A 65767-nucleotide genomic window follows, 5' to 3' on the forward strand; every position below is an offset into this window, starting at 1 on the left:
TCCTCACTGCCAGGGCCAGGAGGAGCTGTGCCGACACTGCTGTGCCAGGGCACAAACAGCACTGGGTCACAGTGAGGGCTGGCATGGATGGCATGGATGGCAGCAGCCCCTTCCTGCTGGAGGCTGCGTGGAAAGAGGGCAGGGATGGAGAAGGCACCGCTGGTGACTCGCCTTTCTACTCGAGTGCGGGTCAGGCTTCTGCTGGGGTCTCTATTGCCAGTGCTCACATTGCCACCATCCCAAATGGGAGGGTAGCACCTTCAGAAGGTCAGAGAGGCTTTGACCAGGTGGGCACAGAGCACCCAACACTGGTGCAGATAGATGGGGTGACCTTTCCACATATGGGCTTCCTGTGCTTCTGCTGCCCAGGGAGTCTGAAGGGCTCCTTGTTCGGATTTGAAGTTAGTGTGCCAGTAATGGAAAAAATAGAGCAAAGGCAAATATTTTAAAGGGAAAATTGTGGATGAATGTGGCAGCTGTGTCACCTCCCTGGTTCAGGACAAGGGTTGTCACTGTGTGTCTGTGGAGAGAGCCCCTGGAAGCCACACCTCTCTGTGTCCCAGACCCATGGTGGGACCCTAGGAGTGTCCTTTCAGGGCACTAGGACAGAAGTGTCACCCATTAACCCCTTCAGGTGGGTGCTGCCTGTACAAGCCAGAGACAGTTCCTACAGTGCTTTCCCCTCCAACTTCTCTGGGATCCCCAGACTGAGTATGTGGGGTCTCAGTCCCATGCCTGTGCAATCTCTTCCACCATGAAGCCACCAGCCATTCATGGCTTTTCCTGGAGAGTGTTCCTAGAACAGGCTATCGCCTCAGCATGGCCCTGTTGGTGGCAGTAAAACAGCCAATGCACTGTGCAGGGGAATCTCTCTTTCAGATACCATAGCAAGGCCAGAGATCTGCAGGATGCATCCAGGACACAGAAAGCCTCAGGGTCTCCTGGGGCTCTCCCCGTCCCTGCATCCCAATGAAGCAATGTGCCCAGGACCAGTCCCCTGTGGATCCTCATCATGTTCCAAGCCATTTATATGTTGAGGTCAGCGCTGGTGGCATGACACTGCTACAGCAACTCCTCCAAAATGAGGGGCTTGGACCATTGACCTCCCTGGCAAGTCCTCAGGCCAACAAGTGCCTGGCATTTTTTGGCTGGTGCGGTTTCTGCGTGGCCTAGGAATGATCTCCTAGGGTTATTTCTGACTCACAGGACAGGAAACATTTCGGGGTTTAAGCCAAGCTGAATAATATGCTCATTTCCTTGTGCCGACTACAAAGCACCTGCTCCAGGGGATTTATGGAGTGCCGGCCTCTCGCAGGCACTGTGCGGCTGCCTGCCCGGATGTTTTTATTTTCCTGGTATGGCCAGCAAGTGCCAAGGCCTGTTTTCCTAAACACCCTGTGACCTCCTGGCACGTTTCTTTGAGGGGAGCCCAGGCAGAGCCATGGGCTGCAGCACACCTGTGCTGGGATATCCAGGGTGCTGAAGAGCCAGGGTGGATGCCAGCACCCTGCCAGGGCTGAGGGCAGCAGGAATGCGTGGCCAACCCACTGATGCCAAAACCCGGTGCCCTGAAAGGAGACTCCTAGGGTCCCACCATGGGTCTGGGGCACGGAGAGGTGTGGCTTCTAGAGGCTCTCCCCACGGACACACAGAGACAACACTTGTCCTGAACCAGGGAGGTGACACAGCTGACACATTCATGCAGGGCAGCCACAGCCATGACAAACGACCTGGGAAAGTCCCAATGGAATGGAACACGGGCATGAGCAATGAGCAAGGGAGGATGAGACCATGTGAGAGAGGGCAGGAGGGCACGAGTGAGCCCCAGCGTGGGAGTGCTCAGGACACAGAGCCCACCCTGTGACTGGGGACCTGCAGACACCATCCCACAGCAGGTCCTGTCCCACAGCAGGGAACCCACACACCTCCCCCAGCCAGGGTTGCAGAGCCCTGTGAAGTGCTGTGCCTGGCCTCTAGGGTCACAACACCTCTTCCTGCAAGGAGGGTCAGGGTGTTGAGACCAGGGACATCCATGGAAGACACAAAGCATGCCAGCATGCATTGCAGCCCATGCTTCTCCACCTGCACAGAGCTTCACCTAGCAGGCAGCCAGTCTGCAGAGTAAGGTGACATCAATTTTTTTCTCACATCTCCTCTATTTTGTCTCCTTTTTGGAGCAACAGTCCCATTGCTGGTGGGGCTGTACTCCAGCCTCTGTGAGCTGTCCCATCTGGCTTGCCAGCTGTGGGATGAAGGATGCCATGAGCCAGCTGTCATTCCCTCTAGCCCTTTGTCTTCCCTTCCCAGCTCCTGACTGCCTATCTCTTCCTCACCCCTCTGCTCACCCCTCCCCAGGGTCTGGCCATGCCAGCAAGCAGTGAGCATTCATGAATGGTCATCACTCGGAGCTAGCATCTACCTGCACCTGCCCTGGTGCCTTGGGTACTCTGGTGCTTGAAACATCCTCAAGATGCTGGGCAAGGAAAGGTCCCCACATCCCATGAAGAGCTGCTTCAGGGTCCACAGCAGCACCAATGCAGTTTGGTCCAGTGATAAACTGGGGTTGTGGATTTTTTTTGTTTGTTTTGGGGTTTCTTGTTTGGTTTTTTTTGTTTGTTTTGTTTTTCGGGTTTTTTTTTGTTTTTCTTTTTTTTTTTTTTTTTTTTTTTTTTTTTTTTTTTTTTGTTCAGAGAGAAAATAAAATAGCTTTGGGGACCAGGAGCCAAGATCCCCAGTGCCTAAAACAGCAATCACAGCACTTCCTTGGATTTATGGTGTTTGCTTTCACAATGCCAGCCGGGATCCTGTTTGCTTCCTGCTCTGCAGCTGCAGCTCCAGCTGAAGGCTCAGGAGATTCAGGTTTTATAACCCTCCTGGACTCTGCTGATGGCAACTGGTCCAGCATCAATTATTACCCCCTGAGCCTCCTGTGGTGCTGGGGTGGGCTGTTGCCACCTCACCCCAGTACCCTTGGCTTGGGTGCTCTTCCTTCCCCATCCATGGGGTCCCATCCCTGGCACTGGGCATTCTGCTGCTCTGCAGAGGCATTGCTAGGAGAGGAGGCCAGCAAAGCTGCGTCCCTGGCGGGGTGCAGCACCCAGCTTTTCTCAGACACAGCTACAGTTGGAGAACCAGGCCAGGCAGGAGAGCTGGGTCCTGCTGGGAGGATGCTGAGACATGGATTTGACCTTCTGCAGGATCCTGGGATACTCAAAGGTGGTGACTGCTCCTCACTGGCACACACGTAGACAGGCAGTGATCCCTTCTGTTGGGCTGTGTCTGGTAAATCAAAGGCACTGAACTTCTAGAGAGGCACTCCTTCCAGCCCCTTTATCCTTTCTGTGGTTCTTCCCCAGGTCCCAGTTGTTCCCTAAGATGTGAGACCAAAAGCAGCTGCTTTTCCTTCAGTCTCTGCAAAGCAAAGCAAAGCCTCCTCCAGGCTGGCACAGCAGGAGAAGGTGTCAGCTCCTCCTGCCACAGTACCCTCAAGAGCCCAGGCAGAAGCTCTGAAACACCAAGTCCAATTGCAATTATTGCTTTCCAAATTACGAGCTCTCTTCTGTACAACCTGGACCAAAATGCTCTGGATCACCCATGGGGTTGTGTGTGCTGGGGACAGGTGGGTGCCCAGGAATGCAGAAGTGGGGCAAGGAAAGTGGTCAGGAGGGGGAATAGCAGGATCAACAGGCTATGGGGGACCACCAGCCCCTTTCTTTATGCACAGACACAGTGTGGATGGTGCTCCACTGCCCTGCTCCCTCTGCAGCGTGCCAAGAGATGTCCTGACACTCCTCTATTTCTCTGCATTTTCCCAGCAAAGCACTTTGATGAAAAACCCAATAGCCATGAATGGACTCGTAGCTCTAACTCTCTATTTAATGAACTGTAATGGCCACAGAAATCCTGAGAATGCCTCTCCATGTCCCTGATGGAGCAGGGGCAATGCCCTTCCCCCCAGCCAAGAGATGATGTTGCCCCAGGTTTTGAGCAGTCTTCTGGAAGCCTGTCCAAATCCTGTGGGCCTCTCAGTGAAACCCACCATTTCTTTTTTGTAACATTTGCTGTTCTTGTTGATGAAACAATGATGGATTATTTCATTGCAGTTACTAGCGTGCCAGACTTCTTTTTCCAAACACACAATAGGAATATTAATTAACTGCTCTGACGATGAACACTTTTATCCTCCTTATATAGTAACAACTCTGCACCAAAGGGCAAGTTCCATTTGTCACTGATACACTCCACCATCCTGGCTCATGGCCCAGCGGTCAGCAGGGCATGCCCAGCATTTCTCTGATTTGTTATCAGCCTTTCCTAACAGATCCCACACTCGCTGCCATCCAGCCACCCCACCGAGGGACACAGCATCACCCGTGGCAGTACAACAGGGCTGGGGCAATTCTCTAAGGGGAAGAAGGGATGCAAAGCTTCTCCCTCAGCAGTGAGAGCACAAGCTGCAGGAGATGGATGCAATGGGATGGTAAAGGGGCCCAGAGCACCAAAGGAAAGGGGCTATGCCTTCAAATCCGAAGGTGGTGAATCCAAAGCGGATAAAGTGGATAAAAGGAAGCATTTTTCTTTCTCACTCTGTGCTTAATTAGACTGCCACAGGAAAATGCTCGGGCCAAAATTTAGCAGGATTCAATGAGGGATTGGGCACTTATAGGGATAAGAAAAATATCCAGCTATAATAGTGAATGCCAATACAAATTCTGGAAGGGATATTAAGCCTCACGCGTCAAGGTGTAAATTTATCCCAAACTCTCAGGAACAGGGAGCTTAATGCAGGGGCAGATGACCCACATATGCCACTGCTGCTGATGCTGCCTCACTGCCAGCATGGCCCTGTGCTGGCTGAGCCCCTGGCTGGACCATCCCCAGAGCCCTGTTTCCTGCTGCTGGCAGCACCTCTGACAAGGGCTGCGAATTTCTTTTGGCAAGTTAGCCCTTTGCTGGTAGCTCTCTGGGGCCATGCGGCTCCCAGGGCTCTGACCTCCTCCCTCCTGCACTTCAGCTCACTTTGCCAGCTGATAGCAGCCTTATCACTTCTACACAGAGGCAGTCCCTCTGAGTGAGGGTCTGTGAGGTCCGCAGGCACAATCCTGGGTGATGTGGCACCTTCACACAGGTCCTTGCTTCCAGCCAAGTCCCTCACTTACTCCTCAGGTTACCTGCTGCCTAAAAGCACTTTTGCCTCCTAATTTTATCCTTCCTGTTTCCAGCTTATGTGGGGGCCAGTCTGCAGCCCCTGGAAGAGGACGCTCAGCCCCAGTACCTTGTGGGTACTCCAGGTGCACAGGCACAGTCCCCTTTCATGGGCACTGCTCAGATGAGCCCCAGTTCTGCATCTGTGACTGTCTGCTCTGGTCACAGCACCAAATATGTCAGAGCTCAGTAGGTGCTCGGACAACATTCTCAGGTACATGCTGGGATTCTTGGGGTGTCCTGCACAGGGCCAGGAGTTGGACATGGTGATCCTGATGGGCCCCTTCCAACTCAGCATATTCTATGACTCTATGATTCTATGATTTTGTGATCCTGTGATTTTAAACCTGCTGTCCCCATCCCCAGCCTATGCATGGCTATGAACCTGGCACAGCTGCAGCCCAGGCTGGGGTGAAAGTGCCATGATGTGGTACTCAGGAGTGGGGGCAAGCACCTCCATCCCCAAATGAGGATAATGCCATTTGCATCCCACACTGCTAGCAGAATGCTTGTGCTGCTCTGGTCACTGTGACATGGGATGCTCCCAAAATCTTGGCTTGCTCTGAAGGAGCAGTGACGGCTCAGCATGACCAGAGGGGAGCCTGGAGCTCTTCTGGTCAGGAGCCAGGGTCTCCCGTGCTTGCTGCTTACGTGCTCACCGCACTGCAGAGGGCAACGCTGCTGGGGACCTTTGCATCTCCCCTTGCTGTGGAGCCTTGCACCCACAGGGGCTTCCAACTGGAGAAATTTCTGGAGGGCATGAATCAGCTTTTCACAGCTTGTTAAAAATCTTGATCCTACCTCTTGTTTTCATGCCTTTCAAATCAGGAAATGAGTTTTACAACTTTTCCAGTGGGGCACAGCTGGTGGCCAGGGTCGTAAAGCTGAACTTTATAAATATCTCTCATTGGGATCAGGGGAAGAGCATTAAAAAGGCAGAGAGGGAGAAAGAGAAAGAGAAGGCAAAGGAGCAAAGGCAATAGAGAAGCAAAGCGAACAAGTCCAGCTCAACCATCTATGGCCATGCAAGCACAGAAGATGAGGTGCGCTTGGGGCAGGCTTTGCCTGCTTCTTTCCCTCCTCCAGCTGCCAGGCTCCCAGGCCAAGTGCTACTTCCAGGCTAAAGGTAAGTGGGGAAGTGAGATGGGAAGAGGCTAAGGGGAAGAAGAGGTCTCAGCTTTCCCAGCATAGCAGGGCTCTTCTCTATGTCTGAGAAGTATGGAAGGGACTGTGCTGAGCACAGTAGTGGGATCATGGGCCAGTGGTGAGTGGAAGGAGCAGTCTATAAACCACAGAACAGCTCCCCAGGGCTCTGGCTGAGAAACAGCTTTCTGGACCATGAAGGCTCCTGGCAGGTGCCTGGCTGGGGCTGAGTGTGCAGGACTAGCAGCAAAGGGAGGAGGGCAGATCATTATCCCTCTGTTGTCTCCTCCCAGAGCTGCGGAAATGCCCAGACCCTAGGGGGTATTGGATTTGTCCTCTCCAGGGAAGCAAGAGCCACTTGGTTCTTGCTTTAGACCATGGGGTAGTGGTGAGAGCCACAGGACAGGGCCAGGAGAGGATGGATGGCTACATGACCCATGAAAAATGACAGGGCATTCCATACCTGGAGGATGGTGGATAGATCACCATGTATCTTGCATTGCACAAGGTGGGTGAGAGGTTCATGGTACTTCTGCCCCTGTTCAGGGCACAGGGGTGTCCGGGAGGCTTCCACTCACCCTCAGCACAGGCCCATCTGTTCTCATCACCACTATTTCCTTTGCAGCTCCCTGTGAATACGAAGGGAAACAGTTCTCCATTGGGGAATCGTGGCTGAGCACCAACTGCCTGCTCTGCACCTGCCTGCACCCCATTGGCGTGGGCTGCTGTGAGACGTGAGTGAGGGGCCGGGCTGGGGTGGCTGTCACCTCCCACCACAGCACCCTGCCCCTGCAGCAGCGGGTGTTGATATCAGAGCCTTGGGAGGGCTGCGGGCACCAGGTCCTGGCGAACAAGAGGCAGAGGTGGGCAGGACCCCACCAGGGCATTGAGGGTGGTGGGGTGACTTGGGGCAGTTGGAAAGGGTGTTTTTGCACAGCAAGATGCCCAGATGGGCCAGGAGCTGTGTCCCAGCCTGCCTAAGCTGGTCTGGAAGACACCCGTGCAGGGGGCTGGCAGCGGGAAGCCACCCAGGGCAGTCAGCAGCCCGCTGCCATTAATCGGGGCTACTGTCAGCACCGTGTCCTCTCCCACAGCACCCAGCACCCGATCGACTTCCCTGACTGGTGCGAGGCCCACTACGACTCACAGACCTGCCAGATCTCGGTAGTGCAGAAGGCCAACCCCAGCCTGCCGTGCGTGAAGAGCGTGGAGCACGAGTGGGGCTCGGCCAGCACCCCCGAGCCGCTGGTGAACAAGCTGCTGGGTGCGGGGCTCAGCAGATAGAGTGAGTCCCGGCAGCGCCCCGCATTCCTCAGCGCCGCCCCCCTCCCGAGCACACCGCCCGCATGCTCCAGACCTGCCCCACCCACCCTGTAGAGGCATCACCGCCGGCACCTTCGAGGGAAACCACTATCCACACACCATGGTACCAAGCCTTGCTTCTGCCTTCAGCTTCCTGAGCCAGGGCGTCCTCCCTGCGAGGTGCTCTGCACACCGCAGAAGTGCAGATTCTACAGGATCTCCTCCAGGTGGGCAGAAAACCTTCAGTGACTAAAAAAAGGCTACAGGACTAAATCAGCCTGCTCCATGGCAGTCCTGCATTCCAATATCCAGCCCCAAGCAAAGCAGCTCCCTACTCCCTCCCAGCCCTGTACTCCTCTGCACAGCAGCCGTGGGCAGCTCCCGGGGGTCACCACGGCACCTCGTGCAGGATCCCCACACCCTGTCCAGCCCCTTCTCTGCTCCTGGAGTGCAAGGGGCACAACCCACCTCTGGAACCACTAATGACCCTGCTCCAAAAGCTCCTGGGGTCCCTGGCAATGTAGGCCAGCCCCTGGGCAACACTGCAACAGAGCCAGCCCAGGGTGGGTGGCAGAACAGGATGTCCCCAGGGGAGAGCCCCATCCCCACTAGCAGGGGAGCAGGGTGGGGAGGGTTCAGGAGAAGCAGAAGCAATCCAAGTGCCAGGGTGGAGGCAGCCACCCTGGCAGCTGCCCCAGCTGGTGCCATGCCTGTGTTGTGCAGAGCCTTGTGTAGATGTTTCTGTTCTTGCAATAAAGGTACTGAACAAAGAGGTCTCCAGCCTGTGACTGCTGTAGAAGGTGGGATGTGTTCAGCACCGGGAACAATGTAGGAATAAGGCTCTTGGGAAAGCTGAGTTTTGCAGAGTCAGATATTTATTACATTTCCATGCAAAGAGGAAAGTTCATTGGAAAGTTCAGTAAAAATGGGGAGCTGGCTGTTAAACAGGGAGATCTCCATGCCAGCTCTTGGATGCACAGCATGTATTCCTTACAGCACCCCAAGGATCCAAAGACCAGCAGGATGCTGGAGAGCACACCAGGACCCCAGGCAGACAACAGCCCAGGGGCTCAGTGCTGCTCAGTTTTGAATCATCACAATTGTAGTGACCCAGCACAGGCCTGCATCCTGCCCACCAGCACATGCCAGCAGCACAGGGCTGGCCTGCCACCACCTGCCTCCTCCAGGTGGGGGTGGCTGGAGCACTGGACTCCATGTGTAGGACAACTTTCCAAGAGGCAGGACACATGCCAGGACAAGAGAGCAGGGTCTCACCCAGCCCAGGTGGCCACTGTGCTTCACCTGGATGGCAGACCTCTGCTTGTGGGGTCTCTGTAAGGGCACAGCCCTCACCCAGGGGTGGTATGAAGCTTCACTGGAAGAGCTCCCCTCTCCCCTCCCGGGGCTGGCCTTTCCTTCTTGGAAGCCCCACATGAGATCAAGGCACATCAGCGGTTCCCTGGGAAGGCAGATTTCTTTTTGCTGAGTGCTGAGACTTGCACCTTCACCCAGGCAGGAAGGGTCCAGCTCCAGCTGGGGGCTGTAGCACAAGACACTGCATCAAGCAGCATTTTTCCAACCATAGACAGGACAGACATGTCTGTGCCCACCTGGACATCACAGATGGATCCAAGGGGACACTGGGATGCGTGCACCACAGCACACTGGTGACAGTCCTGCTTGCCATTCCCACTGGTGGCATGCACTTGCAGCTCTGCAAGCCAACGTCTCCTAAGTCAGATGGTGATGGAGTTAGTGCTGGAGAACTGAGATACGTAGGAAGCCAGGATGGGGTTGGTGGGAAGAACTTTGATGGGCAAGTCCCAGCTGAAGGTGTCCACTTCCATCTGCTCCACCCCAGTCCAGGTGACAGCCTCTGACTGGCTCCCACGAACCAAGCAAGTCCCTGCTGACTCCCCAGAAGTCACAAACTCAAAGTGCAGCCTCCATTTCAGGGACACTGTAGGCAAGAGGGCAGTCAGCACACAACACCCACAAGTGCCAGGGACCAACTGTCTCAGCACAGTCTGTCCTGGCACGGGGACAGCAAATGACCCCACTCACACAGGCCAGCTCCCTCCCAAGGGACACAGCTCTGCTGAGCAAGGGCAGGGCTGGGGACATCACAATCCTCCTAGAGACAAGCAGGGGTGTGTCCCTTCCCTGGTGGGTACTCACCAATGTTGGTGGTGAACCCTGGGGTTGAGCTGAGTGGGATGGGCAGGCTGAAGCTGCTCTGTGCTGTGTGCAGGCAGGACTCCTGATGGCGGGCGTGCACGGTGAAGGAGACAGGCTGCCCCCGCCGCCGCTGGAACTCCTCCTGGATGCTCTCCTCTGTCTGCAGGCTCACTGAGAACTGCAGGGCAATTGGCAGGGTGCTTGCTCTCACAACATCATACACACCTCATGCAAAGCCTTGGGGGGTCCATTTCCCAAATGAGCTCGGGATTGTCTGCCTCAGACTCAAAGCGGACCCCAGCTGGATCCCACTAGATACCCTCACAACCCAGCGCCACCCCAAACCCTACTCCACATGCCTCATCCTAAACCCCTGCCTCTCCCCAGTAACCCCAGACACAGCAATGACCTGCAGACATGGGATATCTCCTTCTGAGAAGTTGAAGGTCCCAATGACATCCTCTCCAATCTTATATACAGTCTTAAAGATGCAGAATGTCCCCACCTTCCCACGAGTGTTGCTGATGTTGTACAGGTCTGTGGAGCAAGAAGAGGGAAAAGAGTTGTGACAGAACAAGGCTCTGCCCCAGTGCTCTGGGTTAATGACATGACCTCATGCCTCCTGTTCAGGTCCCTAGAGCAGTATTCCCTTTGGGAAATTTCTGCATCGAGCAAGGGCAAACCCTACACTGGCTGCCATGTGTCATGGGCAGAGGGTCTCTCAGTCTGAAGTAGGAACAGCCTGAGACTGGCTAGGAGGCTTTGATCCAAGCAGGCCCTGATAGAGCTGCTACACAGCTATAGTTGGAACTTTGTCAGTGAGAAATACTTTGCAGCTAGCCCTGAGATGTTCTTCATGACCAGCTTCTTAGGAAGGACAGCAAATTTGAGCAGGGAATATGACCTACGCAGGCTGCGTCGGGAGGTGGCCACCATGAGCAGTTCTGTTGCTAGGTCTGCCAGGCGAGAGTCTTTCTTCAAGCCCTCCTCCTCCTCCAGGAAGGGGTTTGAGGGTGCAACAGCCTCATCCTGTGGGAACTGGTAATCCTTGAGCCCTGGGAAGGAGGTGAGAGCATCAGCAGGGCAGGTGCAGCCCAGGCCGCCTGCGCAGGGAGGGCAGTGTGTGGCCCTACCGTGCAGCACGAGGACGCGGAAGGGCACGCGCAGGAGCTTGATGGGGGAGTTGACACGCTGGCAGCCGATGGTCAGCTTGTACACGTACTTCACTGACTGCCCCCGGAACGAGGGGGGACCATCCACAGGCAGGGTCTCACAGTATGAATCTGCAATGAGGGCAGAAAATATGCTTTCCAAAGCCAGAAGGAAGATCCTGCAGCTGCTGCGTGCAGGCTCCCTGCACCAAGTGTTATGACAGCAGTGCTGAGCTAGGGACAGAGCCTGGTGCTTTCTGCTGCCTCCTCTTTCCTTCAGCAGCCAAGCACAACCCAGCTCCCCTGCATCAGGAACAGTGCTCCCCACATCACATGCACCATCATCCAGATACTGCTTCCAGCACATACAACCACATACACAAACTTTGTCTCCAAAGAATGTGAAAGACGTAAAATCCAGGAATACAACCACAAGAGCTAAACTTACTCATCACGAGTTCAACCCAAATTTGCCTCTGTGCACTCCAGCTCTCGCACAGCACAGCCTCCTCCGGGCCCTGTCCCATGCAGGTATCAATCAGTACTTCGTGCCTCTATAGCTTTTGCTTTACACAAACCCTCAAACTCTGCAACAATTAAGTTTCCTCCTGTTTTTCTTTGAAGGACTGCAGCTAAATGATCAACAAACAATTCCCGAGACCTTCACATCAACCTGTGGTTTGTCCCCCTTGACAAGCTGATGACTTAGATCACAAAGTCTCTGGCTCTGAGGGCTCTGAGGTACTGGGGCCTGGCTTTCACCACATTCAGCCCTCCTAGAGCTCGTTGGCCACCACACAAACCCCAATGCCTCTTGACACAGTGTGAACACTTCTGAAGCTTTCCCAAACCACATGCTGTATAACAAGAAAGACACAAATGGTGAACTGTGGAAAGTCTCCAGCTCTCTGGCTTGCCCACCGTAATGCAGATACGCCCTGCCAGAGGAAGGGCAGCATCCTGCTCTGAAACCACAGATCCTTCCCCATGTCTGGCACACACTGAATGTTGAGGCTTAGATTAAAAGTTAGGGTTACATTTTAAATATAACTTCTGGATTTCAAATAACAGGACTGGAAGGAAGAAAAAAGCCTGTGCTAGTGTGTAGTGGCGACAGGATGTCACACCTTAAAACACAAGTCTCTCTTTCTGGATGAGGGTGCAGATAAAACAGAGAACTACCCTGACAGGGAGGAAAATCAGGCATTTCTGAGGAAAGAAGTAGACTTCAGTAACCCCCGTACCAGACTCAACAAGAGGGCTCACAAAGACCTTCCTGCTCAGTGAGGACAATCTGAGCAGAGACCACCACAGTCAGAGAAGGATAGATAGTTTGCTACCTGGCTCAGGAATGCCAAGACTCAGGAAGTCCCAGCTTCCGTGCATATCCCAGAAGGAAGCACATTCCTGCACTACAAATGCATTCCTTACCCACCTGCTGCGCCCTCTGGCTGGCCTTCTGGCCTGTGTCCAGGCTGCTTCCATTTCCTCTCTGTGATCTACCAAATTTTTAAAGGTATTACAAAACCAGAGTGGAGGCAAAACAGCCACAGAAATTATTTGAGGACTTGAGAAAAAGCTTCATGGTGACAAACTTAAAGAGTTCAGCCTGGGCCACGTGTTAAAGGGCTGGGATATGAGTCAACCTCAACATATAGGCACCATAACAAGAGTAAGGTATTGGGGAATAAGTTGGTCAGCAAATGAAAACAAGTCCTTTTATCAAGAGACAGTCTGACACAACCTCACTGTATGTGCCAGCTCTGGCTGCAGTTTAATAACATGAAGCAGAATCTGAAGGAGAATTAGGATTTCTTGGGTTTTCTGGTTTGGTTTTTTTTCCCCCTTCCCAAACTGCGTAGCAAAACTCAAAACTTCTGAAAAACAGGAAATGAAGAATTAAGATACACACCCACACAGCCTTAGCTCTCCCTCCATGGAGCTGGCAAGAGACCCCAGGAATGGTCTGCAAGTGTGCCAGCTGCAGTCTCACGTGATAGCAGCAGCACCACAGGCTGATGGGATCAGTGTGAACAGCCTGGCAGGAACGAGACCAGGGCTGTGATACAGCCTGGGACTTCAGTGTTAAAGAAGCAGCGCCACATGCAGCCACATCACATGTGATGCATGAAACAGACAGGTGAATGACACAGCAAAGAGGAAAGGCTGGACTGTGCAGCCACGGTACCTCAAAGAATAGGAGAGTTTGTGTCCTTCCAGAGGAGCTGCGTCCAAGCACCAGGCAGATGCAGGCTGCTTGCGCCAGTGCCACCCAGAGGCAGAGAGGACACACACACATCATGTCGTCATCGGAAAGGGTAGAAAATCCCTAGCTTAGCTGGGGGTTGAACAGCTTCTGCCTGTTAAGCCCACAGTCAATCCCTCAATCCATCCCAGCCACCTGGAACTTGGGCTGTCGTCACTGATCTGTTATCCCAGAAACTGCCCAACCTGCCTTAAGTGTGCCAGGAAAAGGGACTTCCCTCTGCTCCCAGGGAATGCATGCTCCGGCCCCTAACCTGCAAGCAGCAAGGAACACAGAAGAATCCAGGTGAGCCTCAGGCCAGCTAAGGTTTCTACCTGCTCCTCCTTCCTGCTGGCATGACACCTCCTTTCCCCAAAATGCTGCTCTACAATAATAAGTGAACAACTAAATGTCTTCAGACAACAGGCTCTGCAGTTTAGGGGCACAGCCCCACCCCACTAACCACCAAGGCAAGCCAGCCTGGTTTCACCAGGTCCACCTTTCCCTCCAGTCAGGCCCCTCCAAAGCCAGAAAGGCAGGAGACACCAGCTTCAAAACCAGCATGTCCCAACCCCGCGCTTGCTTGGTCTCACTTGCAGCTTCACCTCCAGCTCTGCAGAGCTCAGTGATCCAGCACAGCCCGCCCCAGCACAGGCACTGTCTCTCCTCTCCCTGTGCTCTGCAGTGTGAGAGGTCTCCATCAACAGTTCCCAGCAGATCCCTGGGAAAATAACAAAGCTCTCCACGCACAGCCTGAGAGGCGACCATCAGTGCTGCTAATCACAGGCCACTGGAATGCAAAGGAGATGCATGACCTGAACAGGCTGGGTCACACAGCCACCAACCAAGAGAGAACAGTGCATACTCAGCTCTTTCCACAGCTATATACTCAAACATGGAGAGCTCTGAGCAGAGAAGATGAGGAGTGCTCACTTTCACAGCAGGAAAACTAGAACATCCAGAAGACTGTTACTTCCAGGACAGCCACAACCTGAAGAGGAAGCACAAACCTTTGGAGGACACCACTCTAAATTCCAAGAATACATCAGTGTGACTGAAGAAATGAAGGCAAGGAAATGCAAGTGTGCATAGCCATTCCTTCTGCTGCAACTAGGTATTTCAAAAGTTTAATGCCTTGCAGCTACACAGTGGACCTGCAGCAAAGGCCCCAGGCCAGGGGACACACTGCAGTACACAGCCCTAGCATAGGAGAGAACAGACTCTGGATGATGCAGCAGCTCCTCAGCACTCATGCTCCAACCAAAGCATCTCATGTTTTGTGACCACCAGGATCTCACACTTGCAGCACTCAGGTCTGCAAAGCCAGTTTTGAAAGCAGAGCTCCCCAAAGAGGAGGTCTGTGAGCAGAGGAAGAGAAAACAGGACTCACAGGACTTGGACTCCCCAGGATCCAGTCGCAAGTCACAGAAGAGGATCTTTGGTGGGGTGGACAGGATACACTGACCCCGCTCTCCTGGAAGAGAATGAGAAACACTGCTTCAGGCTGTGTCCAGGTCAGTCAAGCTTTATCCCCATGGGGAGGCACAGAGAGAAGAGAGCCAGAGAGGAAACATCTCTCGCTCTGGTCATATTATGAGATGTTGCGACTGCAGCTGGACAAACAACTGTCACTGTGATTTCAGTATTAACAATGTCCCACAGCATCTACCACCAGGAAAGCAACACAACTTTGTACTCCTGCTGCATGCTGCATCAAGACACACACATTATGGTCTGCTTGACTCCTGCTCACTGTGCTCTCACTGTCCCTATCTGGGTGACAGGCAGGAGTGGCACTCACCTCTGTTGGGGACAAAGACGGTCTCATTCTCTGCCTGCACATCGTGCTTGCTGCCATCAGAGGGAGGGAGTGCTACCCGGTTCTCGCTGGCGTGAAACTGGCAGTGGATCTGGGCGCTGGCCCATGCCAGCATCTCACTGAAAGCAAAGAGCAACACTCATATCTCTGCTTTAAACCTCAATTACAGCAGGCAGGAATTGGGAGAAGAGCAACTCTGTCAGCTCAGCTCCATGCAGGACTGCTTGTCTGGAAGGAAGAAGGTGTTGCTTCACTGTCACTGAAGCTACTCTCACAGTCCCCTTCCAAACAAGCTTTGGGAGTAAGCTCAAGCTGGGATGCTGACTCAAAGCCACTTCCACCCAACTGCTGCTGACAACAGCTTCACCCAAAGTCTGGCTCTGCAGCCCAAGGACTCTTTTTAAGCAGCAATAATTGCAGTCTGAGCCACAACACCATCAGCACAGCAGACATGGCATGATAAAACATATCTGCCCCAAGAAACGTGCTGTACACTCATGGCAGAGGACAACAGGCAGCAGAGGTCAGGAGCCCCTGTCCCCTTCTATGACGACAAGAGAAAAGGTGGCTTGTGCAAAACTTCACAGGGATCTTTCAGCCAACATGCTGAGATCAACTGTTTCAAGATCCAGTCCAAAGCCTTACTCATTTGTTCATTTTTGCATAACCCACAGATTAGAACTGGCCACTCATGCACTCCGGGAGGACACCTCAAGCTGCTGCACGTGGACACTGGCACAGGACTCTCAGCCATGAGGAGTTAAATCCCAAGCCACAAATCCCTCTGTGCTCTCACACAGACCAGCACTCTGGTGACAACACAATCATTAGAGAAGTGGGTAAATTCCAAAGCAACAAATTCCTGCAACCTGGGCTCAGCTGTCCTTGCCCACAGCACAGAGATGCCCCAAGCCCAACACTCCTCAGGGCAGGAAGGCACAGACATGCTCTCTCTGGTCCCACAGCACCATCGCCAAGAACATCAGCTGCTGTTTGTGCCAGACCAAAGGAGGATGCTTCTGGGTCTTTCATTAGGACCTACTCACTCCTCCTTATGCAAGGACTTTGCTGACGGCAGTAGGGGAGGCAAAGGTGTCATTTTGACCCCTCTCTGTACAGCCCCAACAATTAATGTAGGGCCAGGCATCCAGCACAAAAAACAGTCTCGTGTTTTGGACTCTGCTGTGACGTCAGCCACTCCATAGGGCACTTCCCATGGTACTAGTGACACCTTTCAGTTTCCAAATCATTCCTCTATTTTTTTCTTCAATAGTGGCCTCTATAGTTTAGCCAGTGAATAGTTCCTCTGGTGTTTTCTAACATCACAATCTGATTAGTAAGCACCAACAACAGAGCTCTCGGCAGCACAGGGATTTTTTGCGGCACACGAATGTCCCTCCATGTGACACATCACAGCAGTTAGAGGTCTAGATGAACTAGGGAAAAAGGTGTGCTGTATTTGTGTCAGCTGACTAATGATGTGCTATTTGATCTCTTGTATGTGCTGGCAGCCCTTACCTAAGCACACCTCAGTTACCATACCTAGTTGCTTTGAGACCTACAGCTGTAGTTCTGCATTTTCAAAAGTACCAACATGGCTTTTTCATCACGGCTGCCGTATGTTTTTTTCCTGTAAAGTATCTGCTGTGTGGAAGCAGAGAACTGCTCTTGCTTGAGGCAATGTTGGCTAATTTTATATAAGCTTAGAGCTTAGCTTGATTACAATACCTTCAAACACCATATTTTGAGTATTTTTTCTTTCTATTTCAGTATAGCTTTACAACATGCCACTGGATTGTTTTCATTTTTTCTAGCCAGATGTCCCAACAAAATTTGCATGTCCCTTCCTGCCAGCAGAGCTGGCTTGCTCAGCTAATGCTTGTTCAGCAGTGGAGGATCCTGCACTGGTGCTGAGGTCACTTCCTTCCAGTCTCACCTTCCCCAACAACTCCTGCAGCCTACACAGGACATGCTCCATGCAACCTCTGGGTAGAAGAGATTTGTTTCTTAAAATCCACCATCAAATTAATTTCCTGCCTTTCTGTCAATTCTGTCCATGTTCTCAATAGGAGGCCTTGCTGTCCCTCCACCTGTCAGCCCCAAAACCTCCCAGGCTCTGACAGGCCTCTCTGCCTGTTGCTTTGATCTGGCTCCTGCCTTTACACAACCCACAGCTTCATTTTCCAAAACACCAATCTACTTGCTGCTGCTGCCACTCGTTTGACATAGCCAGGTCTTGCCCCATTGATCACCTGGGGCTATTTTTATTATTTTAAAAACTTTTCTTTTTCAAGAGGCAGGCTTCTAGAGATCACAACACATCTGAAGTTTTAAATGAAGCTCTCATGAGTGCACTGAACCCCCCTGCAAACCATGCCACCTGGTACTCTTGCAGTCCCACATGTTTCAGAAGCAGACAAAACACAGGACATGTTGTCATCACAGAGGACAAAACTCTGGGAGCTGGATGCTTATGCCACAGCTGAATTTGAAACCTGATCTCAGCAGCCAAGAGGAAACAGGAAGAAAAGATGGAAAGTTAAGGCAGGCAACAAACACAGAACCTTTCTGCTGCTGAGACTGCAGGCACTGTGAGTGGGCCCAGCAAAACAATCACATGTGAACATCATACTGGTGATGAAAACACGCTGAACCTGACGGGGCTGGAAACAGGCACTTCCCAGGAAGGACTCAAGATGAGAAAGCACTCTCCACTCCCTAAGGAATCAGACAAGGCTGCACACTCAGCGGACACGAAGGCTTTGGGTGATTACTTGTGACACAGAGTCACCCCTGTGAGCCAATATGGGAAGCTCCCATCTTCTCACATTTCCTCAGCACTGAGAAGGGGAGATGCAGGGCTCAAAGGCCACAGAAAATGTGGCTGCAGAAGGTGCCCCTTTCAGACCCTACCCTTTGTCTGACACCTCTGGAGGCAGGGATCACACTGATCTGTCCAGCACTGCTGGATAAAAGAGAGCTCCTTCCACAAATGCAGGAAATAATGACGCTGCCTGGATGTTGCTGTATGGGACTGTCACCCTGGCGTGACCAGATAGCCCACTTTGACAGCCAGTTTGGCTTCATTTTCTGCCAGTCACTGTCACTGAGGGCTCACCTGAGCAACAGAGAATCTCTAACTGCACACCTCCTTCCTTGTCTACTTCTTGGGGGCACAAAACTGGCATAATTACCTCAGCTTCACCCCCAAAATTGAGAGATGATGCACGGCTTCCTTAAGGGAGTGCCTTGAGTAGGGAAGTCACAAGGGGCTGAGCTGGAACCATTGCCCTACAATGCAGCCATGACCACTACCCCAGAGAGGGGAGAGAGGGGGCCGGAGGGACCCAGAGGCTCTGTGCACGGACTGGCACGGGCTCCTGTACCTGCTGGCAGAGGTGGATGAGGCCGACAATGGGTTGGTGAAGGTGATCACACACTCCAGCACCTCCCCTGCCAGGAACACAGGCCCACGGCCCAGCTTGGCCACCACTTCAATCATGGCTTGGACAGTCCTGCTGCACACCTGCCAAAAAAAGCCAAGATTGGGCATGTTATCACAGAATCACAGATTCAAGGAATTACCAAATGGTTTGGGGTGGAAGAGTCCTTAAAGACCATCTTGTTCCAGCTCTCCTGCCTTGTTCCAGCTCTCCTGCCATGGGCAGGGACACCTCCCACCACTCCCACCAGAACAGATTGCTCAGGACACCATCTTGCAACGGGATTTATTTCCAGGGATAAAGCAACCACAGTTTCTCTGGGCAACCTGTGCCAGCGCCTCACCACCGTCACGGAAAATAATTTCTTCTTAATATTTAATCTAAATATTTAATCTATTTTCAGTTTAAAGCCATTCCCCCTTGTGCCGTCACGGAAACACGGAAAGAGGGCTGGGCCATGTAACTGAGGGGGAACGGGGACACAGATACACACACACAGGAGGTGTGGGGGGAAACACGCACAGCCCCGTCTTTACAAACACACACATCTTCCTCCCAGGCCCACACAGGCAACAAGTGCGGTCGGAACACACCGCACCGGTGAGAAGGACGGCCCTGACACCCCATCCCTGCGGTCCCGAACGTTAACCCGCACACGGACAGCTCTACCCGAGGGATGAGGGACACGGGGCCGCAACCTTTCCGCAGCTCCCGCCTCGGGCCCACTCACCACCCGCACAGGCCGCGCTCGCCGTCCGCCACCACTGCAGGCCCGGCTTCCCCCCGCCGCTCGGCGGGGATCGGCAGCGCTCGGGGCAGAGCTCGGCAGCGCTCGGGTAGAGCTCGGCAAGACTCGAGTCTAGTTCGGCAAAGCTCGGGCCTAGTTCGGCAAAGCTCGGGCCTAGTTCGGCAAAGCTCGGGCCTAGTTCGGCAAAGCTCGGGCAGCGCTCGGGAACGCTCGGGAACACTCGGAAACACTCGGGCAGAACTCGGGCACCCTCGGTCGGCTCACGGGCAGCTCCCGGACAGCGCTCGGCAACTCTCGCCCGCCCCTTAGTAGCGCTCGCTTAGCGCTCGGCTGCTCTCGGAATCTGCTCGGCGGCGCTCGGCCGCGCTCGGCCGGGCAGCCCCAGGGACCGGCGGCGGGGCGGGTCCGTGCTTCCGCCGTGCCCCGGGGGCGCGGGCGGGGCGGGGCGGGGCGGTGAAGAAGAGGGCGCGCACGGGGCGGGGGGCGGCGATGGCGGCGGCGGAGGAGACGGTGGAGTGGCCGCTGATGCGGCGCTACGAGGGGGCAGCGCAGGGCCGCGGCGTGGCGGCGGACGGCTGGCGCGTCTGCCTGGCGCACAGCTTCGAGGAGCTGCGGCAGCCCTATGGCGCCGGGGACGTGCCGCTCCGCGATGTCCTGCGGCACGTCGGCCTCGGCTTGCGGTACGGCGGGGGATGGAGGGGGCCGGGAACGCACTGGGACGAGGGAGGGCGTCCCGCGAGGGGACACGGCTGGAGCCGCTCGGTGCCGCGGGGGCCTCGCCCCGGGCAGGCACCGGAGATGTCCCGGTGTACGGAGAGGCAGAGTCCGGCGGATCACGGAAGGCCCCGGGCTGGCGGGAGCCGCCCTCCTCCTGCCCGGAGGCGCCGGCACTCTCCAGCCTTCCTGGCGCCGGCACCGGGAGCAATTGGTGCTGAAGGGGCAGCGCCCGGCGCTTGGGCTCCTCAGAACGGGGGGAGCTGGGAGGATTGGGGGCATCGTTTGGGAATGGGGACGCCCATTTCCCACCCCTGGGGCTCATCGCTGCCGCATCCTCCCCGGCACAGTCCCCAGTGCTGGCAGCTGGAGGTTAAACTGGGGCCAGCTGGGAGGGGTTTGGAACGCTGTGTGCCGTGGCAGGTTCGGGAGCGGGGCACCTCTCCGGGCTTTGCGTCGGGGTGAGCGGGAGGTAACGACGGGCAGCACGGCTGGAAAGCCAGAGTGTCGTTTTAGTCTTTAACGCCGGAGTCCGGGTGCTGGCAGTGTTTGTGCCCCCGCCAGGCTGAACGCGGTGACCTGCCACGGCATCGCTTATTTCCTTGTGCTGGATTTATGACTCCTGCCTCCATTTTCTGCTGGTGTCCTTAGAGGCTGCCACTTGCCAAGCTGGTTCCTGCAAAGCTGGATGAAAGGGCAGATTCTGGATTGCTTTGGGGTGCATAGCCTGCTGGTCTGACCTGAGACGCCCCGGTGCGAGCCTGGGCACCCAGGAAGGAGGGCATGGGTCATGCACCGGAGATAAATAAAGGCTGCTGGAAAAGCTGCTGCAGCAGGTTGGGATGAGCTGAGCATGTGGGAAAGCGTGAAGTTCTGGTGGGGTGAGCAGGGAGGAGAGGTGATCCTGGCCTTGTTCTCACTGAAGTCTGGAAGAGCCTTGTATCGGTCCTAGGAAAAAAGCAAGAAGCTTGAAGTCAAACTACTGCCTCTTCTGTTCAAGTTTAGGAGGTAATTTGGTTGTTTTCTCAAAGTACTTTTGCCATGGCAAGAGCTTCCTCGTGAGGAGATTCCATCCACAAGAGCAGAGGAGACAACCTGCGTGGTTTTGATTTAAACCCCAAGGCCAATGTTGTTGGCTGAAAGGGCAGCCCATTCAGGAATGTGAGGACATATGGGAAGCTGCATGCTCCAGGCATCAGTGGGCATCTCAGCATCTGCCTGGCTGGGGCAGCCAGCTCATGGAAACCTGGGTGCTGGTGCTGCAAGAGAAACCTGGAGTTCAGTTCTGTGTCATGGTACAGGGATCTGTGAAGCCCTGCAGATTGGCCTGCCCTTTCCTGAGTGACTCCTGTGCCAGGGATGTTCTCAAAACTTGTCATGGCTTGGTGCATCGAGTGCAAAGTCACCTGGTGCAGGTGCTTGTAGCCACTGGGAGCACCTTGGGGTCACTGCTTGGGCTCAGGAGGTCCAGAGGAGCCACAACATCCTGGGTTGACATTGTTGTGGTGAATTAAACATGATGAAGGGTGCCCTCTTCTGCAGCACCAGTGCTAGGTGCAGGTGACGTGGCTGGGGATGTGGACAGCCCTGATGCAGGATTTTTTTGTTAATCAGGGCTTGTCAGGATAACTGTGGGGGACATGTGTGTCTGAAAAGAAAGGGCTGTGCAGAGGGCTCAGCTGGGGCTGGCGAGGCAGGAGAAGAGCTGCAGGTAGGTTTCCACAGAGGTGGCTCATGTGTCCTGAGAGGGGTCATGCCATGAATCCCGATCAGCTGGGTAATGTTCAGCTAGGTTTTAACTCCACTGCCAATTTGAAGGAGAAGAAATGCCCTCTAGCCCTGGCAGGGGTTTTGGTGCTACAGAACACAAAGTCTTTCTCCTTATTTTTCTTCAGCCGTGGCAGAGCTGTTAATAGCCAGCAATTGGGCATCGACCACTGGGCTTCTCCTCTTGGCTTGTGTGATTTTGGGAGAAGCTGGCAGGAGAAGAGTTTGCATATTGAGATGATAAAATGACTTTGGCAGTGGCAATAAATCCCAAAGCTTTTCTACTGTGTTCTCCTGTAAAAACTGCTTCCTGAAACCCATCTCCTGCCTCCTTTCCAAGAAGTCAGGATGCCCTGCTAGGCTGTGCTGCAGCCACTCTGCCTGGGCACCTTATTTCCTGTTGCTAGAAGCCTGCTGGGGAAGCAGCTGGGTTGGTTCCCTGACGCTGGGTTGAAAAAGAATAATAATCATTTCCGAGAGAGAGAGAGAGCACTGCCAAAACCATACCTTGGCGGGGTAAGGCTGGGACTGTCCTGTCTGGAGAAGAGCAGTTGCAGCAGATACAGCTGGAAGATAGTGGCAGGCCCTGGTTCAGGGCAGTCAAGCAGGACAGGCTGGTTCTCATCATGCCCTGAACCCCTGTAAGCAAAACATCCACAGGCAGTCAAACACAAAGCTGCATCTGTAGGAGTGGAAAGCAGGCTGCAGCTAGGTCCTGTGCGATTGCAGCCCAGAAAATCTCACCCTGAGAGGGATTTGGGGACCTTAGATACTGGTGAATAAAGGTGAATGCCCAATGAGCAGCCAAAAAGTCAGCTGTGGGTTGTTTCAGTTTGGGAAGGGTAGTAGAGGTGTCATGGGAGAGCCTCTCCCCCTTGCTCCTGGGTGTGCATGTCCCCGGGGAATTATTGCTCATTGCCCATCGCTTGTGCTCTGCATCCTGTGCAGCCGGGGCAGGACAGGCTGTGTGCTCCTGGCTGGGCTGGTTTTCTGCTCAGCGATATGGAATGGATGTCTGCAGGTAGCTCATGGACACTGCTCATGGTGGGGGCTCCTGTGTGTCCCCTGCCCACCTGGCACCCAGAGCCACGGAGCTGCCAGCTGGGTCTTACCTGACTGCTTGCTGGGCAAGGTTCAGCAGCTTCTGGTCCGGCAGCTGGTTTCCATGTGCTAGTTGTGTCTGTACAGGAGGCTTAACTTGGGGCAGTTTATTAGCCAAAGCCAGTACTTTACAAGCATTGACTCGGAGCCCAGCCCTGCTCCTCTTGCCTGCAGTGGTGCTGGCACACCCAGCTGCAGGTGTGCCCCTGTTTGGGTGTCTTGATTCCCAGACCTTTGGGTGAGAAATTATCTGATGGGCAGTGCTGGTCTGTGCAGCTGGTGTGTGGATGGAGGCAAGTCCCAGGATCCTGCCACCTGCAGACAGCAACCATCACCACTTCCAGGGCAGGGCTGCCCTGTGCCCTCTGCCCCTGATGAAGTGGTAATGTGTGGCAATGAGGAAGTGGAGGTAGAAGAGCAAGGCTCGTATCCCTGGGGCAATGTGTGTCTCCTCTGGGCTTGCACCTCTGCTTGCAGCCTTCCTTAGCAGGACACTGTATCAGGCATGGGGGTGGTGGTGGCCCTGGTGTGCATTCCCACTTCTCCATGAACATCTGGGAAAGCCTGTGCTACATGAGCTGGGAGTCCTGCTCTTGAGCTGCCCTTTCAGTCATTCCTGAGCTCTGTGAACTCTGCCCGCTTGTGCTTGCTGAGTAATGCATGCTCCAGATGGGTGATAGAGCCTTATCACCCCTTGTGCCATGGGCATGGGGCACAGGTTCCCCTTGTACACCTCTAAAAGGAGGGGAAGCTCAACTTGTGCTCATCCTGCCCGGTGACAATGAAGGGATGGTGTTGCCTGCTCCTCACTTCTTCAATACTTCTCTTTCCCTTGCAGGTACTTCAGGTGGTGGGTCAAGAAGACCCGGATAGAGAAGAAAAAGGCCTTCATTGACCTCTTGTGTGCTGTTCCTCTGCAGCAGATCTATGGTCAGCCTCCATCCACTCTGGGCACTGGGGTGGGCAGGGGTTCACACGCGGCTGTTAGGGTGCTAGATGGAATGAGTGAGTCAAGGAGCTTTTGCAATTTGGGCAATACTGAGTAGCTCTGCCCTGCAGAGATGCAGGGGGAGAGTTCTTGAGCCAGGTGCCACCTGGGGGAGGAATGGGGTTGCTAACTCTTGGTGTCTTTGCCAGGGTGCCCGCTGGGCGGGATCGGGGGAGGCACCATCACCCGTGGCTGGCGGGGAGAGTTCTGCCGCTGGCAGCTGAACCCTGGCCTTTACCACTACGAAACGGTCATTGCCAACCAGGTAGGGTGTGTGAGGGGAGTGGCAGTCACTGCAGCAGCCGGGGTGGTTGGGACATCTGCCACGGGGCTCCTCTCACCCCTGCATTGCTCCTCTCCTCCACAGTTCACAGTGTGCCTGCGGTGCAAGGGGCAGACCATTTACCAGCAGGTCTTGTCCGTGGAGAGACCCAGCAGCCTGCAGGGCTGGAACTGGGGCTACTGCGGCCACTACGCCTTTTACCATGCCCTGTACCCCCGTGCCTGGCTGGTCTACGAGCTGCCGGGGCAGCAGGTGGTGCTCACCTGCCGGCAGGTCTCGCCTGTCATCCCCCATGACTATAAGGTAAGGCAGTGACAGCATCCCTGAGGGCAGAGCTGCTTGTTAGCGCCTTTCCCAGCGTTTCCCCCTCCCGAGGGCAGAGCTCCTTGCTTGCTGCTTTCCCAGCATTTCCCTGCTCCTGAGGGCAGAGCTCCTTGCTTGCTGCTTTCCCAGCATTTCCCTGCTCCTGAGGGCAGAGCTCCTTGCTTGCTGCTTTCCCAGCGTTTCCCTGCTCCTGAGGGCAGAGCTCCTTGCTTGCCACTTTTCCAACACTTATCCACTCCTGAGGGCAGAGCTCCTTGCTCGCTGCTTTCCCAGTGTTTCCCTGCTCCTGAGGGCAGAGCTCCTTGCTCGCCACTTTCCCAGCGTTTCCCCACGGCCTCTCTCAGCAGCTCTGCGGGTGGGGGCAGCCCCGCAGCCGTGCCAGAGCTCGGCACTGCAGCCAAGGGATGGCTCAGCGCTGCCCGTGCCGGCTGCCAGCCCCAGGCGAGGGTGGCAGCTGTGCTGGGACACGTCTGACCTTCCTCTTACCCCAGCATTGCAGCAGCACGTGGGCCTGGATCAGCCTGCCCAGCAGGTGAGTGATGAGAGCCCGGCTGAGCCCTAAAGGCCTCTTTCTGTCCCTCTGCTGCCTGGCGTGCTGCTTGCCAGCCCAGGGCTGCTCCTCTTTGCAGTTTTGTCTTGCCTGCCTCCCAAATTCCTCAGCTCCTGCTGCTGCTCCTCAGCTTGGCAAGAGACTCCAAGTCCCAGTTATCATTGCCGGTGCTCTTGCTGCCGCTGCATCCTGCGTGGTGTCCCCAGCAGGGGAAACGATGCTGGGGCAGCTGCCTGTGGAGCAGCAGCCCTGGAGGCAGCATTGTGCGTCTCTGCCAGGACTCCAGCTTGCCAGTGGGAGTGTTCATCTGGGAGGTGGAGAACGGCAGGGATGAGGACGTGGAGGTGTCCATCATGTTCAGCCTGCAGAACGGCCCGGGAGCGAAGGAGGCTGCGAGCGGCGGGCACTGGAACGAGCCCTTCACCTTCCACAAGGATGGCCAGCGGGTTGCTGGGGTCCTGCTGCACCACTGCCCACCCGTGAACCCCTTCACCCTGGCCATCTCTGCCCGGGAGAAGGTAAAGGGCAGGCCCTGCTGCTGGGGCTCCTGCTGGGGAGCTTGTGCAGCCCTGCTGCGTGCAGGGGAGTTGCCTGCAGGCAGCTGGCAGAGGATGGCGGTGCAAGGGCTTGGGGTTGGAAGCATTCCTCAGTGCTTGCCTGATGCCAGGAGAGGGGACATGACTTCCCTGAGGGCACCCTCTTTGGGGATGGTGTCAGGAGAGTGGCTGAGGCAATGAGTTGAGAGTTGCTGGGCAGCCCATGAGAAGTGAGTGTCATGTCCTGCTGGTGGTACTGCGGAGGGGAGAGAATCATTTTTCTCCTCCAAAGGAGCAGCCCCTGATGATGCTCTTCCCTTGTTCAGGCTGGCACAGGAGTCACCCATGTGACGGCATTCAATCCCCTGGGATTGGGTAGAGAGGTGTGGCAGGACCTCCTGCAGGATGGCAGGCTGGATTCACCCCCTGGTGAGTGCATCCCTCCTCCGTGGGACGGGTGCAGGGGGAGCAGGGCAAGTGGGTGGCCGTGCTGCTTGTGGGCACCCAAGCCAGGGCAGAGCTCTTTCCTCCAGCCTGCTTGGCTCTTCAGAATCTCCCCAGGATGCTGTGGCTTGTTCCCAAATTTAGGCTGTATCCAAACTTCCTATTGCTTGTCCTTGCTGTGGTTCTCCAAAAGCTGTTCATTCCACTTTGGGGCTGTTCTTGGGTATTGGTTACATGTGCCAGTATCTCATTATTCTGTGTGTGGTTGCACACTGAATTGAGATTTCTGCTAGGAAGCCAGCGTGCTGCCCAGCCCCCTTCCCTTCATATCCTGTTTCCAGATAAATGAGCTGTGTCCTGTCAGAATTGTTACTGCCAGTGTTTAACAGTGCTTGGGATTTAATGCTGCAGTCACTGTCTGTCCTCTTCCTACTGTAACAGTTCTCTGAACGTCTCTGTTATTCTTCTGATCATTCTGCATCCATCCTCAGGTCTCTGCTCACTCCCTTGGGAGGAGCCTTGAAGCAGGGTGGCATCTCCAGCCTTTGGTACTCACCTGCTATTGCCATAAAAGGTGACCATTTCCCTAATGTCTGTCAGTTTTTAAACAAGGATGATGCCGACAAACTAGTGATGCTAGATCTTTGCAAGATTTCTTGAGGCTTAAATTATGTAACTGAATCGTTTACTATGTAATTTTTTCCAGAAAAATAAGCTTCCTGCCTAGATGCACTCAGAGCTCTCCAGGCTATTGGGATGTGGTTTTTCTTCATGCATGCCAGACATTATCATAGTCAGGATCTGTGCTTATGTTGCTCTAATGAGTTTACCTTGTACGCATGTCAGAACCAGCATATAATTATCCAGCCACCTAAGGGCTTTTCTTAAATACCAGGGTGGCTCAAACGCCCTTCGAAAAGCTGGAAACAATGACTGTCCCTAGAAAGTCACAGTGTCTCTGACTGCAGTGCAGATACAGAGTCATGGGATACTCTGTAGCTTCCATTCATGCCTGGTGGCTTTTCCTGCCTGTTCTGTTCCTGTTCTTGGATGACTGAATCCTTTTAACCACTCCTCCCATGGAAGGTTTTTTTTTCCCTGCGGCAACGTCATCCCTTACAAACCCTGGGCTGTACCTTCCAGGTTATACAGGAGCTTTGGTTTGCCCACTCTCATCTCCCTCAAGGTGTGTGTGAACTTCAGTTACCCTCCCTTTGGTCTTCCTTGGTTGCTTAAGAATATCCTAATTTTTCCTGGCAGGTAAAAGCAGGCCGACAGAGAAGGGTGAGGTGACAGCAGCAGCAGTGTGTGCCAGCTGTAGGGTGCCTGCCCATGGGCACAAGACGCTGGAGTTAGCCCTGGCTTGGGACATGCCCTGTGTTCACTTTGGCTCCAAGGAGAAGCTGCACCTCAGGTAGGTGGGTTCTCTCCCCTGGTGTTTGGCTCATGCCCCCAGAGCCCTGTTTTCCCTCCTCCCTGACTTGTGTGCTATGAGGGGACCTTTTGCCACCCACTCCTGGTGGCTGTGGCCCCGTCACCTCAGGGAGAGGACCCTGTGTCCAGCCCCGCACCAAGAGCCCCTGCAGTAGCAGCTGAGTTATGCTGTTCTCTGCAGTCCACTGTCCCTCTGTGGTGTCCGTGGGGGTTTCCCAGGTGGAGCCCATGGGGTGCTGACCAAACCCTCCCTTGGCAGGCGGTACACTCGGTTTTTTGGTGGCGATGGTGATGCTGCTCCTGCCCTGTCCCACTACGCCCTGACACACTATGAGGAGTGGGAGAGGAAGATCGAAGCGTGGCAGAATCCCATCCTGGAGGACAGGTAGGGCAGATGGGGGCACCTTCCCAGTGGCCTCCTGGGCTGGGCTGCCACAGGAGCATCACCACCTCGGCCTCCGAGGCTGAGCTTCCCTCTTTCCCACAGCCAGCTGCCTTCCTGGTACAAGTCAGCCCTGTTCAATGAGCTCTACTTCCTGACGGATGGAGGGACCATCTGGATGGAGGTGCCCCCTGATTGCCGTGCCGAGGAGCTGCAGGGGCCGGCGGGGGCGGGGCTGTCCCACCTCCTCCCTGTCCTGCGGGAGTACGGAAGGTTTGCTTATTTAGAAGGTAACTCACAAGGATGTGAGGCATTCTCCAGCCTCAAGCCCTCCCATTACTGTAGCCATGTGTTTTCAACCTCCCATGGGGGTGTTTTTCACACTCCAGTGGGTAGGGAGCCGTGCTATTCCTAGGAAAAGCCCTTGCAGCCCTAAAGGAAATGGCATAGAGTGTTCCCCACGTGCCTGGTGCTCTGTGTAGAGAATGAAACCCTCTTGGAATGGGAGCCCCTGCCTGTGCTGGGAAAGATGCCCCTGTCCAGGGGCCTGTGGAGGGAGGAGCTTTGCCCCTTGTCCCCTGCCCATGGCAGTCTCCTTTCCCTCACCACCTGCCCTGTCCTGCCAGGCCAGGAGTACCGGATGTACAACACCTACGATGTCCATTTCTACGCCTCCTTCGCTCTCATCATGCTGTGGCCCAAGCTGCAGATCAGCCTGCAGTATGACATTGGTGAGTGTCCCCAGAGCCCTGCCTTGCTGCCTGCTCAGGCCTTCACCTGGGGAAGAGACAGAGCCTTGGGGACAGCTGCTGCTGCTGCTGCTGCAGAGATGTGTGCCTTGGAGCCAGCATCCCCCTGCAGCCGCTCTGCTGTGCCCATTGCTTGCAGCCCTGGACTGTTGCTGCCCCAGCAGCTCTGTGCCCAGCACTGGGGATGCCTTCTTGCCATGGTGGGGGTGCCCAGCTGGCTCTGCCTGCCCTGGGGGAGCCCCTGGTCTTCCCAGCTCTGTCCTTGCCCCTTGCAGAGCAGACATGGAGCTGTTTGCAGACTCCCAGTGCTCTGGCTGTTTGGTGGCTGCTTGGTGGTGGCCTGAGTAGGGGTGTGGAGCACAGCCCTTTACTGGGCTCTGGTAGGGCTGAGCCCACTGGGTGCCCTTCCCAGCCTTCCCTTTATGGGGTAGTGACAGTTGCGTGTTCCCTGCTGAGTGGGGGATGGAGAGCAGCCTGTCCCCTCAGCCCTTTGCAGAGGGCTGTCATCTTGGAACTCCAAAGGGCAGCCTGGCGTGCTGGTGCTGGCAGCTCTGTGTGTGCTTATGCTTGGACCTTTCTGCAGCCATTTCTGCTGCCCTTCTTACTTGTCGTGCTTTGTGTCCTCTGCAGCTGTCACTGTGGTGAACGAGGATGTCCAGCCCCGGCAGTACCTGATGTGTGGTCAGACAGCCCAGGTGAAAATGAAGAATGTGGTACCACATGACATTGGAGACCCAGGTGAGGGGTCTGTTGGGCCTGTGGGGGAGCAGAGGGGGTGCCAAGCTGTCAGAAATGGGTATGGTGCATGAAATACACTGTTTTTTGTGGTCAAGCATTGGAACTGGCTGCCTGGGAAGTTGTGGTGCCACCATCTGTGGTGTATTTAAAAGTGTAGATGTGGCACTTAGGGATGTGGTTAAGTGGTGGACTTAGCAGTGCTGAGAGGTCTTTTCCAACTTAAATAATTGGGTGATTCTATATTTTCTGGGAATGGAAAGCTGGATGGTGTGGGGTGGTGATGAAGACCATGCTGCATGGATCTTTTACAAGGGAGATGGAGGGAAGTAGCAGGAAGGCTGTTCTCGCTAGAGATGGCACAGGGTACAACAAATTATTTCAGTGCTGTTTGACCACAGCACCTTTGGGTCCTTGCTCCTGTGTTGGAGGAGGGATGTTTGTTGCTTGCTGTCCTGCTGCATCTGGTCTGTCCTGGCTTAGGTGATGAGCCGTGGCAGCGTGTCAATGCCTACCTGATGCACGACACTGCTGACTGGAAGGACCTCAACCTCAAGTTTGTGCTGCAGGTGTACCGTGACTACTACCTGACCCATGACTCCCTGTACCTGCGGGACATGTGGCCAGTGTGCCAGGTACTGGGATGTCAGACCATGGGCCATCACCATTCCCCACTTCCCACTTCAGGAGCCAAGCCACTTCCTTGAGAGGATGGATGCTCCCGAGCAGAGCATGAGGAGCTTCCAGGATGTGAGGACTGCGTGACCATGTCCTGCCTCTCCCACAGGCTGTGATGGAGTCGGAGCTGAAGTTTGACACTGATAACGACGGGCTCATTGAAAATGGAGGCTTTGCTGACCAGACATATGACGCATGGGTGGTGCACGGAGCCAGGTGAGCAAGAGAGGCGGGTGGGGGTTGGAGAAGGGGGCTGTGGGGAAGGGACATAGCTCAGAGCTGGACCCTTGTATCCCATTTGTCACTGGACCCTTGAGATGTCCCACATTGCTGATGCTCCTCTTGTTTGCCTCTGGCAGTGCCTACTGCGGCGGACTGTGGCTGGCTGCCGTCTGCGTGATGTGCAAGATGGCAGAGGTGCTTAGGGATACTGAGATCCAGCAGAAATACCTGGGCATCCTGAACAAGGGCAAGGAGGCGTTTGAGAGACTGCTCTGGAATGGTGGGTGCTCAGCAGCGGGGAACCACACTCAGCTGGCTATCCGTGTGTCCCTTGGAAGGGAGTGACTCCTCCTTGGATCATGGAGCCTTGTGGGGAATGGGGGAAGGAAGGGGCAATACTGTCCCTGCAAGCTGGGGGGAAGGAAGGGAGATGCTGCCCCTCCAAATGGAGGGGAAGGAGCAAGTGTCTAGGAAGGGATAGGTGTGGGAAAGGGAGAAGAGTCTTGTGGGGAAAGCAGCTGTGCTCCTGCCACACAGGGAGGTGTGTAGGGACAGCTCACATGAGCCAGTTTCTTAATCTATTGTTTTTAAACTGTTTTCTGCCTTTTCTAGGAAAATACTACAACTATGATAGCAGTGGAAGTGACACGTCCATCAGCATCATGTCGGACCAGTGTGCTGGGCAGTGGTTTCTCGGAGCTTGTGGCCTCGACCAAGGCGAGTTTGAGGTAAGAGAAGAGGCTGCCTGGTGTGGTTGTAGCAAGATGGGACCTGTGGCATGAGGGAAGCAGCAGCAGGGCTGGCACATGTTGGGGGTTACACTTTAGGGCTAGTGTGGCAGGCACCTGCCTGCTCTCACTCTGCACACCATAGTGGAGGCTGTTGTATGGGTACAGTGGAATCTCAGTCTGGTCCATCTCAGACCAGAACCCTCTCACGGAGAGGCCATGCAAGCAGGGATGTGTAACTGCAGCTAGCTTTGGCCCCAGTGGGGTTTGCTGTGGGCAAGGTGCTATTTCTTTAAAAATGGTAGAAAAAAGTGTATGAAACATTCCATGTTATTTGCTGCCCTAAAAAGTCCAAAATTAATATCAGAGGGAACTATGGCTTATTCCAAGTCTTGAAGGTTGTTGCTCTTCAGTTGCAAGAGGAGAATTGGCTGCAGCCTCCTCATGTCTGCTGGGATGCTCAGAGCAGTCACTGGTGCTGCAGCACTCGAAAGAGAGAGGGGCAGCGCAGAACCATTGGGTTATTTATACCCCGTGGGCTCTTGTCACAGCAAAGCTCTCTGCTGGCCATGAGGCCAAGGCCTCAGCTGAGTGAAGGGAAGAGTGGCTTTGTCTTTGGGAGGGTGACAAACCACTTCACTGTGTGTTGGTAATTCAGAGGGGAGCTTCAGGTGACTTTGGCTGCTCATTCCCCCTCCTGTGTTTAATCCAGTGTGGTGCTGGGGCTGTGCCTGGGGCTCCAGGCAGGGTCTGGCCCAGCCCTCCTGCAGTAAATCCCTCCTGCAGCTCCTTTTGGGGAGGAAACAGTGGATGTGGTGCAGTCCAGAATGTGGCCTGCCTTTCCCCAGCCTCAGCCTTGTGCTGCTGAAGGTGGCACTTGTCCTTTCTCTCTGGTGAGCTCTGAGCTGACTGCAGGTGAGACTGGTGAATTGCTCTCCTCTGTTACCTTGCCATTTCATGGATTTTTTCCATGTGTTTTGCTCCATTGCCTGGCTGGCATCACTCCTGTCTGTGAGCTCATTGACGTGGCCTTGGTGGGTTCACAAGTCAGCAGTGAACAAGTCAGAAATGAGACGTAAGAACTGCCTGTGATCCAGTCCTGAAGAGAGTGTGCCCAAAAGGTTCTGCGAGAGAAGGGCACTCCAGCCCTTCACTGATTCCCACAGCATCCCCTGGGCTCATCTCCAGAGCCACACTGGGGAAAAATATCTGCAGGGATGCTTGGTTTGAGCATAGAGAGGAGAGATTTGCTGCTTTTGCTTTGGACTGCCCAGCCTTCCCTGGCAAGGTCCTGCCTGGTGTCATCCCAGCCTCTGCTTCCCCTGGTTCTGGTGTCACCAGACTGGCAGTAAGTGTCAGGCATGTCCCTAGGCTGTGCTGATGAGCCCCATGGCTCTTGTCTCTCTTGCAAGCGACAGCAATAAAGCAGATGTGGTTGGCCAGGCCCCTAGAGCAAACCCACATGCAATGGGGAAGGGGCTTGGCCAGTGATTGTGGGTGAGAAGCTGTTTCTGGAGATCAGCATGTTAGATGAACTGTCAACGTCCTCTTGAACAATGTGGAATGTGGTTCAGCATATCTCTGTAAAGTATTTTGGGGGCTTTTTAAACCTTTCGGGGAAAGAGACGTTTCACTTCCTCCTGTCATTGTTTGAGGTGGGCATTTGTGTCTGTTGACCCAGCGGGCTGTGTTGCCCTTTTCCTCACGGGAATTTCAATCCCGCTCCAGCCCCAGCCTGAGGGGTCCACATGAGCACCAAGCCCGTCTCTGTCCACCCAGGTTTTCCCCAAGAGCCACATCCTCAGCGCGCTCAAGACCATCTTTGAGAAGAACGTGCTGGGCTTCGCGGGCGGCACCATGGGCGCCGTGAACGGCATGAGGCCCGACGGCGTGCCCGACACCTCCAGCGTGCAGTCCAACGAGGTCTGGGTCGGCGTGGTCTACTCCCTGGCTGCCACCATGATCCAGGAGGTGAGGAGGGAGGATGCTGCTGCTGCTGCTGCTGTGCTCACCAGGATGTGCTCCGTGGGCGTGCTGATGGTGCTGTTCCCTCTCGTGCAGGGCATGGTGGAGGAAGGCTTCCGTACAGCGGAGGGCTGCTACCGGACGGTGTGGGAGCGGCTGGGCATGGCTTTTCAGACGCCGGAGGCCTACCGGGAGAAGAAGGTGTACCGCTCGCTGGCCTACATGCGGCCCCTCAGCATCTGGAGCATGCAGCTGGCCCTGGAGCGCCGTGCTGGCCGGGCACAGCTCGCCCAGGGCCACAGCCACCCTTGAGCCTCGTGGCACTGGGCAGGGCACCAGGGGCTGGGAGGTGCAGATGGCAGGCAGGGACGCTCCCCTCCCTCTCTGTGCTAGTACTCACATTGCTGTTTTCCTTCCCTACCTCCACTATGTGCCCTTGACCTCAGAGGGCTTCCAGCTGCTGGTGCTGAGCACAAGGGGGGACCAGAGTTGTGGGGGATGTCTCCTCAGAGCATGGTGGCTTAAGGAGTTGCTGCTGGAGCCTGTGCCTCCCCTTCCCCATCACTCAGGCCTCTGAGAGTGTGCAGGCTGCCCAGCCATCCCAAACTGCAGCTGTACCTTGCCCAGAGGCACAGGAGACCTCTCTCCTGCAGGCATTGGGCTGGGTGAGGTGGGCAGCTGTGCTGCAGGGAAAGAAGAGGGTGTGGGTGAATGTGTGTGTGAGGATATTGGAGTGGTGCACTCAGGCACACGGATGCTGTAGTTGTCCTGGGGTGACACTGCACATTCTGACGGGCTCTGCCCCAGCAGGGCCTGTGGCAGATACAATCCCCAGGGGAGACCCGGCTCCCTGGACAGTGACAATCTGAGCCCAAGAAGCAGGTCCTGGTCTGGTACCATGGCCCCCTCCCTGCTGGTGCCGGGGGCAGGCAGTGGAGCACATGAAAGGGGATAAATCACTTCAGTTCTTAATAAATCTGTCCAGCTGTCTACTCTCGTTCTTCTTCGGTGTCTTCTTTGGCACAGGACCAAAGTGGAAGAGGGAGCTCTTGCAATTCCCTTTGTCTTCCTGGACTAGGCTGGAGGGCGAGGGGGCAGGGAGGGGACAATCCCAGTGGTGTCTGGCTCTTGTGGAGTTTTGCTGAAGGGAGCAGGGATGTGCCTGTTTACCCACTTCTCCACATGTAATAGCAGCAGTTAAGACCAGGAGCTTCTTGCTTGGCTCCTGGCTCTGCCCTGACTTGCCAGCAGCGGAGGAGAGAGCATTCCTCCTGAGAAGGCCTCTGTGGGCACCAGCTGAGCCACAGGGCTGCAGGTTCTCGACTACACTGAGTCCCTTTGGTGCAGGGCTGGGCACCTTGCCTCCTTCTCCTTCTTTCTCTGCCACTGCAGCATTTGAAGGCTGTGCATTCCTGGTGTGGGATGGATAGAAAGGAGGGAGCTCCTGTTGTGCCCACAGAAACACAGATCTGGACAGAGAGGCACTCTAGCCCTAGGACAGAGAGAGTGACACCCCAGTCCCATTTCTGTATCAGGATGCTGTGCCTGCAGTGGGGGTGAAATAACTTGAACAATTCCCTATTTGCAAATATTTGCAATTCCCTATTTGCAGGGGTGAATGGAGAAAGGGGTGTCATGGTGCTTTTAGTATTGAACAATGCTGAAATGAGTCTGACTCATCAGTCCCTGAAGTTCAACATCCTAAATAGCGATGTGAAGGTCTGATAGAACTGGAAAAGAACCAAGAAAGGAAACCAGCAAGTGCTACTACTGATAATGTATCTAAAGCTGCTGAACTGTCACAGCTGACATCCTGCTGATAGCCAAGTCACAGTCTACTGTAAAAGCTTGCCCCCAGTTTCTAAGGTCAAGGTCTTCTAAAACCCTCCTTCCCAGATTGTGTAGAGATTCCTCCCTTGCATGGGGATACCCCCTTCTTGAGGCTGAACCAGAGAGATTTGCCCACAATTACTGGTATGAGAAACTTCAGGGTCTACTTTGTAATTGGCCTAGCTAGCTTTAATATACTGAATTCTGCTCCAAAATACTGCATCATACTATAGAAATTGCTATAGCTTCTAATCTGTAGTAATTAATTCTTACAAAGATGTTTTTGTCTAATTATCATAATAAATTATTTGTTTTTATATAAATGTATCTGATTTACCATCCTCAATGCTGTGGTACTATGTTGTATAAAATTTCTGTTCCACCTGTACAATCCTTTAGACATAATCCATTGACAAAACCTGGGGCTAAGTTGGATCCAGCTCTGCCCAAACTCTTCAGTGGGCAGGATTCTAGAATGCAAGAGAGTGCTTTCTGAACCTTGTGATTCAGCTGAAGGGTTTATTTAATAAATATTGTCTGAAGCTGCCATTCTGCCTGTGGCACTGTCCCAGACACTCACCCCCACAATCCCATGTCCCGCATCCCCTCCATCTCCCCAGGCAGGGGCAGATGCGTGGGCCAGTTCTGCGCCCACTCCAGGGCCCCTGTGGGTGCCACGAGGGACTGGGAGTGCCAGCCAGGGGACTCCCAGCATGGGCAGGGGGTGCTGTCACTGCTGTACCTGGGAGCTGCCGCTGCACAGCGAGGCCAAAGCTGGGGCAGCTCTTGGCTGCTGGGCTCCTTGCAGGGGTGACAGCAGGATCTGCTTGTTGGTGGCTGCTGCTGCGCTGTGCCAGGAGCCCAAGGAGGTCCCAGCTGTGTTCAGGGCCAAAAGGGTCATGCAAGAGCCCAGCTCGTTTCTCCACAGGCCCTGCAGGTGAGCCTGGGGCTTGTGTGGTGGCTCGGTCAGTGCCCAGGCTCAGTCCCACGTTCAGCCTGGCTGAGCAGGGCATGTGTGTCCCATGGCACAGCCCCTCGCCCTGGCAGCTGGGACCAGCGCATGGGCAGCCCTCAGGAGAGCAACCATCAGTCTCTGGGCAGGGCAGCAGAGCTGGAGGTACCCGGTGGAAGGGGGAGGTGACCCACAGCAGCCCCAGGGAAGCACAGCCAGAGCTGGCAGCCTCCTTGGTCATGGACACTGCACCGTGGCATGGCCCAGCATGGTAGAGGACGGTGCACCCAGAACCTGCAGCCCCTCAGGCAAAACCTTTGTGTGCTGGGGTGGCAGAGCATGAGTGAGCTGGCAGGGAGCACAGCGAGGGCAGCAGGTGAGAAAAGCATTATAGATACCACAGGCAGAGTGTGGGAGCTTTGAGGACATCACAGGAAACACGTTGGATCTCTGGGACACCACAGAAAGGGTGGAGGAGTTCTTGGGACACCATAAGAAGGGCTTTTATCTCTTTCTGGCCACAGCAGGACTTCTTCAGTGCCAAAGTGGATCCTTAATCTTCAAAAGCTATCAGGGCTGGCAGATATGAAGTAGCCTCTCCCTCTCCCTCTCCTTTCCATTCTTCAGCAGATCATTATGCTGCTCCAGTGCTGCCATTTGTGACAAATGGTTTTTTTTGCTCCCAGGGGAGAATTTCTGGCCAGAGAAATAATGTTACATGGCAAGAGCAAACTCCCATATATGGCCCCCCTGGTATCTTCCCACGTCAGAGCCCACAATAAATGGAGAGGCACAAAGATGCAAAGAAGCTGTCCCTTGGGGTCACTGAAGGAGGCTGGAGGGGTACTGTGGCACCACAATACTGGACCATGTCACCCGGCTGTCCAACTGCATTTATCTTGGAACAAAGGCATTCTGGGAAGATCAACTGTCATGAGCCCCTCTGATAGCTGATAAATTTGGGGACACCCAGATTGCACAATGTCCTGCCCAGAGCTGCCACGCACCCATCTGGCAGCAATAAAAAGGAGAGGGAGCAGGAGCCTCAGCAGAGACCTGCAAGGAGCACATCCCCAGGTCCATCAGCTGCCTGCCTGCTGCAGAGATGGTGCAAGCAACTCCCTTGCTCCTCGTGCTCTTCCTGGCCCTGGGGGCTCACGGCCTCCCCCCTATGTGGATGGTACCATCAGGGGTGGGATGCACAGGGTGGGGTGGGCAGGGGGCTGTGGCTGCAGGCTGTGCTGTGCCACAAGTGCTGAGTTCTTTCCTCTCCAGTGTAAGCTGACTGGGCAATGGCAGAATGACCTGGGCTCCAACATGACCATTGATGAAGTAAAGGAAAATGGTGACTTCACTGGCAAGTACTTTACAGCTGTGTCAGCTTCCCCAGAAGAGATCAAGGAATCACCTCTGGTGGGGTCCCAGCGGCTCCCATATTGGAGCCAGCCCACCTTTGGTTTCACTGTCCACTGGAATTTTACAAGTATGTAGACATTTTTTATCATCCTTGCTGTGTCCCCAGACCTCCCCTCTGCCCTCCCTGCAGTGTCCTTGCTGATTCCCTGCCTTCCCCTGCACTATCCCCACTGCTCTCCCTCCCTGCAGCTCCCCCATCCCTGTCCCTGGAGCTCCTCGGTTGCTGCCAGCTCCCAGTGCCAGGCTGCAGGAGGGGCAGCAGGGGCTGGAGCCTGCACTGCCTGCCCGTGTCCGTGTGACACCCCAGCCCTGTGAGCCCTCCTGCTGCTTTCCCCATCCCCGCTGTTCCCAGAGGCCGGGGACAGCAGGGGTCTACAGTCCCCTGTGCTGGGACAGGCACTGACCTGCCACCTCGGCCATGCTCCCCTCCATCTCCTGTCTTGTCCCATAGAGTCCATCACTGTTTTCACGGGCCAGTGCTTTGTGGATGATAATGGAAAGGAGATTTTGAAGACCATGTGGCTGCTGAGGTCACACGTACGGAGCCCCAGAGATGACTGGAAAGCCACCTTGTGAGCTCTTTGTCCCTGCCCTGCACACTTCCCCTGTGCACTCCTGAGGGGTTGGGGCTGTCGTAAATGAGTGCTTTTGGTCACTTGGGAGTCACTCTCACTGGCATTGGCAAAAGGAGTTTTAATATCTGTTTGCAAAAACAGGACTTAGCAGATCTCCATGGCAAGGTTCGCTTGATTGCTTTGTCCAGAGGTGAAACATAGGAAGGAGAAAATGGGTTAAAATCAATCTAGACTGATTTACATGGAGGCAAGAGATGGAGAAAGAGATGAGAGACCCTTCAAAGGAATCAGAAAGTTCAGGAAGGTGCCCTCTGCTTTCTAAACTACTGATGGATCTGAGCTGGGGCTGGTTCCGCTCTCAGTCTCAGACCTGCTCTATGGTTTCTGTCTACAGGTCATGGCTGCACTTAACCATTGACTAATTCAACATTGATAAGGTGATTTGGGAGGGTTTACCACAATTACAGCAGAGATTTAATTCTAGATCCAGGCTGGCACTGAGGAGCCTCACTTAGGGATGCTGTGGTAAAGTCATGGGATGATTGACCTTAATCATCAGTCAGTCTTCATCCTGGATGTAGTGTGAGATGGTAACTACAGGAATTTTTCACAGTTCCAGTAATGATAACATTGTTCCACTTGGGCTGTTATTCAGGCAAGTAATTCCCCAAGGCTTTTGGAGTATTGTTTTCCTTGATAAGGCAACAGAAGGACTTGGTGTGCAAAGTGTATGTGACAAGCTCAAGGGAAGCTTCACCACCTGAGAGGCATTTCCAAAGTCAAAGGCCTAAGAAGGAATCCTGAATGGCCCAGGGTGGGGATGAAGGGTGGTGCTCCCAGCCTGTGGTGCTCAGCATTTGGCAGAGCTGCTGCCAGTGTGAAAGTGAGGGAGGACAGGGTGCTTGTGCACAGCTTCCCTGGGCATCCTGACAAGGTGCAAATGTTTTGGGAGGATACAGGGCTGGGTGGGCACTGGGGCACTCTCATATCCCACCCTTACATTTCCTCTGTCTGTGTCCCCTCAGGGTTGGCTACAACACATTCTGGCGCAAGGAAGATCTCATGGATTGAGGGCTGGTAGCATTGGAGCTCCCAGAGAAGAGGAAGAGCCAGGTTGTTGCCCATCCTCCTGCGTCAGCACATCCTTTAGCACCTCCTTCAGCACCTGCTTCAGCACTGCCTTCAGCATCTTCAGCACCTTTATTCTCCCAATAAATCTTCTCTGCAAACACACACTGTCTCTGCTCTTTCACCGATCAGTGCCCCTGTTCCCTTTCCTCAGTAGTGGCCTCTCTTGCCACTATCCCTGAAGGCCATTGTGTGACCCTCCCTGGCTTGAGCTCCTCTTTGTCAGCCCTCCCATCACATGGAGCTCCTTGGGACCCCAGCTGCTGCAGGCCAGCAGGACCCTGCTCAGCCTGGAGTGATGGCCTGTGTCCCATGTCCCACTGGGCATCTGCAAACAGCTCCATGTCTGCTCTGCAAGGGACAAGGACAGAGCTGGGAAGACCAGGGGCTCCCCCAGGGCAGGCAGAGCCAGCTGGGCACCCCCACCATGGCAAGAAGGCACCCGCAGTGCTGGGCACAGAGCTGCTGGGGCAGCAACAGTCCAGGGCTGCAAGCAATGGGCACAGCAGAGCGGCTGCAGGGGGATGCTGGCTCCAAGGCACACATCTCTGCAGCAGCAGCAGCAGCAGCTGTCCCCAAGGCTCTGTCTCTTCCCCAGGTGAAGGCCTGAGCAGGCAGCAAGGCAGGGCTCTGGGGACACTCACCAATGTCATACTGCAGGCTGATCTGCAGCTTGGGCCACAGCATGATGAGAGCGAAGGAGGCGTAGAAATGGACATCGTAGGTGTTGTACATCCGGTACTCCTGGCCTGGCAGGACAGGGCAGGTGGTGAGGGAAAGGAGACTGCCATGGGCAGGGGACAAGGGGCAAAGCTCCTCCCTCCACAGGCCCCTGGACAGGGGCATCTTTCCCAGCACAGGCAGGGGCTCCCATTCCAAGAGGGTTTCATTCTCTACACAGAGCACCATGCAGATAGGGAACACTCCATGCCCTATCCTTCAGGGCTGCAAGGGCTTTCCCTGGTGTAGTATATGGTAGAGATAATTCATGCTGTTCATGTATAAAATATTGTAAGTCCAAACTATGTTTGGACTCCTGGCTGGGAGCAGCGTCTTATTCATATATATCTAGTTCTCAGACTTCATTTGAGATAACATCGGGTTCATTAATGTAAGAATAGAAGCTTCCAGGGTGATAATTGCTGGCTTTCCTGGGCCACCGGGACCACTCAAGAGTGATTATTGCCTCGATGATTCCATCTACCACGATGATCGACGGCGCCACCCTGATGCATGTGAATGCTGAATTCCCCAAAGTTCTCTGACAACATCTGGACACCTGGACTGGATCTTTGTCTACCTCTGCACATGTAAAGCCTGGGTTATGCATGTGAAGAGACACAAAGAACATTCGGTCATCTCTGCCTCGGGCAGAATAAACTGTATAAGAACTCACTGCGAAAAGCAGCATTCCTGAACAGGGGGAGACTCTGACATTTGGGGGGTCAGATCCATGTGTTTACCCAGCGCCAATCCCGGGCTCAATGCTGACCTTGGCTGTGGTAGTTTTTGACGACCGAAATTCGATCTCGCAGACAAAGTAATAAATCTTTGCTAAATTTTCTTATAAGTTTGGCTCTTGATTTGATCATTTATAACAATCTGGTGACAACCTGATGTGACTTGATATTGGGGTTTGGGACCCCCTTCCTGCCTGGAAGGCACTCCGCTTATTTCAGAGGTCTGAGCGGCATTGGAGTCTGGAAAACCAATCAAATTCACAAGAACTGAAATCTGAGCCACAGCCAAGGGGTATAAAATGGGTCGAATTCTCAGCAAACTCAGAATGATCCAGTAGTCTCCAAGCCAAAGGGGTTTTTTTCACTCGGAAAATCAACGTGCACGAAGAAATCCACGCGGGAAAAGGAACCGAAAGTATCGTGTGGTTGAGTGAAGCGTGACCGAACGCGCGTGTGAGATGTGACTCTGTCACGGGGTGAGTGCAGACCCCACAATCACAGTTCCACCATCCCACAAGGGACATGGTCAGTCAAGGTGGAAGCAGAAGGTTTTACCTCACACACGAGACCCGAGGCTTGGGAGGAGTCTAGGGGGAAAACCGGTCGCAGTTGGGTCAGAAGGAGGAAGAGACGAGCCTAGAAAACTCTAGGAGCCCGTCTGCCTTCTGATCCGGAGGAAACAGGTAAAAGTTAATCTAAAAAGTCAGTAGAATAGTACTCTGCTTGACTGAGTCAGACTGGTGGCTTTTTGTGAGCCAGAGAGACCGACATCGGACAAAGAAACGGGACCTGTGACAGATGTCCCGATGAAAGGAGAGAAGGTAAGAAAAATTGTATAAATCCTTGAGAAAATGGAGTTGGGAAAGAGCAGACTTCAGAGGAAAATCCAGGAAAAACCTCCCCAGGGTCCCGGGAAAGTTCTACAGGAAATCCCAAGAGATAGTTCCGTGGCATGGATGTTAGAACATTGGGACAAAAGCCCGAGGAGGGTGGAGAAGTCCAAGGAGAAAATGGTCCATTTTTGCATGGAAAAATGGGCAGGGAGATCAAAAATACGTGGTTTGGCCGATTTTTCGGCACCTTTGAAGCTTGGACTTGCGAGTCTTTGTACGATCACGTGTTCGATCACTGCCCACGGGATACTGAAGAAATTGAGTATGCTGAAATATGGAGACACGTTTGTACGGGTCTGTACCCGATACGAGTTCTCTGGCACACGGCAAAAGTGGGAAAGGAATGGGAGCCGTTGGAAAATCTTCCAAGCCCCTTAACTTGTGTCCCCGCAGCAGCCCGATCCTGCACAGGCACAAGCAGTGCCCGAGATGCCTCCCGAGGCAAGGGTTCAGCAGGCTCAGGAGGCGGCATCCGCTTTCCCACATGGCCAAGCGGCGGCTGCCGCAGGTCTCTCCAAAAGCCAAGGAGAGTCTGGACATAGAGCTGATTCGATTCGAGATTGAGAGACCGGAAGACCTGATACGGGTCAAGCAATACCCCATCTCCATGGAAGGGAGATGGGGTTTGAAGCCAGTGATTGACAAATTAATAAAGAAAGGTACACTGGAGCCGTGCATGTCCAGACACAACACCCCAGTTCTGGCGGTGAGGAAAACAGATGGCTGCTACAGGCTGGTGCAGGACATGAGGGCTGTGAATCAGACAACTAAGACTTTGTTCCCCACAGTTTCAAATCCTTACAATTTGCTGAACTATATCTCTACTGAGGACACTTGGTGCAGTTTGATTGACTTAAGGGATGCTTTCTGGACCTGTCCTCCAGCTGAGGACAGCTGCGATTATTTCGTGTTTCAGTGGGAAGACCTGGAGATAAACAGAAAGCAGCAGCTCAGGTGGACTTTGTTGCCTCAGGTCTTTGTGGACTCTCCAAATTTATTTGGACTGGCGCTTGAGCAGGTTTTAAGTCGTTTTGTACCAAGTGAAGGGACAAAATTGCTGCAATACATAGATGATTTGTTGGTTGCAGGGCCAAAGTAGGAGGCTGTAAGGACGAGCACAAGAGAGCTTTAGAATTTTTGGGGGAAAAAGGGTTGAAAGTTTCAAGGTCGAAGTTGCAATTCACGGAGTCTGAGGTCATGTACTTTAGGACATTGTTTAATCAAGGGCAAAAAGAAATTGGATGCAGAGAGGGTGGCAGGGATTATTGCCTTGCCACCCCCACAGACGAAAAGGGAGGTCAGGCAGCTTTTGGGGTTGTTGGGATATTGCCAGCAGTGGATTGAAGGGTACAGCAAAAAGGAGAAATTTCTATATGAGAAACTCACCACAGCGTGGATCAAATGGACAAAGACAGAAGAGGAAGAATTTAGGGGAGTCAAGGAGGCACTCACAGCAGCACCAGTGCTGAGTGTCCCTGATGTGAGAAAACCCTTTCAGTTGTTTGCGGATGTGAGCAGTCACACGGCACAGGAGGTGTTGACACAGGACTGGGCAGGGGTCAGGAAACCTGTGAGTTACTTATCCCAGCTTTTGGACCCAGTCAGCAGGGGCTGGCCCACCTGCTTGCAGGCAATTGTGGCCGTGGCATTGCTGGTGGAGAAAGCCAAGAAGGTAACCTTCAGCGCACCTCTGGTAGTATTTGCACTGCAAAACGTGCGGGGCATACTACATCAGAAAGCGGACAAATGGCTCATGGATGCAAGGTTGTTAAAGTATGAGGCCATTTTGATTCACTCACAGGATTTGGAACTGAGAACAATGATTGTGCAGAACCCTGTGCAGCTTCTGTTCGGGGGAGCTTCAGAGGAATTGATACATGATTGCGTGAAGGTGGTTGAATTGCAAACCAAAACCAGGGAGGATTTAGAGGAGGAGGAACTGGTCGAGGGAGAAAAATGCTTTCTGGACGGATCGAGCGGAGTAGTCGAGGGAAAAAGGAAATCAGGATATGCAGTCATGGATGGGAGAACAGGAAAGGTGATTGAAGCGGGCCCCCTGAGTGCGAGTTGGTCGGCAAAAGCATGCAAACTGTACGCAGTTCTGAGGGCATTGAAAGGGCTGAAAGGGAAAAAGGGAATGATTTTTAGAGATTCAAGGTATGCCTTTGAGGTTGTTCACACGTTTGGGAAGATTTGGGAGGAAAGGGGACTGATCAACACGAGGGGAAAGGGGCTGATGCATGGAGAATTAATTTCACAAATCATAGAAGCTCTAAGGCGGCAGGAGGAAATTGCAGTGGTCGAAGGGACACCAGGCAGGAATTCAGTTCCAGACCAGGGGGAACAACTTGGCAGACCAGGAGGCCACAACCGTGGCGTTGATGATGGTGAGTACCCCAGAGATCGAAGGGCTGAGGTCCCTGACAATTGCCCTCAACCCTCCCTAAAGGAGATCGAATGTTATGAGAAAATAGGGGGAAAACAGAAAGAAGGTAAGTGGAGATTACCTGATGGGAGAGAAATAGTTCCCAGAGGTTTTGCCAGAAGAATTTTGTGAAAATTGCACCAGCAAACACACTGGGGGGCACAAGCCCTGGTGGAACAATTTTTGAAATTTTTTGGGTGCAAGGGAATTTACGAATTGGCCAAACAAGAGGGGCAAGGGTGCCTGATTTGTCAGAAAGTAAACAAATCAAGAGCAAAGCAGGCTGCCCTGGGGAGTCGCCCTGTTGCGTACCGACCATTTGAAAGAATTCAAGTTGATTTCATGGAGTTGCCAAAAGTGGGGAGGTTCAAATTTGTACTTGTAATTGTGGACAAATTGACTCATTGGGTGGAGGCCTTTCCCAGCTCACGGGCAACGGCTCAGACAGTGACCAGAAAATTACTAGAAGAAATTGTACCCCAATATGGGGTGGTGAATTGCGTAGACTCAGATCAAGGGACCCATTTCACATCAAAGGTTATTAAGCAGATGGCTGATGCTCTAGGCATTCAGTGGGAATACCACACTCCATGGCATCCCCAGAGTTCAGGACAAGTGGAAAGAATGAATCAGACTTTGAAGGCAGAGTTATCTAAATTAATGTTAGAAACACAGATGTACTGACTGAAATGCCTGCCTTTACCACTGCTTAATATCTGAACCACGCCTCACTCAGAGATGGGGCTCTCGCCATTTGAAATGTTATATGGGATGCCAGATAAGACATGTAATTCTGGTGGAACATCCCAGGTTTGAGGATGGTCAGATTCCACCATATCTGGTTGCAATCAACAGAAATTTACAGGAACTCAGAAAACAGGGGATAATGGCCCAGAGTGCTCCTCTGGGATTCACTATTCACAAAATCCAACCAGGTGACGCAGAGCTTGTGAAAGTGTTGAAGGAGATGCCTCTCTCTCCTCACTGGGGAGGTCCTTTTCTTGTGACAACAGCGATGGCCATTCAGACAGTGGAGAAAGGCTGGACACACACATCTAGGGTGAAGAAAGTCGAACATCAGGAGGAAGTGTCCGAGTGGAGGGTTGCTTCTTCCCCAGGCGACTTGAAGCTCAGACTCCAACGTCCTTGTAAATGACCAACGGTGAGCGGATAAGTTGTACACTGTCAGATTGTGTATGCTATCCGTTTGTACACTTTAAGTGTGAGTATTGTCAAGGGGTTTTTGTCCTTCATTGTAGAAGGGGACAGAGACCAAAGGGGCTGTGTACCCAGTGTTTGGAGGAAGAGCTTGAACTGACTGACCATATCCTAATCATAGCCACCAATTTGGGAATCACTGATTTGAATTCACAGGAGTGGATTTGCATTTTTCAAAACGGGGTGCGTGGGAAGCTTAGATCACAAGCAGAAATTCTGGATGTGGACTGCCGGCAATCCATTAGGGTACCGTGGAGTTCCGATGCAATCAGTGTCACAGTGGGACGCCTTTAAAAGGAGGTTTGCAGCTAGGTCCGAGGGCATGTTCCCTAAAGAATACTCCTCCTGCCGTGAAGATGGTCTTCCTCGCCGCTGGTGGCACCCCAGGGGGTGGAGGCAAAGGCAGAGGAGTATGCTTGGTGGGAATCCTGATTGGCCTGAGCCCAGTCGTGTGCGGGACACAGAGCCAGCACACTGAGTTCCCGATGAGAGGTGGAAACGAGAGGTCCACAGCTGAGTGTGGAAATTGCACTCAGGTGGTCCCAGTTGCAGGGGATGGGGGACAATCAGCATAGCAAGCCCCAGAGGAATGTCTCAGGGAACCTGGCAGGTACTCTTGGAAGAATGGCACACAGGTGAAATTGTGTGAATTGGAGGCAGGGATTTGGTGTATCAATCCCAAGGCAAGGCTAAGGAATGGACAGTCAAATGAGCACAAGCAACAAATGAGAAAAAAAAGTGTGAAAACAATGTTTATCCCCATTTGTAGCCAATGTAACCGGACCATGTGAGTTGGGGGAAAGACAGAATCAATCTTTGTTGCATATCACCAGGTGAATCCATTGTGCTACGACAGTATGAGGCTGGGGATATGCATGATGAATGGGAAAATGTATTGGATGACGAGAAATGCTAAATTTGACAGCAAATTTACTTTGAAGAGAGACCCACTCATATTGGACTTGGCACAGGCAAATGATGACAGGATGTGCCTGCAATATGATCGGGTTGTCTGTTTCATGAGAAATTAAAATGATGAGGATCCTGAGGGAAGAATGAGAGAGGTAACTCAGGAACTGAGGCAAAGGGAGTCAGAAATGAGGAAGAAAAGAATTGAACAGGAAAGATTGAAAACACTGGGAGAACAATATGAAATGCTGGAAAAACAATATGCTGGTAGGGAACTACCTTCCCCAGACAGGAACCTGTTCATTGACTTGATGCAGGAGATTGCAACTGAATTGGGACTGTCAAACTGTGGGATTTGTGGGGGTCTGAAGTCTGCAGAAAAATGGCCTTGGAAAGGGGAAGGTTTGGCTCCAGAGCAGCTTTTGAAATGGGACAATCCGAGGGTCTCAAAATTGGCACAGAGACCTGAGAGGTGGGTTTTGGACCAGAGGGTGGACCAGAGGGTGATTGGAACTATCTGTATCAGTCCAGAAGGAAGGGAGTACACTGAGACGGTGGGATACACTCCTTGTGTATGTACCCTGATGGTGAACTCAGCACAAAAACTAAGGTCTGGCAGCCAGAACACCCTTCTGGGTACTGGAGTCGGAGGAACGAAACAAATTGTGAATGGAACAAAAGAATGGGACTGTGGTGGGTCAAAAATCCAGGAGCCAACCCTTTGCAATCCTTGGAGGGCATGAGGGAATACTGGGGAGCCGCAGGGAAAATAAATATCAAATGGAAAGCCCTGGATGGAATTTATTGGATCTATGGAAAGAAGGCAAACAGTGAGTTACCCCCAAGGTGGAAGGGATCATGCACCTTAGGCATGATCCAGCTGATGTTCTTTACTCTCCCGCAAACAAAAAGTAACCTTTTAGGGGCTCCATTATACGAGAAAGGAGAGAAGAATCCTGAAAAAGATAATACCAGTGATAAGTGGTAAACAAACATGGGAGGAAGAAGAGTGGCCAGTGGCGAGAATAATTGATTATTATGGGCCAGCCACGTGGGCCCAGGATGGAAGCTGCAGATATAGGACTCCGATTTATCTACTGAACAGACTGATTTGGCTGCAGGCAGTGGTGGAAATTGTGTCAAATTACACCTCTGAAGCCCTGGATTTACTGAGTTGGCAGCACACCCAGGTACGGGCATTTGTATTGAATAGCTTTAGACTATTTGCTGGCCGAAGAAGGGGGAGTGTGTGGAAAGTTCAATGAATCAGAATGCTGTATTGAGGTTGATGATTATGGGGAAACCATAAGAGCTTTGGTGGCTGAGATCAAAAAGGTGGCCCATGTCCCTGTTCAAAAATGGAACTTTATTTTTCAGTCCTTGTGGTGGGACAAATTGCTTGATGGGGCCTGGTGGAACAAAGTGATGTTTTTTGTGCTCTGTTCAGTAGCTGGAATCCTATTCCTCCCTTAGCTAATTCCATGCTTTATTAGACTGATCCACTCCATGGTCCAGGGAATGCAGATAGTGATAATTCCTGTGGATCCAGAGGGAGCTTCCAGAGACAACACACCTAAAATCATGGGATTGGGAGAAAGGAAGTATGCCAGCAATGCTGCCAAGGTATTGGCAAAGTTTGAAAAACAGGCAAATGTGAATGTGAATAATACAGGATATCAGGGTGTTCTACAAGGAGAGTACAGAATAGTGTATAAAAAAAGTACCCTGTTTGTGAAAGACCCTTAATCGTGGTGGGTAGAGGTAGGAAATGAGAACTGTAGCAATTTACAAGCATGAATTAAATTAGTGATATAAATGGGGAGGGATTGTGGTATATGGTAGAGATAATTCATCCTGTTCATGTATAAAATATTGTAAGATCCAAACGAAGTCTTTTGACCAACCTGGCCAGGAGCAGTGTCTTATTCATATACATCTAGTTCCCAGACTTCGTTGAGATAACATTGGGTTCTTTAATGTAAGAATAGAAGCTTCCAGGGTGATGATCACCACCTTCCCTGGGCCGCTGGGACCACTCAAGAGTGATTATTGCCTCAACGATGCCATCTACCACGATGATTGACGGCGCCACCCTGATGCATGTGAATGCTGACTTCCCCAAAGTTCTCTGACAACATCTGGACACCTGGACTGGATCTTTGTCTACCTCTGCACATGTAAAGCCTGGGTTATGCATGCGAAGAGACACAAAGAACATTCGGTCATCTCTGCCTCGGGCAGAATAAACTGTATAAGAATTCGCTTTGCGAAGCGCCGTTCATGAACAGGGGGAGACTCTGACATTTGGGGGGTCAGATCCATGTGTTCACCCAGCACCAATCCCGTGCTCAACGCTGACCTTGGCTGTGGCAGTTTTTGACAACTGAAATTTGGTCTCGTGGACAAATTAATAAATCTTTGCTAAATTTTCTTATAAGTTTGACTCTCGATTTGATAATGTATAACACTCAGAATAGCACTGCTCCCTACACACTGGAGTGTGAAAAGCATCCCCATGGCAGGTTCAAAACACATGCCTACAGTAATGGGAGGGCTTGAGGCTGGAGAATGCCTCACATCCTTGTGAGTTACCTTCCAAATACGCAAACCTTCCATACTCCCTCAGGACAGTTGCCTCAGCCACTCTCCTGACACCATCCCCAAAGAGGGTGCCCTCAGGAAAGTCATGTCCCCTCTCCTGGTGTCAGGCTGTCAGGCAAGCCCTGAGGAACGCTGCCAACCCCAAGGCCTTACACCCTGCTGAAGGTTGCAATGCAAGTTGTTTTCCATTACCATCTGTATGGCAGATTACCTTTGTCAAGTGGGCAGTTTGCTTTATCTCTCTTTTTGAGTGACCACATTCACACCTCCCTCGGGAGGGGACATTGCTGATAACAGACTATTGAATGTCACTTCATGACTGGTAAGAACTAGAGCATCCCATTGTGAGATGCTCCACCCAGAGGGAGGAGCCAAGAATTGCTACCCAGATGTAATCTGGAGATTCTGGAATAACTGCATGGTATCTCCACTGGATTTCCCAGAGGAACAGCAGCTGCCTCTTCTTCCACTAGATCGTCAGAGGAAGACTACAGCCTTTTCTACAGGATCCCTGCTCCAGCAGAACCACACCTGACACTCCAGGAGGACTGCAGCCACATTTCCAATTGCACTGCTACCAACACCATGACCAACAGGTTGTCAGATTCTGTCATGACTCTGTCAATGTTGTTTTAGTTTTCTGCATTGTTTATTTTATAAGTATTTTTCCCCTAATAAAGAACTGTTATTTTCTGCTCCCGTCATTTTTGTTGCCTGAGAGCCCCTTAATGTAACAATTTGTAGCAATTTGGAGGGGGAGGAGTTTATTTCTCCATTTCAGGGGAGGCTCTTGCCTTCCTTAGGAAGCAGCTGTCTTTCCAAACCAAGACACCCAGTGTGGGGCTGTGCCTGGGGCTCCAGGCAGGGTCTGGCCCAGCCCTCCTGCAGTAAATCCCTCCTGCAGCTCCTTTTGGGGAGGAAACAGTGGATGTGGTGCAGTCCAGAATGTGGCCTGCCTTTCCCCAGCCTCAGCCTTGTGCTGCTGAAGGTGGCACTTGTCCTTTCTCTCTGGTGAGCTCTGAGCTGACTGCAGGTGAGACTGGTGAATTGCTCTCCTCTGTTACCTTGCCATTTCATGGATTTTTTCCATGTGTTTTGCTCCATTGCCTGGCTGGCATCACTCCTGTCTGTGAGCTCATTGACGTGGCCTTGGTGGGTTCACAAGTCAGCAGTGAACAAGTCAGAAATGAGACGTAAGAACTGCCTGTGATCCAGTCCTGAAGAGAGTGTGCCCAAAAGGTTCTGCGAGAGAAGGGCACTCCAGCCCTTCACTGATTCCCACAGCATCCCCTTGGCTCATCTCCAGAGCCACACTGGGGAAAAATATCTGCAGGGATGCTTGGTTTGAGCATAGAGAGGAGAGATTTGCTGCTTTTGCTTTGGACTGCCCAGCCTTCCCTGGCAAGGTCCTGCCTGGTGTCATCCCAGCCTCTGCTTCCCCTGGTTCTGGTGTCACCAGACTGGCAGTAAGTGTCAGGCATGTCCCTAGGCTGTGCTGATGAGCCCCATGGCTCTTGTCTCTCTTGCAAGCGACAGCAATAAAGCAGATGTGGTTGGCCAGGCCCCTAGAGCAAACCCACATGCAATGGGGAAGGGGCTTGGCCAGTGATTGTGGGTGAGAAGCTGTTTCTGGAGATCAGCATGTTAGATGAACTGTCAACGTCCTCTTGAACAATGTGGAATGTGGTTCAGCATATCTCTGTAAAGTATTTTGGGGGCTTTTTAAACCTTTCGGGGAAAGAGACGTTTCACTTCCTCCTGTCATTGTTTGAGGTGGGCATTTGTGTCTGTTGACCCAGCGGGCTGTGTTGCCCTTTTCCTCACGGGAATTTCAATCCCGCTCCAGCCCCAGCCTGAGGGGTCCACATGAGCACCAAGCCCGTCTCTGTCCACCCAGGTTTTCCCCAAGAGCCACATCCTCAGCGCGCTCAAGACCATCTTTGAGAAGAACGTGCTGGGCTTCGCGGGCGGCACCATGGGCGCCGTGAACGGCATGAGGCCCGACGGCGTGCCCGACACCTCCAGCGTGCAGTCCAACGAGGTCTGGGTCGGCGTGGTCTACTCCCTGGCTGCCACCATGATCCAGGAGGTGAGGAGGGAGGATGCTGCTGCTGCTGCTGCTGTGCTCACCAGGATGTGCTCCGTGGGCGTGCTGATGGTGCTGTTCCCTCTCGTGCAGGGCATGGTGGAGGAAGGCTTCCGTACAGCGGAGGGCTGCTACCGGACGGTGTGGGAGCGGCTGGGCATGGCTTTTCAGACGCCGGAGGCCTACCGGGAGAAGAAGGTGTACCGCTCGCTGGCCTACATGCGGCCCCTCAGCATCTGGAGCATGCAGCTGGCCCTGGAGCGCCGTGCTGGCCGGGCACAGCTCGCCCAGGGCCACAGCCACCCTTGAGCCTCGTGGCACTGGGCAGGGCACCAGGGGCTGGGAGGTGCAGATGGCAGGCAGGGACGCTCCCCTCCCTCTCTGTGCTAGTACTCACATTGCTGTTTTCCTTCCCTACCTCCACTATGTGCCCTTGACCTCAGAGGGCTTCCAGCTGCTGGTGCTGAGCACAAGGGGGGACCAGAGTTGTGGGGGATGTCTCCTCAGAGCATGGTGGCTTAAGGAGTTGCTGCTGGAGCCTGTGCCTCCCCTTCCCCATCACTCAGGCCTCTGAGAGTGTGCAGGCTGCCCAGCCATCCCAAACTGCAGCTGTACCTTGCCCAGAGGCACAGGAGACCTCTCTCCTGCAGGCATTGGGCTGGGTGAGGTGGGCAGCTGTGCTGCAGGGAAAGAAGAGGGTGTGGGTGAATGTGTGTGTGAGGATATTGGAGTGGTGCACTCAGGCACACGGATGCTGTAGTTGTCCTGGGGTGACACTGCACATTCTGACGGGCTCTGCCCCAGCAGGGCCTGTGGCAGATACAATCCCCAGGGGAGACCCGGCTCCCTGGACAGTGACAATCTGAGCCCAAGAAGCAGGTCCTGGTCTGGTACCATGGCCCCCTCCCTGCTGGTGCCGGGGGCAGGCAGTGGAGCACATGAAAGGGGATAAATCACTTCAGTTCTTAATAAATCTGTCCAGCTGTCTACTCTCGTTCTTCTTCGGTGTCTTCTTTGGCACAGGACCAAAGTGGAAGAGGGAGCTCTTGCAATTCCCTTTGTCTTCCTGGACTAGGCTGGAGGGCGAGGGGGCAGGGAGGGGACAATCCCAGTGGTGTCTGGCTCTTGTGGAGTTTTGCTGAAGGGAGCAGGGATGTGCCTGTTTACCCACTTCTCCACATGTAATAGCAGCAGTTAAGACCAGGAGCTTCTTGCTTGGCTCCTGGCTCTGCCCTGCCTTGCCAGCAGCGGAGGAGAGAGCATTCCTCCTGAGAAGGCCTCTGTGGGCACCAGCTGAGCCACAGGGCTGCAGGTTCTCGACTACACTGAGTCCCTTTGGTGCAGGGCTGGGCACCTTGCCTCCTTCTCCTTCTTTCTCTGCCACTGCAGCATTTGAAGGCTGTGCATTCCTGGTGTGGGATGGATAGAAAGGAGAGAGCTCCTGTTGTGCCCACAGAAACACAGATCTGGACAGAGAGGCACTCTAGCCCTAGGACAGAGAGAGTGACACCCCAGTCCCATTTCTGTATCAGGATGCTGTGCCTGCAGTGGGGGTGAAATAACTTGAACAATTCCCTGTTTGCAAATATTTGCAATTCCCTATTTGCAGGGGTGAATGGAGAAAGGGGTGTCATGGTGCTTTTAGTATTGAACAATGCTGAAATGAGTCTGACTCATCAGTCCCTGAAGTTCAACATCCTAAATAGCGATGTGAAGGTCTGATAGAACTGGAAAAGAACCAAGAAAGGAAACCAGCAAGTGCTACTACTGATAATGTATCTAAAGCTGCTGAACTGTCACAGCTGACATCCTGCTGAGAGCCAAGTCACAGTCTACTGTAAAAGCTTGCCCCCAATTTCTAAGGTCAAGGTATTCTAAAACCCTCCTTCCCAGATTGTGTAGAGATTCCTCCCTTGCATGGGGATACCCCCTTCTTGAGGCTGAACCAGAGAGATTTGCCCACAATTACTGGTATGAGAAACTTCAGGGTCTACTTTGTAATTGGCCTAGCTAGCTTTAATATACTGAATTCTGCTTCAAAATAGTTCATCATACTATAGAAATTGCTATAGCTTCTAATCTGTAGTAATTAATTCTTACAAAGATGTTTTTGTCTAATTATCATAATAAATTATTTGTTTTTATATAAATGTATCTGATTTGCCATCCTCAATGCTGTGGTACTATGTTGTATAAAATTTCTGTTCCACCTGTACAATCCTTTAGACATAATCCATTGACAAAACCTGGGGCTAAGTTGGATCCAGCTCTGCCCAAACTCTTCAGTGGGCAGGATTCTAGAATGCAAGAGAGTGCTTTCTGAACCTTGTGATTCAGCTGAAGGGTTTATTTAATAAATATTGTCTGAAGCTGCCATTCTGCCTGTGGCACTGTCCCAGACACTCACCCCCACAATCCCATGTCCCGCATCCCCTCCATCTCCCCAGGCAGGGGCAGATGCGTGGGCCAGTTCTGCGCCCACTCCAGGGCCCCTGTGGGTGCCACGAGGGACTGGGAGTGCCAGCCAGGGGACTCCCAGCATGGGCAGGGGGTGCTGTCACTGCTGTACCTGGGAGCTGCCGCTGCACAGCGAGGCCAAAGCTGGGGCAGCTCTTGGCTGCTGGGCTCCTTGCAGGGGTGACAGCAGGATCTGCTTGTTGGTGGCTGCTGCTGCGCTGTGCCAGGAGCCCAAGGAGGTCCCAGCTGTGTTCAGGGCCAAAAGGGTCATGCAAGAGCCCAGCTCGTTTCTCCACAGGCCCTGCAGGTGAGCCTGGGGCTTGTGTGGTGGCTCGGTCAGTGCCCAGGCTCAGTCCCACGTTCAGCCTGGCTGAGCAGGGCATGTGTGTCCCATGGCACAGCCCCTCGCCCTGGCAGCTGGGACCAGCGCATGGGCAGCCCTCAGGAGAGCAACCATCAGTCTCTGGGCAGGGCAGCAGAGCTGGAGGTACCCGGTGGAAGGGGGAGGTGACCCACAGCAGCCACAGGGAAGCACAGCCAGAGCTGGCAGCCTCCTTGGTCATGGACACTGCACCGTGGCATGGCCCAGCATGGTAGAGGACGGTGCACCCAGAACCTGCAGCCCCTCAGGCAAAACCTTTGTGTGCTGGGGTGGCAGAGCATGAGTGAGCTGGCAGGGAGCACAGCGAGGGCAGCAGGTGAGAAAAGCATTATAGATACCACAGGCAGAGTGTGGGAGCTTTGAGGACATCACAGGAAACACGTTGGATCTCTGGGACACCACAGAAAGGATGGAGGAGTTCTTGGGACACCATAAGAAGGGCTTTTATCTCTTTCTGGCCACAGCAGGACTTCTTCAGTGCCAAAGTGGATCCTTAATCTTCAAAAGCTATCAGGGCTGGCAGATATGAAGTAGCCTCTCCCTCTCCTTTCCATTCTTCAGCAGATCATTATGCTGCTCCAGTGCTGCCATTTGTGACAAATGTTTTTTTTTGCTCCCAGGGGAGAATTTCTGGCCAGAGAAATAATGTTACATGGCAAGAGCAAACTCCCATATATGGCCCCCCTGGTATCTTCCCACGTCAGAGCCCACAATAAATGGAGAGGCACAAAGATGCAAAGCAGCTCTCCCTTGGGGTCACTGAAGGAGGCTGGAGGGGTACTGTGGCACCACAATACTGGACCATGTCACCCGGCTGTCCAACTGCATTTATCTTGGAACAAAGGCATTCTGGGAAGATCAACTGTCATGAGCCCCTCTGATAGCTGATAAATTTGGGGACACCCAGATTGCACAATGTCCTGCCCAGAGCTGCCACGCACCCATCTGGCAGCAATAAAAAGGAGAGGGAGCAGGAGCCTCAGCAGAGACCTGCAAGGAGCACATCCCCAGGTCCATCAGCTGCCTGCCTGCTGCAGAGATGGTGCAAGCAACTCCCTTGCTCCTCGTGCTCTTCCTGGCCCTGGGGGCTCACGGCCTCCCCCCTATGTGGATGGTACCATCAGGGGTGGGATGCACAGGGTGGGGTGGGCAGGGGGCTGTGGCTGCAGGCTGTGCTGTGCCACAAGTGCTGAGTTCTTTCCTCTCCAGTGTAAGCTGACTGGGCAATGGCAGAATGACCTGGGCTCCAACATGACCATTGATGAAGTAAAGGAAAATGGTGACTTCACTGGCAAGTACTTTACAGCTGTGTCAGCTTCCCCAGAAGAGATCAAGGAATCACCTCTGGTGGGGTCCCAGCGGCTCCCATATTGGAGCCAGCCCACCTTTGGTTTCACTGTCCACTGGAATTTTACAAGTATGTAGACATTTTTTATCATCCTTGCTGTGTCCCCAGACCTCCCCTCTGCCCTCCCTGCAGTGTCCTTGCTGATTCCCTGCCTTCCCCTGCACTATCCCCACTGCTCTCCCTCCCTGCAGCTCCCCCATCCCTGTCCCTGGAGCTCCTCGGTTGCTGCCAGCTCCCAGTGCCAGGCTGCAGGAGGGGCAGCAGGGGCTGGAGCCTGCACTGCCTGCCCGTGTCCGTGTGACACCCCAGCCCTGTGAGCCCTCCTGCTGCTTTCCCCATCCCCGCTGTCCCCAGAGGCCGGGGACAGCAGGGGTCTACTGTCCCCTGTGCTGGGACAGGCACTGACCTGCCACCTCGGCCATGCTCCCCTCCATCTCCTGTCTTGTCCCATAGAGTCCATCACTGTTTTCACGGGCCAGTGCTTTGTGGATGATAATGGAAAGGAGATTTTGAAGACCATGTGGCTGCTGAGGTCACACGTACGGAGCCCCAGAGATGACTGGAAAGCCACCTTGTGAGCTCTTTGTCCCTGCCCTGCACACTTCCCCTGTGCACTCCTGAGGGGGTGGGGCTGTCGTAAATGAGTGCTTTTGGTCACTTGGGAGTCACTCTCACTGGCATTGGCAAAAGGAGTTTTAATATCTGTTTGCAAAAACAGGACTTAGCAGATCTCCATGGCAAGGTTCGCTTGATTGCTTTGTCCAGAGGTGAAACATAGGAAGGAGAAAATGGGTTAAAATCAATCTAGACTGATTTACATGGAGGCAAGAGATGGAGAAAGAGATGAGAGACCCTTCAAAGGAATCAGAAAGTTCAGGAAGGTGCCCTCTGCTTTCTAAACTACTGATGGATCTGAGCTGGGGCTGGTTCCGCTCTCAGTCTCAGATCTGCTCTATGGTTTCTGTCTACAGGTCATGGCTGCACTTAACCATTGACTAATTCAACATTGATAAGGTGATTTGGGAGGGTTTACCACAATTACAGCAGAGATTTAATTCTAGATCCAGGCTGGCACTGAGGAGCCTCACTTAGGGATGCTATGGTAAAGTCATGGGATGATTGACCTTAGTCATCAGTCAGTCTTCATCCTGGATGTAGTGTGAGATGGTAACTACAGGAATTTTTCATAGTTCTAGTAATGATAACATTGTTCCACTTGGGCTGTGATTCAGGCAAATAATTCCCCAAGGCTTTTGGAATATTGGTTTCCTTGATAAGGCAACAGAAGGACTTGGTGTGCAAAGTGTCTGTGACAAGCTCAAGGGAAGCTTCACCACCTGAGAGGCATTTCCAAAGTCAAAGGCCTAAGAAGGAATCCTGAATGGCCCAGGGTGGGGATGAAGGGTGGTGCTCCCAGCCTGTGGTGCTCAGCATTTGGCAGAGCTGCTGCCAGTGTGAAAGTGAGGGAGGACAGGGTGCTTGTGCACAGCTTCCCTGGGCATCCTGACAAGGTGCAAATGCTTTGGGAGGATACAGGGCTGGGTGGGCACTGGGACACTCCCATGTCCCACCCTGACATTTCCTCTGAATGTGTCCCCTCAGGGTTGGCTACAACATATTCCGGCGCAAGCATATTCTAAGGATTGAGGGCTGGTAGCATTGGAGCTCCAGAGAAGAGGCAGTGCCAACTTGTAGCCCTTCCTCCTGCTTCAGCACCTCCTTTAGCACGTCCTTCAGCACCTTTATTCTCCCAATAAATCTTTTCTGCAAACACACACTGTCTCTGCTCTTTCACCGATCAGTGCCTCTGTTCCCTTTCCTCAGTAGTGGCCTCTCTTGCCACTATCCCTGAAGGCCATTGTGTGACCCTCCCTGGCTTGGGCTCCTCTTTGTCAGCCCTCCCATCACATGGAGCTCCTTGGGACCCCAGCTGCTGCAGGCCAGCAGGACCCTGCTCAGCCTGGAGTGATGGCCTGTGTCCCATGTCCCACTGGGCATCCGCAAACAGCTCCATGTCTGCTCTGCAAGGGACAAGGACAGAGCTGAGAAGATCAGGGGCTCCCCCAGGGCAGGCAGAGCCAGCTGGGCACCCCCAGCATGGCAAGAAGGCACCCGCAGTGCTGGGCACAGAGCTGCTGGGGCAGCAACAGTCCAGGGCTGCAAGCAATGGGCACAGCAGAGCGGCTGCAGGGGGATGCTGGCTCCAAGGCACACATCTCTGCAGCAGCAGCAGCAGCAGCTGTCCCCAAGGCTCTGTCTCTTCCCCAGGTGAAGGCCTGAGCAGGCAGCAAGGCAGGGCTCTGGGGACACTCACCAATGTCATACTGCAGGCTGATCTGCAGCTTGGGCCACAGCATGATGAGAGCGAAGGAGGCGTAGAAATGGACATCGTAGGTGTTGTACATCCGGTACTCCTGGCCTGGCAGGACAGGGCAGGTGGTGAGGGAAAGGAGACTGCCATGGGCAGGGGACAAGGGGCAAAGCTCCTCCCTCCACAGGCCCCTGGACAGGGGCATCTTTCCCAGCTCAGGCAGGGGCTCCCATTCCAAGAGGGTTTCGTTCTCTACACAGAGCACCATGCAGGTAGGGAACAGTCCATTCCCTATCCTTTAGGGCTGCAAGGGCTTTTCCTGGTGTAGTATATGGTAGAGATAATTCATCCTGTTCATGTATAAAATATTGTAAGTCCAAACTATGTTTGGACTCCTGGCTGGGAGCAGCGTCTTATTCATATATATCTAGTTCCCAGACTTCATTTGAGATAACATCGGGTTCATTAATGTAAGAATAGAAGCTTCCAGGGTGATAATTGCTGGCTTTCCCGGGCCACCGGGACCACTCAAGAGTGGTTATTGCCTCAACGATGCCATCTACTACGATGATCGACGGCGCCACCCTGATGCATGTGAATGCTGACTTCCCCAAAGTTCTCTGACAACATCTGGACACCTGGACTGGATCTTTGTCTACCTCTGCACATGTAAAGCCTGGGTTATGCATGTGAAGAGACACAAAGAACATTCGGTCATCTCTGCCTCGGGCAGAATAAACTGTATAAGAACTCACTGCAAAAAGCAGCATTCGTGAACAGGGGGAGACTCTGACATTTGGGGGATCAGATCCATGTGTTTACCCAGCGCCAATCCCGGGCTCAATGCTGACCTTGGCTGTGGTAGTTTTTGACGACCGAAATTCGATCTCGCAGACAAAGTAATAATACTTTGCTAAATTTTCTTATAAGTTTGGCTCTTGATTTGATCATTTATAACAATCTGGTGACAACCTGATGTGACTTGATATTGGGGTTTGGGACCCCCTTCCTGCCTGGAAGGCACTCCGCTTATTTCAGAGGTCTGAGCGGCATTGGAGTCTGGAAAACCAATCAAATTCACAAGAACTGAAATCTGAGCCACAGCCAAGGGGTATAAAATGGGCCGAATTCTCAGCAAACTCAGAATGATCCAGTAGTCTCCAAGCCAAAGGGGTTTTTTTCACTCGGAAAATCAACGTGCACGAAGAAATCCACGCGGGAAAAGGAACCGAAAGTATCGTGTGGTTGAGTGAAGCGTGACTGAACACGTGTGTGAGATGTGACTCTGTCACGGGGTGAGTGCAGACCCCACAATCACAGTTCCACCATCCCGCAAGGGACATGGTCAGTCAAGGTGGAAGCGGAAGGTTTTACCTCACACACGAGACCCGAGGCTTGGGAGGAGTCTAGGGGGAAAACCGGTCGCAGTTGGGTCAGAAGGAGGAAGAGACGAGCCTAGAAAACTCTAGGAGCCCGTCTGCCTTCTGATCCGGAGGAAACAGGTAAAAGTTAATCTAAAAAGTCAGTAGAATAGTACTCTGCTTGACTGAGTCAGACTGGTGGCTTTTTGTGAGCCAGAGAGACCGACATCGGACAAAGAAACGGGACCTGTGACAGATGTCCCGATGAAAGGAGAGAAGGTAAGAAAAATTGTATAAATCCTTGAGAAAATGGAGTTGGGAAAGAGCAGACTTCAGAGGAAAATCCAGGAAAAACCTCCCCAGGGTCCCGGGAAAGTTCTACAGGAAATCCCAAGAGATAGTTCTGTGGCATGGATGTTAGAACATTGGGACAAAAGCCCGAGGAGGGTGGAGAAGTCCAAGGAGAAAATGGTCCATTTTTGCATGGAAAAATGGGCAGGGAGATCAAAAATACGTGGTTTGGCCGATTTTTCGGCACCTTTGAAGCTTGGACTTGCGAGTCTTTGTACCATCACGTGTTCGATCACCGCCCACGGGATACTGAAGAAATTGAGTATGCTGAAATATGGAGACACGTTTGTACGGGTCTATACCCGATACGAGTTCTCTGGCACACAGCAAAAGTGGGAAAGGAATGGGAGCCGTTGGAAAATCTTCCAAGCCCCTTAACTTGTGTCCCCGCAGCAGCCCGATCCTGCACAGGCACAAGCAGTGCCCGAGATGCCTCCTGAGGCAAGGGTTCAGCAGGCTCAGGAGGCGGCATCCGCTTTCCCACATGGCCAAGCGGCGGCTGCCGCAGGTCTCTCCAAAAGCCAAGGAGAGTCTGGACATAGAGCTGATTCGATTCGAGATTGAGAGACCGGAAGACCTGATACGGGTCAAGCAATACCCCATCTTCATGGAAGGGAGATGGGGTTTGAAGCCAGTGATTGACAAATTAATAAAGAAAGGTACACTGGAGCCGTGCATGTCCAGACACAACACCCCAGTTCTGGCGGTGAGGAAAACAGATGGCTGCTACAGGCTGGTGCAGGACATCAGGGCTGTGAATCAGACAACTAAGACTTTGTTCCCCACAGTTTCAAATCCTTACAATTTGCTGAACTATATCTCTACTGAGGACACTTGGTGCAGTTTGATTGACTTAAGGGATGCTTTCTGGACCTGTCCTCCAGCTGAGGACAGCTGCGATTATTTCGTGTTTCAGTGGGAAGACCTGGAGATGAACAGAAAGCAGCAGCTCAGGTGGACTTTGTTGCCTCAGGTCTTCGTGGACTCTCCAAATTTATTTGGACTGGCGCTTGAGCAGGTTTTAAGTCGTTTTGTACCAAGTGAAGGGACAAAATTGCTGCAATACATAGATGATTTGTTGGTTGCAGGGCCAAAGGAGGAGGCTGTAAGGACGAGCACAAGAGAGCTTTAGAATTTTTGGGGGAAACAGGGTTGAAAGTTTCAAAGTTGAAGTTGCAATTCACGGAGTCTGAGGTCATGTACTTTAGGACATTGTTTAATCAAGGGCAAAAAGAAATTGGATGCAGAGAGGGTGGCAGGGATTATTGCCTTGCCACCCCCACAGACGAAAAGGGAGGTCAGGCAGCTTTTGGGGTTGTTGGGATATTGCCAGCAGTGGATTGAAGGGTACAGCAAAAAGGAGAAATTTCTATATGAGAAACTCACCACAGCCTGGATCAAATGGACAAAGACAGATGAGGAAGAATTTAGGGGAGTCAAGGAGGCACTCACAGCAGCACCAGTGCTGAGTGTCCCTGATGTGAGAAAACCCTTTCAGTTGTTTGTGGATGTGAGCAGTCACACGGCACAGGAGGTGTTGACACAGGACTGGGCAGGGGTCAGGAAACCTGTGGGTTACTTATCCCAGCTTTTGGACCCAGTCAGCAGGGGCTGGCCCACCTGCTTGCAGGCAATTGTGGCCGTGGCATTGCTGGTGGAGAAAGCCAAGAAGGTAACCTTCAGCGCACCTCTGGTAGTATTTGCACTGCAAAACGTGCGGGGCATACTACATCAGAAAGCGGACAAATGGCTCATGGATGCAAGGTTGTTAAAGTATGAGGCCATTTTGATTCACTCACAGGATTTGGAACTGAGAACAATGATTGTGCAGAACCCTGTGCAGCTTCTGTTCGGGGGAGCTTCAGAGGAATTGATACGTGATTGCGTGAAGGTGGTTGAATTGCAAACCAAAACCAGGGAGGATTTAGAGGAGGAGGAACTGGTCGAGGGAGAAAAATGCTTTCTGGACGGATCGAGCGGAGTAGTCGAGGGAAAAAGGAAATCAGGATATGCAGTCATGGATGGGAGAACAGGAAAGGTGATTGAAGCGGGCCCCCTGAGCGCGAGTTGGTCGGCAAAAGCATGCAAACTGTACGCAGTTCTGAGGGCATTGAAAGGGCTGAAAGGGAAAAAGGGAATGATTTTTAGAGATTCAAGGTATGCCTTTGAGGTTGTTCACACGTTTGGGAAGATTTGGGAGGAAAGGGGTTTGATCAACACGAGGGGAAAGGGGCTGATGCATGGAGAATTAATTTCGCAAATCATAGAAGTTCTAAGGCGGCGGGAGGAAATTGCAGTGGTCGAAGGGACACCAGGCAGGAATTCAGTTCCAGACCAGGGGGAACAACTTGGCAGACCAGGAGGCCACAACCGTGGCGTTGATGATGGTGAGTACCCCAGAGATTGAAGGGCTGAGGTCCCTGACAATTGCCCTCAACCCTCCCTAAAGGAGATCGAATGTTATGAGAAAATAGGGGGAAAACAGAAAGAAGGTAAGTGGAGATTACCTGATGGGAGAGAAATAGTTCCCAGAGGTTTTGCCAGAAGAATTTTGTGAAAATTGCACCAGCAAACACACTGGGGGGCACAAGCCCTGGTGGAACAATTTTTGAAATTTTTTGGGTGCAAGGGAATTTACGAATTGGCCAAACAAGAGGGGCAAGGGTGCCTGATTTGTCAGAAAGTAAACAAATCAAGAGCAAAGCAGGCTGCCCTGGGGAGTCGCCCCGTTGCGTACCGACCATTTGAAAGAATTCAAGTTGATTTCATGGAGTTGCCAAAAGTGGGGAGGTTCAAATTTGTACTTGTAATTGTGGACAAATTGACTCATTGGGTGGAGGCCTTTCCCAGCTCACGGGCAACGGCTCAGACAGTGACCAGAAAATTACTAGAAGAAATTGTACCCCAATATGGGGTGGTGAATTGCGTAGACTCAGATCAAGAGACCCATTTCACATCAAAGGTTATTAAGCAGATGGCTGATGCACTAGGCATTCAGTGGGAATACCACACTCCATGGCATCCCCAGAGTTCAGGACAAGTGGAAAGAATGAATCAGACTTTGAAGGCAGAGTTATCTAAATTAATGTTAGAAACACAGATGTACTGACTGAAATGCCTGCCTTTACCACTGCTTAATATCTGAACCACGCCTCACTCAGAGATGGGGCTCTCGCCATTTGAAATGTTATATGGGATGCCAGATAAGACATGTAATTCTGGTGGAACATCCCAGGTTTGAGGATGGTCAGATTCCACCATATCTGGTTGCAATCAACAGAAATTTACAGGAACTCAGAAAACAGGGGATAATGGCCCAGAGTGCTCCTCTGGGATTCACTATTCACAAAATCCAACCAGGTGACGCAGAGCTTGTGAAAGTGTTGAAGGAGATGCCTCTCTCTCCTCACTGGGGAGGTCCTTTTCTTGTGACAACAGCAATGGCCATTCAGACAGTGGAGAAAGGCTGGACACACACATCTAGGGTGAAGAAAGTCGAACATCAGGAGGAAGTGTCCGAGTGGAGGGTTGCTTCTTCCCCAGGCGACTTGAAGCTCAGACTCCAACGTCCTTGTAAATGACCAACGGTGAGCGGATAAGTTGTACACTGTCAGATTGTGTATGCTATCCGTTTGTACACTTTAAGTGTGAGTATTGTCAAGGGGTTTTTGTCCTTCATTGTAGAAGGGGACAGAGACCAAAGGGGCTGTGTACCCAGTGTTTGGAGGAAGAGCTTGAACTGACTGACCATATCCTAACCATAGCCACCAATTTGGGAATCATTGAATTGGATTCACAGGAGTGGATTTGCATTTTTCAAAACGGGGTGCGTGGGAAGCTTAGATCACAAGCAGAAATTCTGGATGTGGAGTGCCGGCAATCCATTAGGGTACCGTGGAGTTCCGATGCAATCAGTGTCACAGTGGGACGCCTTTAAAAGGAGGTTTGCAGCTAGGTCCGAGGGCATGTTCCCTAAAGAATACTCCTCCTGCCGTGAAGATGGTCTTCCTCGCCGCTGGTGGCACCCCAGGGGGTGGAGGCAAAGGCGGAGGAGTATGCTTGGTGGGAATCCTGATTGGCCTGAGCCCAGTCGTGTGCGGGACACAGAGCCAGCACACTGAGTTCCCGATGAGAGGTGGAAACGAGAGGTCCACAGCTGAGTGTGGAAATTGCACTCAGGTGGTCCCAGTTGCAGGGGATGGGGGACACTCAGCATAGCAAGCCCCAGAGGAATGTCTCAGGGAACCTGGCAGGTACTCTTGGAAGAATGGCACACGGGTGAAATTGTGTGAATTGGAGACAGGGATTTGGTGTATCAATCCCAAGGCAAGGCTAAGGAATGGACAGTCAAATGAGCACAAGCAACAAATGAGAAAAAAAAGTGTGAAAACAATGTTTATCCCCATTTGTAGCCAATGTAACCGGACCATGTGAGTTGGGGGAAAGACAGAATCAATCTTTGTTGCATATCACCAGGTGAATCCATTGTGCTACGACAGTATGAGGCTGGGGATATGCATGATGAATGGGAAAATGTATTGGATGACGAGAAATGCTAAATTTGACAGCAAATTTACTTTGAAGAGAGACCCACTCATATTGGACTTGGCACAGGCAAATGATGACAGGATGTGCCTGCAATATGATCAGGTTGTCTGTTTCATGAGAAATTAAAATGATGAGGATCCTGAGGGAAGAATGAGAGAGGTAACTCAGGAACTGAGGCAAAGGGAGTCAGAAATGAGGAAGAAAAGAATTGAACAGGAAAGATTGAAAACACTGGGAGAACAATATGAAATGCTGGAAAAACAATATGCTGGTAGGGAACTACCTTCCCCAGACAGGAACCTGTTCATTGACTTGATGCAGGAGATTGCAACTGAATTGGGACTGTCAAATTGTGGGATTTGTGGGGGTCTGAAGTCTGCAGAAAAATGGCCTTGGAAAGGGGAAGGTTTGGCTCCAGAGCAGCTTTTGAAATGGGACAATCCGAGGGTCTCAAAATTGGCACAGAGACCTGAGAGGTGGGTTTTGGACCAGAGGGTGGACCAGAGGGTGATTGGAACTATCTGTATCAGTCCAGAAGGAAGGGAGTACACTGAGACGGTGGGATACACTCCTTGTGTATGTACCCTGATGGTGAACTCAGCACAAAAAGTAAGGTCTGGCAGCCAGAACACCCTTCTGGGTACTGGAGCCGGAGGAACGAAACAAATTGTGAATGGAACAAAAGAATGGGACTGTGGTGGGTCAAAAATCCAGGAGCCAACCCTTTGCAATCCTTGGAGGGCATGAGGGAATACTGGGGAGCCATAGGGAAAATAAATATCAAATGGAAAGCCCTGGATGGAATTTATTGGATCTATGGAAAGAAGGCAAACAGTGAGTTACCCCCAAGGTGGAAGGGATCATGCACCTTAGGCATGATCCAGCTGATGTTCTTTACTCTCCCGCAAACAAAAAGTAACCTTTTAGGGGCTCCATTATACGAGAAGGGAGAGAAGAATCCTGAAAAAGATAATACCAGTGGTAAGTGGTAAACAAACATGGGAGGAAGAAGAGAGGCCAGTGGCGAGAATAATTGATTATTATGGGCCAGCCACGTGGGCCCAGGATGGAAGCTGCAGATATAGGACTCCGATTTATCTACTGAACAGACAGATTTGGCTGCAGGCAGTGGTGGAAATTGTGTCAAATTACACCTCTGAAGCCCTGGATTTACTGAGTTGGCAGCACACCCAGGTACGGGCATTTGTATTGAATAGCTTTAGACTATTTGCTGGCCGAAGAAGGGGGAGTGTGTGGAAAGTTCAATGAATCAGAATGCTGTATTGAGGTTGATGATTATGGGGAAACCATAAGAGCTTTGGTGGCTGAGATCAAAAAGGTGGCCCATGTCCCTGTTCAAAAATGGAACTTTATTTTTCAGTCCTTGTGGTGGGACAAATTGCTTGATGGGGCTTGGTGGAACAAAGTGATGTTTTTTGTGCTCTGTTCAGTAGCTGGAATCCTATTCCTCCCTTAGCTAATTCCATGCTTTATTAGACTGATCCACTCCATGGTCCAGGGAATACAGATAGTGATAATTCCTGTGGATCCAGAGGGAGCTTCCAGAGACAACACACCTAAAATCATGGGATTGGGAGAAAGGAAGTATGCCAGCAATGCTGCCAAGGTATTGGCAAAGTTTGAAAAACAGGCAAATGTGAATGTGAATAATACAGGATATCAGGGTGTTCTACAAGGAGAGTACAGAATAGTGTATAAAAAAAGTACCCTGTTTGTGAAAGACCCTTAATCGTGGTGGGTAGAGGTAGGAAATGAGAACTGTAGCAATTTACAAGCATGAATTAAATTAGTGATATAAATGGGGAGGGATTGTGGTATATGGTAGAGATAATTCATCCTGTTCATGTATAAAATATTGTAAGATCCAAACGAAGTCTTTTGACCAACCTGGCCAGGAGCAGTGTCTTATTCATATACATCTAGTTCCCAGACTTCGTTGAGATAACATTGGGTTCTTTAATGTAAGAATAGAAGCTTCCAGGGTGATGATCACCACCTTCCCTGGGCCGCTGGGACCACTCAAGAGTGATTATTGCCTCAACGATGCCATCTACCATGATGATTGACGGCGCCACCCTGATGCATGTGAATGCTGACTTCCCCAAAGTTCTCTGACAACATCTGGACACCTGGACAGGATCTTTGTCTACCTCTGCACATGTAAAGCCTGGGTTATGCATGTGAAGAGACACAAAGAACATTCGGTCATCTCTGCCTCAGGCAGAATAAACTGTATAAGAATTTGCTTTGAGAAGCGCCGTTCATGAACAGGGGGAGACTCTGACATTTGGGGGGTCAGATCCATGTGTTTACCCAGCACCAATCCCGTGCTCAACGCTGACCTTGGCTGTGGCAGTTTTTGACAACTGAAATTTGGTCTCGTGGACAAATTAATAAATCTTTGCTAAATTTTCTTATAAGTTTGACTCTCGATTTGATAATGTATAACACTCAGAATAGCACTGCTCCCTACACACTGGAGTGTGAAAAGCATCCCCACTGGAGTGTGAAATGGCAGGTTCAAAACACATGCCTACAGTAATGGGAGGGCTTGAGGCTGGAGAATGCCTCACATCCTTGTGAGTTACCTTCCAAATACGCAAACCTTCCGTACTCCCTCACGACAGTTGCCTCAGCCACTCTCCTGACACTATCCCCAAA

The 65767-nt window shown here is 52.7% G+C and overlaps 6 protein-coding genes across 7 annotated transcripts; 5 read left to right on the top strand and 1 right to left on the bottom strand.

The window, feature by feature from the left end:
• Positions 1–6222: 6222 nt before the first annotated feature.
• MSMP (microseminoprotein, prostate associated) lies at positions 6223–7632 on the top strand. Its single transcript, XM_063180637.1, has 3 exons — positions 6223–6331; positions 6974–7082; positions 7443–7632. The coding sequence occupies exons 1-3, from the start codon at positions 6223–6225 to the stop codon at positions 7630–7632; spliced, it is 408 nt and encodes a 135-aa protein (XP_063036707.1).
• An 875-nt stretch (positions 7633–8507) lies between these two features.
• RGP1 (RGP1 homolog, RAB6A GEF complex partner 1) lies at positions 8508–19284 on the bottom strand. Of its 2 annotated transcripts, XM_063179801.1 has the most exons (9): positions 19217–19284; positions 18430–18569; positions 15026–15162; positions 14615–14698; positions 10962–11111; positions 10737–10883; positions 10238–10365; positions 9829–10006; positions 8508–9610 (listed from the first exon to the last, which is right to left on the bottom strand). In XM_063179801.1, exons 2-9 carry the CDS (start codon positions 18543–18545, stop codon positions 9387–9389), a joined length of 1164 nt encoding a protein of 387 aa, XP_063035871.1. In that variant the 5' UTR covers positions 18546–18569; positions 19217–19284; the 3' UTR covers positions 8508–9386. The 2 variants fall into 2 exon arrangements, with proteins under 2 accessions (XP_063035871.1, XP_063035870.1); XM_063179800.1 differs by having other exon boundaries at positions 10737–11111.
• Positions 19285–19723: 439 nt separating this feature from the next.
• GBA2 (glucosylceramidase beta 2) lies at positions 19724–33831 on the top strand. The gene is made up of 17 exons (XM_063179773.1): positions 19724–19914; positions 23655–23746; positions 23954–24069; positions 24172–24390; positions 25240–25479; positions 25824–25926; positions 27202–27355; positions 27635–27760; positions 27863–28047; positions 28384–28488; positions 29137–29244; positions 29725–29876; positions 30029–30135; positions 30279–30421; positions 30754–30869; positions 32649–32840; positions 32931–33831. The coding sequence occupies exons 1-17, from the start codon at positions 19724–19726 to the stop codon at positions 33144–33146; spliced, it is 2565 nt and encodes an 854-aa protein (XP_063035843.1). The 3' UTR covers positions 33147–33831.
• Positions 33832–36683: 2852 nt separating this feature from the next.
• Positions 36684–38831, top strand: LOC134431976 (avidin-like). The gene is made up of 4 exons (XM_063180282.1): positions 36684–36796; positions 36892–37102; positions 37475–37604; positions 38633–38831. The coding sequence occupies exons 1-4, from the start codon at positions 36722–36724 to the stop codon at positions 38676–38678; spliced, it is 462 nt and encodes a 153-aa protein (XP_063036352.1). The 5' UTR covers positions 36684–36721; the 3' UTR covers positions 38679–38831.
• Positions 38832–49137: 10306 nt separating this feature from the next.
• Positions 49138–51152, top strand: LOC134432115 (non-lysosomal glucosylceramidase-like). The gene is made up of 2 exons (XM_063180556.1): positions 49138–50330; positions 50421–51152. The coding sequence occupies exons 1-2, from the start codon at positions 50217–50219 to the stop codon at positions 50634–50636; spliced, it is 330 nt and encodes a 109-aa protein (XP_063036626.1). The 5' UTR covers positions 49138–50216; the 3' UTR covers positions 50637–51152.
• Positions 51153–54164: 3012 nt separating this feature from the next.
• LOC134432233 (avidin-like) lies at positions 54165–56171 on the top strand. Its single transcript, XM_063180754.1, has 4 exons — positions 54165–54280; positions 54376–54583; positions 54968–55088; positions 56117–56171. The coding sequence occupies exons 1-4, from the start codon at positions 54206–54208 to the stop codon at positions 56169–56171; spliced, it is 459 nt and encodes a 152-aa protein (XP_063036824.1). The 5' UTR covers positions 54165–54205.
• The last annotated feature ends 9596 nt before the right edge of the window (positions 56172–65767 follow it).

This window comes from Melospiza melodia, chromosome Z, assembly GCF_035770615.1.
Source record: "Melospiza melodia melodia isolate bMelMel2 chromosome Z, bMelMel2.pri, whole genome shotgun sequence".
NCBI classification, from domain to species: domain Eukaryota; kingdom Metazoa; phylum Chordata; class Aves; order Passeriformes; family Passerellidae; genus Melospiza; species Melospiza melodia.

Excerpts from the sequence above, each read along its gene's own strand:
- MSMP (XM_063180637.1), top strand. The coding sequence starts at position 6,223 with ATGGCCATGCAAGCACAGAAGATGAGGTGCGCTTGGGGCAGGCTTTGC. Across the intron at positions 6,332-6,973 it reads GTGCTACTTCCAGGCTAAAG|CTCCCTGTGAATACGAAGGG; the intron begins GTAAGTGGGGAA and ends TTTCCTTTGCAG. Across the intron at positions 7,083-7,442 it reads GGCGTGGGCTGCTGTGAGAC|CACCCAGCACCCGATCGACT; the intron begins GTGAGTGAGGGG and ends CCTCTCCCACAG.
- RGP1 (XM_063179800.1), bottom strand. The coding sequence starts at position 18,545 with ATGATTGAAGTGGTGGCCAAGCTGGGCCGTGGGCCTGTGTTCCTGGCA. Across the intron at positions 11,112-14,614 it reads TCCTGGGGAGTCCAAGTCCT|ATTCATACTGTGAGACCCTG; the intron begins GTGAGTCCTGTT and ends CCCTCATTGCAG. Across the intron at positions 10,007-10,237 it reads GAGATATCCCATGTCTGCAG|TTCTCAGTGAGCCTGCAGAC; the intron begins GTCATTGCTGTG and ends ATTGCCCTGCAG.
- GBA2 (XM_063179773.1), top strand. The coding sequence starts at position 19,724 with ATGGCGGCGGCGGAGGAGACGGTGGAGTGGCCGCTGATGCGGCGCTAC. Across the intron at positions 29,877-30,028 it reads ACATGTGGCCAGTGTGCCAG|GCTGTGATGGAGTCGGAGCT; the intron begins GTACTGGGATGT and ends CCTCTCCCACAG. Across the intron at positions 32,841-32,930 it reads CTGCCACCATGATCCAGGAG|GGCATGGTGGAGGAAGGCTT; the intron begins GTGAGGAGGGAG and ends CCTCTCGTGCAG.
- LOC134431976 (XM_063180282.1), top strand. The coding sequence starts at position 36,722 with ATGGTGCAAGCAACTCCCTTGCTCCTCGTGCTCTTCCTGGCCCTGGGG. Across the intron at positions 37,103-37,474 it reads CCACTGGAATTTTACAAGTA|GTCCCATAGAGTCCATCACT; the intron begins TGTAGACATTTT and ends ATCTCCTGTCTT. Across the intron at positions 37,605-38,632 it reads GATGACTGGAAAGCCACCTT|GGTTGGCTACAACACATTCT; the intron begins GTGAGCTCTTTG and ends GTGTCCCCTCAG.
- LOC134432115 (XM_063180556.1), top strand. The coding sequence starts at position 50,217 with ATGGGCGCCGTGAACGGCATGAGGCCCGACGGCGTGCCCGACACCTCC. Across the intron at positions 50,331-50,420 it reads CTGCCACCATGATCCAGGAG|GGCATGGTGGAGGAAGGCTT; the intron begins GTGAGGAGGGAG and ends CCTCTCGTGCAG.
- LOC134432233 (XM_063180754.1), top strand. The coding sequence starts at position 54,206 with ATGGTGCAAGCAACTCCCTTGCTCCTCGTGCTCTTCCTGGCCCTGGGG. Across the intron at positions 54,281-54,375 it reads GCCTCCCCCCTATGTGGATG|TGTAAGCTGACTGGGCAATG; the intron begins GTACCATCAGGG and ends TTTCCTCTCCAG. Across the intron at positions 55,089-56,116 it reads GATGACTGGAAAGCCACCTT|GGTTGGCTACAACATATTCC; the intron begins GTGAGCTCTTTG and ends GTGTCCCCTCAG.